At 35.1% G+C, this 72,089-nt stretch overlaps 2 long non-coding RNA genes across 3 annotated transcripts; one reads left to right on the top strand and one right to left on the bottom strand.

The window, feature by feature from the left end:
- Nucleotides 1-17,151: 17,151 nt before the first annotated feature.
- On the top strand, nucleotides 17,152-70,009 carry LOC112426653 (uncharacterized). Of its 2 annotated transcripts, none has more exons than XR_011614698.1 (4): nucleotides 17,152-17,240; nucleotides 23,250-23,297; nucleotides 38,531-38,551; nucleotides 69,940-70,009. It is a non-coding gene; the product is annotated as an uncharacterized lncRNA (long non-coding RNA). The 2 variants fall into 2 exon arrangements; XR_003018045.2 differs by lacking the exon at nucleotides 17,152-17,240 and adding an exon at nucleotides 18,493-18,910.
- Nucleotides 21,465-29,789, bottom strand: LOC105481667 (uncharacterized). The gene is made up of 3 exons (XR_987069.3): nucleotides 26,850-29,789; nucleotides 26,109-26,315; nucleotides 21,465-21,700 (listed from the first exon to the last, which is right to left on the bottom strand). It is a non-coding gene; the product is annotated as an uncharacterized lncRNA (long non-coding RNA).
- Nucleotides 70,010-72,089: the final 2,080 nt, after the last annotated feature.

Raw genomic sequence — 72,089 nt, 5'->3', positions numbered from 1 at the left:
GTTTGAGGACTAAAACACTGAAACACTTAGAAGTTAGGAAGCAAAATTCGTACCACAGACATACTCCCTCTTTAAAGCAGCAGGGAGAATGTGTATCCTCTGTGTCACTCAGGCATTGACAGAGATCAGTTTGCCGAAGTGAAATTGGTTTAGCCTGCAGGGGGAAAACATAAGGGTGCAAGGGCCAATTCTCCAGAGAAACAGGAAGACATGAGTTGCTATCAGCCAACATTGTCACTCATTGGCGATGGGTGTCACAGCTAAAATGAATCTAGCAGGGACTAGCAGCATCCACCTCTTCATATTTATCAAAGTTAATATGGTTGCAGATATATTGTTTCTCTCTGCCTAGGCAGCCTATCAACTTCTGCCATACCAGAGAAAGTTGGACCCTGCTTAAGTGTTGTTTATACAGCACTTTATTCCTCTAGGATCAATTATCACAGTAAATATAATCATTTTATTTTATTTATTTATTTATTTATTTATTTATTTATTTTTGTGAGATAGAGTCTTTTTCTCTCTCCCAGGCTACAGTGCACAATCTCAACCCAATGCAACCTCTGCTTCCCGGTTCAAGAGATTCTCCTGTCTCATCTTCCCAAGTAGCTGGGATTACAGGAGTGTGCCACAATGCCCAGATAATCTTTGTATTTTTAGTAGAGACAGGGGTTTCAGCATGTTTGCCAGACTGGTCCCAAACTGCTTACCTCAAGCAATCTGCCTATCTTGGCCTCCCAAAGTGCTAGGATTACAGGTGTGAGCCACCGTGCCTGGCCTAATCCTTTTCTTCAAAGTAAGTCTTCACAAGTCTGAGAATTACTTGAGGATAATAATTGAGTCTGATTAATCTTTATTTCCTCAGACTAAATGCAGTAATTAAATGATATATTATTATAGATTACATATATGTTGCATTTTAGTTTTTTAAATGAGTTGATAAAACGACAAACACAAAGTTGAAATTTGGATATGTAGCCCAGTTGGCATAAAATAGTGCTTTAGAGGTGAGTCTCTTGGAGTAAGTAAACTACTGTTCAGATGTTTGACAGATAAGTTTTTTTTAACTCTCTAAGCTTCAGTTACTTTAATTTTACATGTTCACATTTAGAATATTAATTTTACAAGGATGAAAAGTGTGGCCATGAGCCTGTTTCTTGAACTAATTGAGATAAGGTATATAAAAGGGATTTGTATAGTAAGTATAATGGTGAATATTAAGTGTTGAGCATATGCTAGGTATTTCAATGATGATGGTAGGAAAAACCATGGTTGCAAGAAAATTTCAGGTGTCAAAACCTCATGTTGATATTTCATGCTTTAAGTATGTTTAAAGAATCAACAGATAAAAAGTAGCATGTTAGACCTGAATTTGATATCTTCTGAATCTGTTTTATTACATATTCAGATTCATGGCACATGACACAATAGATCATGAATATTGTTGCTTTATCTGAAGCTAGATGTATCATTCAGGTCTGTGTATATTCTCATCGCTGAGGATAGAGTTTATCCTGGCAATGCCGATATAACGTATTAATGTCATCATGGTATTATTCCCTCAATGAGGGCTTCATGTTTAGTCTCATATGGTTCTATCAGTTTATAAAATATATCTCAGGAGCGACAGAAAACATGAAAAAGAAAGTACCTTGCATAATGAAAACCTAACTCCTGCAGCTTTTTAAATTAGTTCAATTTCTTTAATTAATTTTTCCTTAAGACTGTGCCCGCTGTAGCTATGTTTCTCTCTGCTAGAGCACTAGCAAACATCACCAGATTGTTTCTGAGATTTTTTAAAATTTTAACTGAAAAATATGGTTTCATTAAATAAATTGCCACATCCTAAATTATGCCAAGAACACTTTGAGATGGTGATGGCTGCAATGCATTCTCTTTCTTCTGAAACCTTTGCTAAGAAATAGCATTAATAATTTAAACCTCTAATTACAGAGAAAAGGCTTGTATTTCATTTTGCCTTTTATACCTGTTTTCAAATGTTCTATTTTCTTTCTGCACCTCCTTATTCATCAAAATTTGGGAAGCTATGAATTTTGAGGATTATGTAATTCAGAAAAAACTGCCTAGTTTTTCATTGTCATTAAAAGTTATGAATCAACCAAAATAGTGTAAAAATGTGTTGGATTAATCCACATTTTGTTGGTTTAAAGTACCATAATACATGTGTATGCGTGTCTGTGTGTGTGTGTGTGTGTGTGTATACTCTATCACAACACAGAATCTGCAGGAATCTAGAAATACAATATCAAAAGATCTTCTTTTTTGATTATTACTATATGTAAACATGAGGTGGGTCCTTAGAAGTTGCTCACTGAACACCTCTGGACTGATTGAATCACAAATTAGCTTAATATTGTAAATAAACCTAAAAAATGTAGACAATCCATTCACTTTTCATCTATTTAATTTGCCTATTAGTTCATTCACATTTTCACAGTCCATTGTCACTTGCCCCTTTGCATCATACATCAGCTTTTGTTTTGACCTTTTGCAAATTTTCGATTTCATTTTCACAACAAAAATATTTTTATTCATTTATTCATCGTAGTGAAAAATACCTATTAAATATGTATTACTTAGGCAAAGATAACATAATTCTAAATATTTACAACAAAAATAGAGGTGTATCAAGCCATTATTTAAAAATTTTTGCAAATTCAAAACTAGTGCATATTATTCAGGCCTAATAACTGAGGACTCCCGTTACATTATCACATGTGCTTAAGGATTAATGTTGTAAATGGACTAGAGAAAGCAGAAACAATTATTTTACACCCTTTCTAATCCTACTTTCCATATGGGGCAAGGAGCAGAGTGAATGTGCTGTGCTGGCATAGCTTCAGAGAGCTTATCTCCATAGATTTTCCTAACTGGCACATTATTGTACATATTTATGGGTCACAGTGTGATATTTTCATATATGTATTCAATGCATAATTATCAAATCAGGGTAATTAGCATATACACCAACTCAAACTATTATTATTTATTTGTGTTGGGGACATTCAAAGTTCTCTCTTCTAGCTATTTGAAAATATACCACAAATTATTAATTGTAATCACTCTATAGAACTATAGAAAACTAGAAACTATTGCTTCTATCTAGCTGTAATTTTATACTCCTTAAGCAAACTCTCCCTATCCTGCCCTCACCACTACCCTTCTCAGCCTCTAGTAAGAATTCGTCTACTCTCTGCTTCCAGGAGAGCAATGTTTTTTTCTTTTTTTTTGCTTTCTCATACAAGTGAGAATGTGTAGTATTTATCCTTCAATGCCAGCTTATTTCACTTATCTAAATGTCCTCTAGTGTTATCCATATTGCCAGGAAAGGCAGGATTTCAGTTTTTCTCATAACCAAATACTATTTCATTGTGTGTGTGTGTGTGTATATGTGTGTGTGTGTGTATATATATATATATATAAAATATTTTTAATATATTCATCTATTGATGGACAGGTTGATTCCATGTTTTGAGTACTGTGAATAGCACTGCAATAAACATGAGAGTGCTGATATCTCTTTTACATATTAATTTCCTTTCCTTTGGATATATACACAGTAGATGGATTGGCTGATTTAATGGTAGTACTATTTTTAGTTTTTTTGAAAAACCTTCACAGTGTTTTCCGTAATAGCTGTGCTAATTTACATTACCACCAACAGTGCATAAGTGTTATCTTTCTCTTCTCCACATTCTCATCAATATTTGTCATTTTTTTTTTCTTTTTGTAAGTAGCCATTGTAATGTGAGTGAGGTCATATCTCATTGTGGTTTTGATTTGCATTTCTATGATGATTAGTGATGTCAATTATTTTTTATGCACTTGTTGGACATTTGTATGTTTTTTGAGAAATGTCTATTCATATAATTTGCTCATATGTAAACAATTTTATTTGATATTTTGCTGTTGAGTTGCTTCAGTTTTTGTGTTTTATAGATACTAATACTTTATCAGATGAATGGTTTGCAAGTATTTTCTACTATTCTGTAGGCTTTCTCTTCACTTTGTGGATTGTTTCCTTTGCTGTGCAGAAACGTTTTAGTTTGATATAATCCCTCTTGTCTATTTTTGCTTTCATTAGCTGTGTTTTATATATCTTATCCATAAAATCTTCGCCCAACCCAATTTTTTGAAGTGTTTCCCATGTTTTCTTCTAATAGTTTCATGGTTCCCATCTTACATTTAAAGTATTTAATCCATTTTGATTTCATATTTGCATATAGTGAGACAAAGGGGTCTAGTTTTGTTATTCTGCATATGGATGTCCAGTTTTCCCAGTTTAGTGAATAGATTATTATTTCCTCAATGTAAGTTCTTGGCCCCTTTTTTGAAACTCAGTTGGCTGTAAATTTGTAGATTTGTTTCTAGGTTTTCTATTTTCTACCATGTTTTTATGCCAGTGTCATGCTGTTTTGATAACTATAACTTTATAGCATATTTTGAAGTCAGGTAGTGTGTGTCACCAACTTTGTTCTTTTTATTAAGAATTGCTTTCCTAGCTGACACCTTTTGTTCCATATAAAGTTCAGAATTGTTTTCCTATTTGTGTGAATAATGTTTTTGGTATTTGGTTAGGGACTGGATTGAACCTACACATTGGTGTGAATAACAGGTTCACTTTCATAATACTAATTATTCCAAACCATAAACAAGGAATGTCTTTCCATTTTATTGTGGCCTCTTCATAGTCTTCCTTGTAGAGATCTTTCTTTTCTTTGGTTAAATATATATTTTAGGTATCTTTTATATATTTTTAGCTATTGTAAGTGAGATTTCTTTCTTCATTTTTTTTTCAACTGGTTTGCTATTGTTGTATAGAAGTGCTACTAATTTTTGTATGTTGACTTTTGCATCATGTAACTTTACAGAATTTGTTGACCAGTTCTTAGAGTTTTTCTGGTAGAATCTTTAGGCGTTTCTCTATATAAAATTACATCATCTGTGAACAGGAACAATTTCACTTCCTCCTTTCTAACTTGGATGGCTGGCTTTTCTTTCACTTGCCTAATTGCTGTGGTAAAGACTTCCAGTGCTGTGTTCAATAAGAGTGGTAAAAGTGGGCCGGGCGCGGTGGCTCAAGCCTGTAATCCCAGCACTTTGGGAGGCCGAGACGGGCGGATCACGAGGTCAGGAGATCGAGACCATCCTGGCTAACACGGTGAAACCCCGTCTCTACTAAAAAAATTACAAAAATCTAGCCGGGCGAGGTGGCGGGCGCCTGTAGTCCCAGCTGCTCGGGAGGCTGAGGCAGGAGAATGGCGTAAACCCGGGAGGCGGAGCTTGCAGTGAGCTGAGATCCGGCCACTGCAGTCCAGCCTGGGCAACAGAGAAAAAAAAAAAAAAAAAAAAAAAAAAAAGAGTGGTGAAAGTGGGCATCAAAGTGAGCATGCTTGTCTTGTTCCAGGTCTTAAAGGAAAAGCTTTCAACTTTTCCTTAATCGGTATAATGTTGGCTGTGGGTTTGTCACATATGGCCTTTATTGGGTTGAGATACATTTCTCATATATCTAATTTGTTGAGAATTTTTATCATGAAGTGATGTTGAAATTTATCAAATATTTTTTTCTGCATCTGTTGAGATAATCACATCTTCTGTCCTTTATTCTCCTGATGTAGTATATCACATTTATCAATTTACATATATTGAACTATTCTTGCATCCTTATAATAAATCCTACTTTATCATGGTATATAATCTTTTTGATGAGTTGTTACATTCTGTTTGCTAGTATTTTTCTAGAACTTTTACATCTATGTTTATCAATGATATTGGCTTATAGTTTTCTACATTTTTGTGGTATTTTTTGTCAGGTGTTAGCCCATGGGTAATGCTGAACTTGTAGAATGAGTTTGGAAGAATTTCCTCCCCTTCAATTTTTTGGCATAATTTGAGAAAAACTAGTATTAGTTCTTTTTTAAATGTTTTGTGGAATTCAGCAGTGAAGCCATCCAGTCCTGGGCTTTTTGTTGGTGGTGGTGGTAGGAATTTTTTTTAATGCTGAGTCAATATTTTTACTTGTTATTGTTCTATTTAGAGTTTCTGAAATTGAAGACAGGTGTCTTGAAATAACTCAGTAAGACAAAAATAATAGAAAAAAGAATGAAGAAGTCCTATGAGACATCTGGGACACCATTAGGTAAACAAACATTTGCATTAAGAGATGTCTGCAAGAAGAATAATGGGAAACATAGTAGAAAACTTAATAAAATAACAGCTGAAAACATCCCAAGTCTTTAGAGAGATCCTAACACAAGAAGCTCAAAAGTCTCCAAATAGATTCAGCTTATTTCCCATTCTCTTACCCGACCTGCATGATTCAATTAAATTAAGCATTATAAGATAAATATCAAAATATGTATTTAAAGGACCCAGTGTTTAAATGTGAGCAAAAATAGTTAGTGAAATTTCACTAATTTTGTTTTTTACTCGAAATTTCACCTCCCCGTTATCAGGGTTCATATTATAAATTCATCCTTTTAAACTACATTTTTCAGTACTTTTTTATTTCCCAGGCTCTGTTCTAGGCAATATTTTCCAGGATCATTGTGAATAAGATATACAAAGTCTCTGCTATCAGACAAATTATATTTTTATTGGGAAGACAGAAAATAAATTATAAACTGGTATGATATCGGGTCATAATTAAGTGCTTTGGAGAAAAATGTAGGGCCGGCAATGTGTTGTAAGATGGTGGAAAGTCTGCTTTATATAGTCCACAGGGCTAGCCTTTGTGAACAGCTAACATTTTAGCAAAGATTTTAAATGATGTGTGTAGCAATGCTTGTAGGACACATAATGTGTATATGCTTTTAGATGTAAATAAATTTGGTATATCTTAGATACTCCAAAAATGCCTCAAGTGCAAGAAGAGAGCCTTAGGGAGAAAGGAGCCTCAAGTAGAGGAGATAAGCACAAGAAAGTTCTCTCCTTCGCTCTTACTGGAACCCCATTTTCATTGTTGTTTTTAGCAGCCAAGCCCCGAACAGTTTATAATACTCTGTCTCTTTATTATCCCCAACGTCTACTTCATTAAAAATAAATTCTGCTTATAAGTGGTTTCTGAAACTTTCATATAAATTAGGGGCTTCTGTTTCGTTGTTCCAATTACCCCCAAGGCCTAGATAGAGATATGAGAAATCTAAAGTTATTCTAGGATCAAGAGACTTCTCTCTTGTTAGAGGTTTAAAATTTAATAATACATAAATCAGTGTTTCTCTGGACAGATCTTACTAACAAGCACAAAGTTATATATAAACAACGCTACTTTTAAATAAAATGTCCCAACCATTTGATTCCTAAAGTGATATGTGACTTCTACTGTTCTCTTGCAAGAGGGGAAATTATTAAATATTCTTCAGGGACTTTCTGCAAGCTTATACCTGCCTTCATTTTTATCTTGCAAGCTTAGATGTTCACAGACAGAACTTTAAACCATATTCTGTAGGGTGAAGAGCATTTTTATCCTTTTATCTACTTTCTAATTAGCCAGATATTAATCATTGAAAATAGAGTCCTTGCCTGAATGTACATGAACTAGAAAATCTTTGAGGTCCCTGTCACTCAGTGTTTCCTCTTGAATAAGCCTCCCAGGGCTATGATACTAATATTGTAAGATAAATACAAATAGAAAAAAAATACTCTTGGAAACAAGGGAAGAGACACCCTCCACAATCTACTCCCTTTTCTTAAAGTATTTACTTCATATTCTATCACTTGTTAATATAAATTCCTTCTTAGTCTCTTTGAAATGTATGTAAACCTTTTTAAGAACTAAACAAGCCTCCTGTCAGTTTTAAGATTCAGGAATTACTTTCTCAAGGACCTGGGTATGATCTTTTTGAAATGGAATCTTTAAGGAAGATAGTACTACCACTCTCTGTGCCTTGGTAAGAGACTAATTTCAGTGGGAACCTTACCTTATGTTGCAAAGTATCTTGTGTCATAAAGATATAAGAAGTTTATTTGTTCTCTGGATAAAGCTAGTTAGCTAACACACATGGTCACCACAATTGCCAGGTAAATCTAGGATGAGCTATGTTTGACAAATAGTGCTGTCAGGCCTTCTTGCCTTAGGACTAGCTAGTGTTCACCTTGAGAACATGGATGCAATAGGTTCTATCTGCTTGGCTATATAAAAAGGTGAGATTTTTTTTCTTGTATTTGCAATCCCATAGGGATCTGCCTGTGATGTGTATCACATTCTGGCTTAATGATTATTCAGTAATGATGTGTTTCCTTTCTCTACTACCATTGTGGAGACGTTTTCTGGGTTGCAAAGACATTTTATATTTAATTACATTTCCCACAAATTTCACAGACTGTAGATCCTCAGCCAGGGATGAGATGGGGAGTGGGCAGTATCTGCCTGGGGCTGATAAAACAGGAGCTGAAAGCTATTTATAAGAAAAAAAATACATCAATTTGGAAAGATTATAAGAGCATAAATTTGAAGGTGAAGATACTGGGTTCAGGCTTATGAGAAACAAATCAGAGATACAACAACGAATTTCAAATCTTGGTTTGAAGATGAAATATAGATTTCCTAATGTGCTGTTATATGGGCAACCATTACTTAGCTCTGACCAAGAGTGTTAACATTGTTCAGATGTTGTTGGGGCTTTGCTGGCATCTTGCACCTAAATACATTGAAAAAAGGAAAATGCTTTGTTTTTCTCTCCCTGAAATAAAGACTTTTAAGCACATTTATTGTTCAGAACACCTGTGTTCCAGGCATCTATTTAAGGCATTCTAAATTCTAAGGAAATTTCTCCAAATCATAATATCTTAATCAGCAAAAGGGTGACAGAATCTAGCCAAGTCTAGGAAGATCAACAAAGACAGAAATGAAAAAGCAGCTCAAAGAATAAATAGAATTTGTGGTCTAAGAGCAGAAGGAATTTGTTCTACTATCTTTATGCTCCTTGCTGCAAAACTAGGCATGGGCTCCCAGGTGTATTTCTGATCGTGTGTGTGTGTGTGTGTGTGTGTGTGTGTGTGTGTGTGTGTGTGTGAGAGAGAGAGAGAGAGAGAGAGAGAGAGAGAGAGCGAGCGCGCACTTGTTTCTTTTCTCAGCCAGTAAGAAATTAAGCTACAGTAGAACTCATTTATAATAGGTCTGGGGACAGTGATTTCTTGAGATTTGCAATCAAATGTGCAACAGATGTAATTTAAATGGAACAGTTAATATTATTTTTTGTGTGTGTGTGTTGTGTTTATGTGCATATGTAGTATTTATTTTTTTGTAAGTCAAATATGGCAAACTTGCATTGAATTCAAGCTCAAGACAGTTATTTATATATGTCCTACATACTAAAGAAACAAGTCTCCATTGTTATTTCTAACATCTCACTAAATTAAAAATAATTTAGAGTATTTCTAATGAATTTGATGTTCTCATAATGTGAATATCTTATATGTATGTTTAATTATCTTATGTTGTACAAATATGACATAATGAAGCTTTATTTTTTGTAATTTATACCATGGTTAATCATAGCTGAGCTGAAAGGCCAAACTTCCATTTTACACAGTGCCTTAAAATGAAATGCCTTTCCAAATGAGTTAATGTTCATTATTACTAATTGTGCTTTGAAGGGCTTTTATCCAAAAGTACTTGTATGATACTGCAGGAGTAGTCAATGTCAGTAAATGACATTTTAATATATAAATTTGTTGCTATAATAGCAAATCATTTACTTAGAGGAATATAAAAGTTTTGAGAACGTAACTTCCTATCAATTAGTGTGACTTGCATGTACATTTCTATCTTACTAAAAAAAAATTTGCTGAGTTTTTTAAAGTAGTTGACCTCTTTAGTTTGGTATTTGAACATTTTTAAAATGTGGAATCATTTATTAGCAAGCAGTTGTGTATCTGAAACACTTTAATTATATAAATAATGCAGATGATGGTCATATTTCAGTTAAATGTCAATTTTTCATTAGATGATGTATCTACTCATTGTGAGAAAGATTCTATAATGAAGAAAACAATGCTATTTGTGATACATGTTGCTTTGATTATTCTGGAATATGTAAAAACATGTAGCACACAATTTTGCAGGTACTTACTACTCATTAATACACCAATTTATTTTCGTTGTGCAAATAATAAATGGATTTGTTGTAGAAGAAAGGCATAGCCTTGGGTGGATGGCTAGACACACTCCTTTTGCCATCAGTTCCCTGCACAGACCCTGCTTGCAGAAGGCAGAAGGTCCTCCAGCCAATAGCAGCACTCTCAGCATGGGACAATGCTGTGTGTTGTCTTACTCCTCTATGATACGTTAAGGAAAGCAAGTTCAGAAAAACAGAAACTATACTCATTTTTAAACAAAGATATTTTAATATAGGTAACTGATTAAACATGTGAAGGAATGAAAGGTAACAATGAACACTAAAGTGGCTCTGTGTAACCCAAGGGCTGAAAGAAGCAAGGGAACAAGGGGAAGAAGTCAGCATCACTAGAATATAGATGCTTAGAGAAGGGGCCTTTGGGAGCCCAGACCTCTGGTGAGAGGATGCTGGCTAGTGCTGGTACTGCTAAGTGGGATGAGGGTGAGGGATCAGGTGGTTCTATTAAACAGGAACAGTCTAAAGCTTGGAACCAATGGCCACTTCCAAGGCCAACTGTCTGCAATGCCAACACTGATAAAAAACCCACCTTTTTCTCCTGCTCTTCTCTCCCAGTCAGCATATGCTGCATCCTATTTCAGATGGTGACAGACAGCCACAAGACAAAGGGGAAATTAGCCTCCGAGTTTCTGTCTCAGCATCCCAAACAGAATTTGAAAGAATATGTTTAGAGGTGAGAAGCATTAGGCTAAATATCTGCACACTTTCCTTGCATGAGATTGATCACCAGAGGGAATTCCATACTGTAGTCTCCATGTTAAAATTTTTCTGAAACTGGAAAAAAAAATTCAAAGTGGACTCTCCTAGTCCCAACCACTGTCTTGGGCTGTGGGTGGTCTTTTGGCTAAATTGGAATATCCAGATCCAGGTGGATGAGAAGCTGTGGCTGATGGTGAAGGAAATTCTAAAGCAGAGTTGAATACACCATAACAGGGTTTTGGCAGCCACTGGGGCAAAGGTCAGCCACAGGATGACAGCCACCAAAATACCAGGGACTGACTCCACCCAATAACCTCAATGAGCTTAGAAGCAAATTCATTCCTATACCTTACCAAAAAAAGCAGCCTTGTGGAACCTTGATCTTTTAAGACCTGGAACAGAAAAAGTAGGTAGAACACAGTGTCAAGAATTCTGCCCACAAAATCTATGACAGGGTGTGCAATCATTTGGCTTTCCTAGACCACATAGAAGAAGAATTGTCTTGGGCCACACATACAGTAACGCTGGTGATAGCTGATAAGCTAAAATATTGTAAAAAAGTCTCATAATATTTCAAGACAGTTTATGAATTTGTGTTGGGACGTTCAAAGCCATCTTGGGCCACATGCAGCTTCTGTGCTGCAAGTTGGACAAATTTACTCTATGAGATAATGAACGTGTTTTGTTTTAAGCCACTAAGTTTGAGGTGGTTTTTAGGGTAAGCAATAGAATATGACTGTAGAGAGCAACCAAGGATAGTATGTTTGCTTAAATCTTGACTCCCTGGTTTCTTCCCAACACTTGAAAGAGGTTTCAAGTTCTAAGAAGAGAGAGAGAAACCTCTAGTGTAGCTAACAGTAGAGTGGACACCTTGGAATTGCAACTTGAGATGTCCCTTCGGGTGGAACAGCTGAGTGAGCCCCACTCCTTCTCTATTTTCATTGTAGAGCATGCCCTTACCCAACAGTGAGACCATGTTAGCAAAACGAAGACTAGTGACCAAGTCTGTTTTCTTGCCACCTTTAATGGGACTCTTGACTCTACTGTCCAACTTATGTACACTACAAAAACAAAAAGGAGGCTTGGGTTTGCCAGGTAACTCTGGGCTTGCTTGGAATTTAAGACTGGATAGCTATTATCCCTAGGGCTAAAGACGGTCTTTAAAAAAAAAAAAAAAAAAAAAGTTCCCCTTTCAGAAAGTGTTTTGGAAGGTCATTATTTTTGGCCAAGAGACAGCTGTCAAAATTATTTTAAATATTCCTGGGTCCTATACTTAAATTGTGATTCATGGTCATTGAATAAATATTACACTAAATATGGACATTTTACATTAAAACACCGGGTATAAACAAGCTAGTTAGACACATCCATGAACTCTTGCTGATGAGTTCTATCACTATATTTGCAGCTCATTGCCAGGTACCTGCTGTACTTACAAAACTTGTCAAGATTATACAGTTGAAATAATATCTCATAATAACAGAAGAAAAACTACTTGTTCTTGTCAAAAATATTTCATGAAGGCAGGAGCTCTTTGGGATGCTATTCCATTAACAGTGAACATCACTGATGCTTGGATCCCTTCGGTAGAATATCAGAGTTAAAATGAAAAATTAGCTCCCGCTTCACAGGCAACAGCTGCTGTTATTGCTGTGACTAAACAGACTGCTGCCATGACTGGTAGATGGTGTGAAGCTTTGGACATTCAACACTTTTGTATTTTTTATGATTGTTCTTCCAAAAAAAGACCAGGATAAATTTGCTTCCATGTGGCAAAGCCTGCTGTACATCTGTGCACTCCTTTTACAAGGTATGTGAATTATTCTGCAGTATTTTATCAAAGGGTCAGACAAGTTTTAGCACAGTATGAGCTACCGGTATGCACTAACATATTTCTTTTCATTTAAGACATTCTGATGGTGACTCCCAATGAGGAAACTGTTCATGCTGGAGTGATTAAAGTTGGCTGGGCTTTGAGTGAGAATACAATTTAGAGCGCTGATATTCCAGTCCTCTGTTGCAAAGTGAAAATGGCATATCCTGTTAAGACCAGCAGAGGTCCTCAAATCCTTGGCCAATTCCAAGAACGAGGTGCAAGGAACAGACCAATGATCTGCAGAATCAGTACCACTTACTATATTATGTGTACTATTGGAATAAGAGGGTCTCAGCTATAAAACTTGTCACCAGATAAGACAGCATGATTTGCTGATGAAACAATCCACTTCCAGCATGGACTATCTAGTGGAATGCTACAGCAATCCCCCATAAAAATAATAAATGGCTGATTGTGTGTAGTATTGGATATTCTTTATAATGGGCTTAATTTCAGGTCCTGCTCTGCGATATGAAGCACGAGGAGACTGATTGAAATGTATCTTCCTATAGACGCATGGGTAGTTACTAATAATGTCTTAGTTCTATGATGAGGCCACTAGGACACCAATGTATTGATAACAGAATATGTAGTGATATAATATATATTTAACTTATAGATTATCTCTCATATATATGTGTATAACATATATAAAAATATATTTCACATGTACTGTCAGAAAGCAGCCATTTAAAGAACACCCTCTAGACTGAATAAGCATAGGTACTCAATTCTATTATAGCTTGGTGGATTTATGCTCAAAATATTACAGCAAAGGAATTATCACAAAGAACTACAAAGTCTATCCTACTTGCAACCTATGCCAGCCTCTATGAGGGAGAATTCTATAAGAACCGTTTTCAGCTACTTATAAGTTACAGACCATCATTCTCACTCTACCTAAGCTTAATCACCATGTGTTAGGGGTGTAAAATCAGAAAGTCTTTGGAAAATAAAGTGTATCCTTCATTTTATTCCTGTGTAGTTCCTAACTTTATCCCTGATATTCTCACCTTAATATCTTGGTTCGTAAAATAATCAGTACTTCTCCATAATAGCTGGGAAAAACAAACAAATAAAAACCCAGAGCTGCTCCTTAATGCCCTGGTCATATTTTTCTCTATCATGGAGCTACCTTAATTATACTCTCTAAAAACCCCAACCTGTGTGCCCACCAAAGGAAGTATAAATACTGGATAGATTTGGACGTTGTCTTGAATACAACTGTGGGTGAGACATTTTGTGCCTCTAGGACTTGTTTTCCTCTACTTGATGGCAGGGACTCTGCTGCTTCCCTGTTGGACCTGAATGCTTATTTTCTGAAGATTGCTAAAAACTCAGAAATCATGACTGACACTTCTTTTCATTGTCTCTGGTATCAACACCACAACTTTTCTGAGTGATGAAAGCCTGATATACACAGGCTTTCATCATGAAGCACAGATGATTATGCAGCCCAGTGAGTTATCTCAAACTTATGGGACACTGTATGGGAATTTTCTGATCAGATAGCCTAGGTCTTGATTGCTAAGCACGGCAAATACTGCTCTTTGTCCAGGTTGTACTGACCCTGAACTCTTGAAGGATCTCTAAGAAGGGGAGGATAAAATGTCTAAGTGTTATGCTACCTTTGAGCCAATACCTTAGCTCAAATTGAGATCTCAAAGAAATATCTGAAGGAGAAGGCAGATAACTCCAAGTGTCCCAATTGGTTTGGGTGTGATAGACTTTATGTTATATGCTTTGTAATCCTTTGAATTTTGCTGCATCTTCTTTAGCTCTGCAAGCAGGCATCAAAGGCCCAATTAAAGTCTAAATGATTATGATGTTAGATTGGGAAGTGTACATATAATAAGACTCTAGTGATAGAGTGGAGGGAGAAGAGAAAAGCCTTTGGATGAATGGCTCTTCCTATCCACTTTTCTGTTCCATGTAGTCCAGCTCAGAGCTGTTCAGTTGCACTGAACTGGTTCTCAGACTAATATCCAGATATCTACCTGATATCAGCAAGGTTAATATGAAATCTCTCTGACAGAGCTCGGCATTTGTTTCCTAAGACTCAGTTTTCTTGTCATGTTCCTTGTTGCAAATAATATAAAGTTACTTTACCCTATTTTGGGATAGCATACACATATAACAAGCTATGTGAGGGAAGAGTATTCTGTCAGGGAATTCTCTTCTTGATAAGTTTGCTGTCCCAACCAGACGTTTAAATGGAAAAACTGTGCAAAGTTAAAGGGGCTTGTGCGTTCTGGTTCAACTCTGCTTCTCCATCATTATCAATAAATCTTTTAACACTTTCTCGTTAAAGGCTTGGGTCACAGTGCACTGTGGATAACAATATGCAGAATCCCTGTGCTTATTGAGGAAAGACATGGCAGTATGTTCTTACCTTCCATTTAGAGTATGAGTGCTTTGAATACTAAAATAGATTTATATATCTCATATAATCCAGAAATATCCATGCACATACTATTCACAGAAGATATTCCTGGATTAAAATTCTAAATTCATATCAGCTATTTATTTAAAATTTCAAAATTTAAATCTTGTCTCTTCAACTTGATCATGTACCCTTTCAAAGGAGAGGTGTAATTTACATGTTTCTAATATCCTTGAAGCACCTACCTCAACTTTTAAGTATAGTAGATAATAAATGTGTGTTGGTTTATAGTTTCACAAATTTACCCGTTTTGGGGGCATATTCATTGCATGAATAGTCAAATTTTGATAGTTTTATTATGCTGAGTAATGTATTTATTTGGAAATATATAACATATGTGAATGATCAAATAAACAGAATGTATATTGAAAGTAAAATGTTAGAGTTCTCTCTTATTACTCATTCAGACTCCCTTTATCCCCCTCTATTATGACTCTCTCTGCATGTATACAGAGATATTCCAGAATAAATATTCTCCCTATTAATACAATTTTTACCCAATGGCAGCACATAAGAATACTATTCTGCTTTTTTTTCCCACTAACTGATACTGATACATTTCCTTCATTCCATAAAAGTATACAGATTAAAGTTGCTTCATTATGTTTTTAGTATATGTTTTTACTAGTTACACTCACTCTGTCACCCAGGCTGGAGTGCAATGGCACGATCTTGGCTCATTGCAACCTCCACCTCCTGGGTTCGAGCGATTCTCCTGCCTCAGCTTCCCAAGTAGCTGGGATTACAGTCATGTGTCACCACAACTGGCTAATTTTTGTATTTTTACTAGAGACAGGCCTTTGCCATGTTAGCCTGACTGGCTCCAAACCTTGACCTCAGGTGATCTGCCTGCCTTGGCCTTCCAAAGTGCTAGGATTACAGGTGTGAGCCACTGCCCTGGCCTATTTTATTAATTTTGCATGTGTGTAGATACAAGTGAATTAAGTGAATAAAACCCAACTCCCAACAGACTAGCAATCTTTTTTTTTTTTTTTTTTTTTTGAGACAGTGTCTCGCTCTGTCACCCACGCTGGAATGCAGTGGTGCGATCTCAGTTCACTGCCCACTGCAACCTCCACCTCCCTGGTTCAAGTGATTCTCCTGTCTCAGCCTCCCGAGTAACTGAGACTACAGGCATGTGCCACCAAGCCTGCCTAATTTTTTATATTTTTAGTAGAGACGAAGTTTCACCATGTTAGCAAGGATGATCTCAATCTCTTGACCTTGTTATCCACCTGCATCGGCCTCCCAAAGTGCTGGGATTACAGGCGTGAGCCACCACGCCTGGTCCAGACTAGCAATCTTATTAGAAGAGACAGTCATTTAATATGTAGTAACAAATATATAACATATTTGATTGCAATAGGTGATATTCACACTTATTCTGCAACCATAACGAAACCAGAAAGCCAAGGAGATTGTTACAGATAAGGGTAAAAGTAGATATACTGTTTACTAACAGAGGACTACTGAAGGCCTCATGGAGGTCCAGTAGAGATCTGAAAGGAAGGATCTGCAGTTACCCAGTTGCATTACATCCCAAAGAGTGGGAAAAGAGGGTACAAAGAGATGCAAATGTTCAACTTGCAGCAAGGAGGGGAGAATGACTGGGGTACAATGAAAGAGAATGTCTTGCAGATCAGGTCTAACAATGTACTGGAATCAGATCAGTTAAGCTTTTTAGGCTGTTTTATTACATTGGTTTTCCACTGAGGAATACGAGAAGTGATAGAGTCATGAGCAGATTGACACAAATGAAATATTTTGACCTGATTTACAAAATAACAGGAGCACTGTGAGTCCTGTTTTAAAAATAGACTATGTAAGAGTGAGGGCAAAACCAGCAAGAGTAAGTGGGAGAACATTTTAGAAATCCAGATGAAAAATAGTGTCCGAGTAAGTAATGGGGTCAATAGATACAGAGAACTGATCATAATCTGTTTATATTTTGCAGTCAAAGTCTACAGAAAATAATGATGGACTGGATGTACTATGTGAGAAAAAAAATAAAAAAGTTCATGAAGAGTCCAGGATTTCTGGCTGGAGTAACTGGGAGGATGAGACTGTAAGGGAGATAATAAGCTCTTTTGGGGTCTCTGGGATGGCTATTAGTTGCTCATAGAAACTAGATGTGATGGTTAATACTGAGTGTCAACTTGATGGGATTGAAGGATGTAAAGTATTGATCCTGGGTGTGTCTGTGAGGGCGCTGCCAAAGTAGATTACCATTTGAGTCAGTGGGCTGCGAAAGGCAGACTCATCCCTAAGCTGGGTGGGTTCAATCTAATCAGTTCCCAGCACTGCCAGAATATAAAGCAGGTAGAAAAACGTGCAAAGGCTACAATGGAGTAGCTTCCAAGCCTACATCTTTAATATAGGCCCACCTATAATTATAGATAAAATTACAATCGATCATATTTTGAATTCTATAGTTAAGAGGAAACAAGTACTATAGATATTAGAGAAGTATTGTTTCCTGAAAATTAAAGTACAAAGATGGCTTACTTTTTATCCCCCCTTCAAGATGTCATTTTCACATCTTGGCATTATACAAGGACATGCTTGTCATTTCTATCTGAAAAATAGCACTTCTGATTTACTTCCTTAATCTGCCAGTCTTATAGTACCTGAGATATTTTTAAAAGTTACAGAAAATATCTGTTCACTTGGAACAATAGACATTGGGCAATAGACATTAGGGGGTCCTAGCATGGGGAGGGCAGTAAGAGTTGAAAATCTGTGGGGTGCTATGCTCACTATGTGGGTGACAGGATCATTCATATGACAAATCTCAATGACACACCATCTACCCATGTAACAAACATGCACATGCACTCCCTGAATCTAAAATAAAACTTGAGAAGAAAAAAAATACATCAGTGCACATGAAGACTTTTCTTTTTATGAATGTCCATTAACTAACATATCTTTCAGGGTGACTACATATCAAAAGTCAATTTAATAATTGCCATGATATTGTCATTACCCAAACTTTTTGACATCATTAATTTTACTTGTCATTACCCAAATGTTTTGGCATCATTAATGTTATTCTTTTTATTATTCCTTTTGAACTATTCTGACTTAACTCCCTTGCAGTGACCATGTATATGCCTAATACATGTACCTATGGACATGTGCGTGTCCATCCATGCATGCACACACAGACTCTTTTTGTTACCTATACCACCCTTCTCCAGTTCTAACATGCCGTTCCTTTGTAATAAGAACCCTGTTCCTTTCTAGCAAATCATACTGTATAATTACCTGTTGCTACTTTAATACATTAACAACTACTTAGAGGCTTAAAACGACACTTTTTATTTTTAACATATATTTGTGACCTCACAATATCGTAGTTCATAGGTGTGTGTTGGCTCGGCTGGTTTCTCTGCTCAAAGTTTTACAGGCAGAAATCAGTGTCAACAGACTGAGTTGTCATCAAGAGACTCTAGAAAGAATCTGATTCCAAGATCAATCCAGTTTTCGAAAAAATCCAGTTCCTTGAGGGAGGAGGACTTACAGTCACCATTTCCTTGTTGGCTGTCAGCTGGGGCCTGTCTTCTGCTCTTACCAGCCCCTTTCTAATTCTTACATGTGGCCCCTTTAAATTCAAATTCTGTCCAACGTTCCTGCTCTCTTCTGCTTCCAGCTGGAGGAAGTTGTTTGCTTTTAAGGGAACATGTGATTAGATTGCGCCCATCTGAATAATACAAACTAATTTCAGGTTCTAAGGTAAGACCAGTGACCTCAGTTATATTTTCAAAGTCTATTTCGCCATGTGATATATAAATCATTCAAAGGTTTCAGGGATTAGAGCGTGGAAATCTTTGGGGAACCATTTTCCCTATCGCACATACACGCCGCCATCTACTCATATCTGTGTTCAGACTCATCTTTCACACTTCATGTTTGATTTGCACCTTCTTTACTTTCTTCACTTTGTCACTGTCACATCCATCCTTAGTAACTTGAATCTAACTAATTTTTGAGCCACTGACTTTTAGACATAGTTTTCCCTTTCCAAATGTTCATGTTCTTGGCCTCTTCTCTAATTCCACATTGCTCACCTTAGAGATTTTATTGACAATGGAAGGTCCTATTTCAACTTAGTAAATCTGGTGTCTTCCAAAGACACAGCAAAAATTAGAGTCCACATCCTCCTATAACCACCTATATGTAGACGGCAGAGTTTTTAATTCCCTCTTTGATTTATGAGAAACTGTGTTGTAAATGTTTTCTAACTATGCACACTATAGTGCCATCATTTTAAGTTAGTAATCCTACAGATTTTTGACAAACATTTCCACTAAATTGGATAACATAATTATCATCAATCTTTACCCAACTGTAAACCAAATAAATTCATTTTTATTTTACTGCTTTCTGAAGGTGATTTACGGAAACTTGCAGAATGCGGCACCAGATGTGCAGAACTTAGAGCCTGAGGGTTTATAACTGGGTTGTTTTTTAGAGTATAGGAGACCTTGAGGCAAATAGTGGTTCCCTCCAAGTTATTATTAAGGCTTCCCACAGAGGTCGCTGTGAGAACTCTATCAGAAATACTCATTAAGAACAATGTATAACCTGACAATTACTAAGATCATTTTCAATATCTACATCATCTCATTATGAGAAACCCTAAATCCAAATTCTCTGCAGCTTGAATACATTAAAATAGAAATGAATATTTTTTCAATTACCATAACCTATACTTTAAAATTTAGTCAACAAAGAAAGTAATATGAACATGATATAACCACTTTATATATATATTACTCTATATAGCTATATATATTATATATATTACTCTTATATAAAATGTATATGTATATTTAAAATTATTATACTGTAAGTTCTGGGAAACAAGGGAAGAATGTGCAGGTTGTTAAATGGATGTACACGTGCCATGGTGGTTTGCTGCACCCATCAACCCATCATCTACATTAGGTATTTCTCCTAATGCTATCCTTCACCTAGTCCCCCACCCTCTGACAGGTCCCAGTGTGTGATGCTCCCCTCCCTGTGTCCATGTGTTCTCATTGTTCAGCTCACACTTTTGAGTGAGGACATGCGGAGTTTGGTTTTCTGTTCTTATGTTAGTTTGCTAAGAATGATGGTTTTCAGCTCCATCCATGTCCCTGCAAAGGACATGAACTCATCCTTTTTTATGGCTGCATAGTATTCCAGGGTATAAATGTATCACATTTTATTTATACCATTTGATCCAGCAATCTCATTACTGGGCATATACCCAAAGGATTAGAAACCATTCTACTATAAAGACACATGCACACATGTTTATTGCAGCACTGTTTACAATAGCAAAGACTTGGAACCAACCCAAATGCCCATCAATAATAGACTGGATATAACTATTTTAAATATTTTGATTATATATATATATAGAGAGAGAGAGAGAGAGATATTGCATGTATGTGTATCTGTGTATGCATATAAGTATTTGTGCATATATGTATAGATTTATATACATATGTGTATATGTACATGTGCATATCTATTATATATAAGTAAACATACATGCAAACCTACAATATACATATTTTATTTCAAATCAGCATGGCATATATATTTTTAAGATCGTTTGTTATGACATTTTTTATTAATAAATACAGAGTTAAATTGCTGTACTTAAGAGGTGAATCCTTGTGCCTATCTATTAACTACTTTGTAGAAATGAAATATTGAAGAAAAGGAATATGCATATTTTTTAGCTATAAGTGTATTTCTACAATATTTTTGATGTTCTCACTCTAGGACCTGAGAAAAGAAGACAGTTTTGGATTATTTAGTAATGGTAATATGTACAAGAGGGAAAGCACAACATATTTCTAAATGGACAGGACTGTTATGACTATAAGAATGCCAATGTCCTTAGTGTGGTTAAGTATCTTCTTATCACACTTCTCAATAATGATTACGCACTTAGTTCTATTTACTAGATCTTCTGACTAAAGTGATCAATAGAAGTATTTCATTTTAAAACTATTTGATTTGAAACATCATGCTCATAAAAGAAGTTATGATATCAAAATGTACAGAAAGAGGAAGTAAAAGAAAGTTAGTAAAAGACCTATCACTAAAAAATTACCTTCAGGCTCTTTAATTTCAGATTCATATTAATTCATTCTCATTCTTTCTCTCTCTCTCTCTCTCTCTCTCTCTCTCTCTCTCTCTCTCTCTCTCCCCCCCCACCCCCCTCCGTCTCTCCCCCTCTCCCCTATGTTATCTGAGGATTAGGATAAGAATTATACTAAATCTAGCCAAATCCTTTTTTTTACTCCTTAGCTGCCACTTTTTGAATCTTTATATCAGTATACTCTGACATCTATTTGTATCTGGATATGAAAGTTTCTACAAATTTAAATCAATACCATAAAAGTTGGTAGTCACGGATGAAGATTATGTAATCCAGCTTCAGTTTAACCCTGGAAACCAGGAACTCTGATCCACAAAGTTCTAGTATGAATCACTGATGAGATAGTTGAGAATTAAGGCCTGTTTCTGATAGAAGAGAGGAAAGAAATACACGTAAGTGGGAAATACTTCATTATAAACAAGGGTCCTTCTAGGTCTTGGGTAAATGCATTGAGACTGAACTTCACTGTGTATTGTTCCCAGTTAGTATGATCCTATTACAGCCAAGCCATATTATAAAGATGTGTGTATTAGTTTTCTGTTGAATATATAACAAATTACTAAAAACCTAGTGACTTAACACATATTTATTATGTGTCTTAGAGTTCTAAAAGTCTGAAATACAAAATTGATCAGCAGAGCTATGTTCCTTCAAAGATCTCAAGAAAGAGTCTCTTTCCTGGACTTTTCCGGTGTCTACAGACTACCTGCATTCATTGGCTCATGGCCCATGCCTTTATTTTCAAAGCCAAAACCAGCACCATGGTATCTTTATCTCTCTCTCTCTCTCTCTCCCCCTCTCTCTTTCTCTCTCTCTCTCTCTCTCTCTCTCTCTCTCTCTCTCTCTCTCTCTCACACACACACACACACACACACACACACTCTTAATTGTCCTCCCATTCTTATGTTTCTATCTGTGTCTCTGACTCTCCTGTAATCTTGGTCATTGCACTAGGCCAACCCAGGTAGTTCAGAATGAACTTCCCATCTCAAAACCCTTAACTTAATCATTAATCACCATTTGTAATGTCTCTCTGGGAATGTGAAGTAAAATACTCATAGGTTCTAGGGATACAGTTGCAGATATGTTTAGGGGGACACTATTCCCTCTAAACAAGAATGTTAAATAAAGATGCTTGACATTATATGGCATAATGAGTAATAACTCAGTTTCTAGACTCAAAGTTCTTGATTTAAATCCTACTACTGTCATTTAATAGCCATTTTACCTTCTGTTATATTTAAAGTATCTGGGCCTCAATTTTTATTACATTATCATTTCTGATATTAGGAAAATAATTTCAAAACTATAATAGAGTACCTGACTCACAGTAAATTATCATTATTATTAACCAAACACTGAAAAATAATAGCCTTAATTTTAGAATGCTTCATTCATACCACTTACATGAATATTTTGAAAGGGATAAAAAATCCTTCAAGCATCACTTCCCATGAAATCACCACCAGTTATTTGGTTAATATAACTTCATAGCTTTTATTTTTAATTTTTAAAAATAAAGTTGTGCATGCATATAGCTTAGAGAATCAAATCATTCTTTAAGGTTTATCATAAAAAGCAGCAATCCCCTGGCTTCATCAACCACCTTCATGTTTTTAGTCCCCAGAGGCAACCTCTTTCAACTCTTTGAAGCAGTTTCAAAGGAAAACTCTGTTCCTTTGGCATTTATTTATGTTTCTATACAACCTGCTTATACTGCTGTTTCCTGATTTTTAGTTTTAGACTTTCCCTCTCACCAGGTAAATGAAGAAAAAGCCATCTTCGCTTTTCTACACTCTTATTACCAACCGCACGCACACTTCCTGTTTCCACTCTTTCTATATAGTTATTATAATCATTGGATTAATTTTATATTTTCTCTTAATTTTGTGCTAAATTTTATTTTATATATAGGTGATCATGTATTTTAGCATTTATTCAAGCCCAGGATTGAGAATAAAAGTAAGTATTATTAAAGTTAGTACTAAGAAAAGAGGTAAAAAATCATAATTTTTGGTCACTTTGATTAAATTTACAATAGAGAAATAAATAATGTCATTCATTTAATTAATATTGATTTTCACTGCATGCTAATGCATCTTAAGAAAAAAATACACTATAGACCTATCTTAGAATGGTCATGTATATAAACAATTTTATTTTTGTCATGATTTCCAACATAAAATGAATGCAACCTTAATTCAAAATCCTATTCCTTCACCATATTTTTTATTCCACTTATTTTCATGGAGTTCTTGTCACTTTTTATCTTACAATTATCTTTAAATTTATTTTTAATTTTAAATTTATTTAAATTTATTAAATTTTGAATTTATTTTTATATATAAGTTTACAGTAGTGTCTCCATATCACTATACTATATTGAATAATACATGAAGTCATTGATCTTTTCAAGAAATTCTAAAAGGCTGTTTCATATGGTATTGAGTATTGTAGAAATAAGTATATTTTGAATCTCAAATGGTTATCAGTTTTTTACTCATATTACTGTAGCCAAATTGAAGATATTAAAAATATCCTAGGAATTCCAAAGCAAAATGCGTATTTTTTTCTCAGTGGTTTTGTGACAGCTGTAATCTATACACATGTAGACTTCATCAAATTTTGTAACAAGATATCTAGAAAATGTCTTAGTCTAAACACAGTACATGTAGTTTACATGAAGGAAATGTACCTTTAACAATTTGACACACAGGGAATACAGATGTTAATTACTGAACACATTCCAAGACAAACATTTCTTAATTATTCTCTTCTCAAAACTTGCATATTATAGATAAAAACATAATCAAAGTTGAGGATACACATGGAACACAGAATCTGTAAATTTTAATTAAACATTTTAACAAAAATCGATCTAAATATATTTTTTTGAAAATATATTTGGCTGTTACTGGGCTGGATTTTTTTAATGGACTTAACAAACTTAAATACAAATATTATACTGAACAGTTTTTGATTGAAACATAACTATTTATGTCTCTGACAGGTAGACTCTGAGCTTTCTAAAGGCCAAAACTTAAGAAAGTTTAGTGCTTTAGGACTTTTGTGTCCTTTATGTTCTGCTAATAAGCAAGCATGATACTTGACTTACAAAATTTTTATACATAAGAAATAAATGTTAGTTATCTACATTTTATTCTGCTTAAGAAAACCTTAGGCTATGCTGTTTGTGTGACAATAAACTAAGCCAGAGCTTTGTGATTTGGGCCTACATATCCAGCAAAAATAGAATTTTGAATTGAATCTAAATGCTCTCTTGGAAAGATGTGAGAAATGTAATCTGCTTAGGTGTTGAGATTCAAATCTGCATGTGATAAGGCATTTTAAAAATTTACATACAAAATCCCCAAATAAATCTGCCATTACACTATCATTCCCAATATAGAAACCCCATGAGCAAGCACATTTATTTATATGATATCTTCTATACATTTAAAAATGGCAGTTATATATCAAGATTTGTTTCATTTGTGAAGACTATCTAGTAAGCAAATGCGTTGTTTTATTGAGCTGGAAATCAATAAAATAGAGTTAAAGATGACAGATTTAATTAACATTAAGTCCAAATGTAGATGTTTGTAACAGATGAAATAACTTTTTAAGATTTGTATCTTTCATTTCTATCTTTAAAATTTTTTTTTAGCTTTTGAATTCACATCTTTTATTTAGTTGTTTTTTTTTTAAACATACGATAGACTGTAGGGAGACTCCCTGAAACTATTGCTACAGAAGAAAAGATGAAATGCTCCTGATTATTGTAAATACAGAACTGCATGCAGGATTGTGGAAAGACAATGCCAAGTTGGGCTGCCAGAATGAGCCAACAGCATGTGATCTGCTTCCCCCTGCAGAGAGCCTATGAGCAGACGTGCAGTCAGGGAGGTTTCACATCGCCAAGACTCCTATCCCAGAAAAGCAGATGTTCATAGCTCTGGGAATGGAATGCGACCCTTGAGGAGAGCCTATAAATGGACGCATGAGGGGCGCCTGTTCCTATGCATAAGATAGGGTTATAAATGCCCTCATCTTGCCACGGCTCTTCTAGGCCTCTTTAGGGTTAAGACATACTCCCTTCTGAGAATTTCTGGTCTAACCGGTTGTCTAGCTTCACGTCCTGTTTCTATGGATTGTTTGTAACCAGCTTTTGCTGCAACTGTTAGTGCTGATTAATCTCTTGCTAATCAAAGTTTATGGAAAAACTGTGTTTCTGTTTTAAGGCTCTGTTAGAAATTACTGATGCACATACTATATTGTAAATTCTTACCTCTGTGCACTGTACTTTGCATACAGATGTTATGTTAAAGAATTACTTCATCCCCATGTGACCATCTCACTGCATAATCAAATGACCCTAAATCCGTCACTAACCTACCCCTGCCCTCACTAAACTTAATAATGAATGCTGCTATATCCAGTACATTGGCGGCATCGCAGGACCAGAAGGTGGTGACCCCCCTGAAAACAGCTTTCACAATATTGTGCGTGTCTGGTATTTCTCTACCTGCCGATCTGCCTGGGAACAAAGAAAGAGACCCGTTGCATTGCAGACCGCTGGCCAGATCCCGCAATAATAGAACTAGTTATTAAAACATCAATTCTATTTTTAAGAAATGTTACTAAACATAGTTTTCAGTTTATAGTACTTTTTCATCATCTGTCTCTTTGCTTTAATATGCTTATCTACCTCAAAAAAGATTTTCAAAAACCTGTATTTTTTTCTTCTTCATTATTTGTTGCCTATAATCTTACCTGATCAGCATCTTTAGTTGTACTTTCTTTTATACCAATACTTGCCAATGATAGTCATCTATAACTCAAATACATCCAGATACTAAGAATTCTTATCACTTTCACTGCTGTGTTGTCATTCAAGCCACCATCATCTCTCATCTGCACTGCTGTGAATGCCTTCTTACTGCTCTTCCTCCTTTTATCCTTGTTCCTACCATCAATTGTCTACAAAAAAAAAAAAAAAAAAATCAAGGGTAATTGTTTTAAAATATCACAATGAAATACTTGTTCACTCAAAACATCCAACGACTACTCCCCTCACTTAGAATAGAATCAGAAAGCCAGGCACAGTGGCTCATGCCTGTAATCCCAGTACTTTGGGAGCCTGAGTCCGGCAGATCACCTGAGGTCAGGAGTTCAAGACCAGCCTGGCCAACATGGTGAAACATGGTCTTTACTAAAAATACAAAAATTATCTGGACATGGTGATGCATGCCTGTAATCTCAGCTGGTCAGGAGACTGAGGCAGGGGAATCATCTCAACCTGGGAATCAGAGATTGCAGTAATCTGAGATTACACCACTGTACTCCAGCCTGAGTGACAGAGTGAACCTCCATTTCAAATAAATAAATAAAATTAAAACTAAAAATAAGTAAAAAGAAAAATCAGAAGTCCTTATGACTACAACGGCACAACATGATATAGCTCCACTCTGTTTCTTAGTCTGCTCCTCACCAACCTTGGGTTTTATTACTTACCTACTCTCTGCAACTCCTGTTAGTAAACCTAGACTCTGATCCCCAAATGTCCAGTGCTTTGAGGTGTTTATATAAGAATGAGAATATATGAAATTTAAAGTAGTTTTTCCAGTTCTGTGAAGAAAGTCAATGATAGCTTGATGAGATAGCATTAAATCTATAAATTACTTGGGCAGTATTGCCATTTTCATGATGTTGGTTCTTCCTGTCCATGAGCATGGAATGTTTTTCCATTTGTTCGTGTCCTCTCTTATTCCCTTGAGCAGTGGTTTGTAGTTCTCCTTGAAGAAGTCCTTCACATTCCTTGTAAGTTAGATCCCTAGGTATTTTATTCTTTTTGTAGAAATTGTGAATGGGAGTTCACTCATGATTTGCCTCTCTGTTTGTCTATTATTGGTGTATAGAAATGCTTGTGATTTCTGCACATTGATTTTGTATCTTGAGACTGGTGAAGTTGCTTATCAGCTTAAGGAGATTTTGGGCTCAGACGATGGGGTTTTCTAAATATGCAATTATGTCATCTGCAAACAGGGACAATTTGACTTCCTCTCTTCCTATTCGAATACCTTTTATTTCTTTCTCTTGCCTAATTGTCCTGGCCAGAACTTCCAATACTATGTTGAATAGGAGTGGTGAGAGAGGGCATCCTTGTCTTGTACCGGTTTTCAAAGAAAATGCTTCCAGCTTTTGCCTATTCAGTATGATGTTGGCTGTGGGTTTGTCATAAATAGCTCTTATCATTTTGAGATACGTTCCATCAATACCAGGTTATTGATAGTTTTTAGCATGAAGGGCTGTTGAATTTATTGAAGGCCTTTTCTGCATCTATTGGGATAATCATGTGGTTTTTGTCATTGGTTCTGTTTATGTGATGGATTACATTTATTGATTTGCATATGTTGAACCAGCCTTGCTTCCCAGGGATGAAGACGACTTGATCGTGCTGGATAAGCTTTTTGATGTGCTGCTGGATTCAGTTGGTCGGTATTTTATTGAGGATTTTCACATCGAGGTTCATATGGAACCAAAAGGGAGCCTGTATAGCCAAGACAATTCTAAGGAAAAAAAAAAACAACAACAAAACCCAAAGCTGGAGGCGTCATGCTGCCTGACGTCAAAGTATGCTGTAAGACTACAGTAACCAAAACACCATGGTACTGCAGATATATAGACCAATGGAACAGAACAGAGGCCTCAGAAATAATATCACACATCTACAACCATCTGATCTTTGACAAATCTAGCAACAACAAGCAATGGGGAAAGGATTCCCTCTTTAATAAATGGTGTTGGGAAAACTGGATAGCCATATACAGAAAACTGAAACTGGACCCCTTCCTTACACCTGATACAAAAATTAACTCAAGATGAATTAAAGACTTAAACAAAAGACCTAAATCCATAAGAACCCTAGAAGAAAACCTAGGCAATACCATTCAGGATATAGGAATGGGCAAAGACTTCATGACTAAAACACCAATAGCAATGGCAATAAAAGCCAAAATTGACAAATGGGATCTAATTAAACTAAAGAGCTTCTGCACAGCAAAAGAAACTATCATCAGAGTGAACAAGCAACATATAGAATGGAACAAAATTTTTACAATCTCTCCATCTGAAAAAGGGCTAATATCGAGAATCTACAAAGAACTTAAACAAATGTACAAGAAAAAATCAAACAACCCCATTAAAAACTGGGTAAAGGATCTGAACAGACACTTCTCAAAAGAAGACATTTATGTGGCCAACAAAACTGTGAAAAACTCATCATCACTGGCAAATCAAAACCACAATGAGATACCATCTCACGCCAGTTAGAATGGTGATCATTAAAAAGTCAGGAAACAACAGGTGCTGGTGAGGATGTGGAGAAATAGGAACACTTTTACATTGTTGGTGGGAATATAAATTAACCATTGTGGAAGACAGTGTGGTGATTTCTCAAGGATCTAGAACCAGAAATACCATTTGGCCCAGCAATCCCATTACTGGGTATATACCCAGAGGATTATAAGTCATTCTACTATGCACGTTTATTGCATGCCCTATTCACAATAGCAAAGACTTGGAACCAACCCAAATGCCCACCAGTGAGACTGGATAAAGAAAATATGGCACATATACACCATGAAACCCAATGCAGTCATAAAAAACGATGAGTTCATGTCCTTTGTGGGGACATGGATGAAGCTGGAAACCATCATTCTCAGCAAACTAACACAGAAAGAGAAAACCAAACACCATATGTTCTCACTCATAAGTGGGAGCTGAACAATGAGAACACATGGACACTGGAAGGGGAACATTACACAATGGGGCCCGTCAGAGGGTAGCGTGCTAGGGGAGGGATAGCATTAGGAGAAATACCTAATGTAGACAAGGGGTTGATGGGTGCAGCAAACCACCATGGCACCTATGTATCGAGGTACCAAACTTGCACGTTCTGCAGATGTTTCCCAGAACCTAAAGTATAATAATAAAAGTATAAGCACATTAGACTCTCTATAAAGTGAGACAAGTGATGCTGGGTTACAAAATCATCTTCACTGTGTACTTTTGTGCACTGGGCTATGACCACATGATTAAGATCTCTGGTGACACGTGTATAGCCTCCAGGCAGAGTTTGTACAACCCTCCTTTGAGTGGTCCTCCAAACTCTGCTCTTCTCTTGGCTGAATCAAATAAGAAGGAGAATTTATCACACATTCAGAAATATTACATAAGTCAGAAATTGCCGCCTTTGCTCTGATCCACTGAAACTTGGGGATCAATTTTTTGCTACAACCCTGCTATGCTTTCATTTGTTTTATTTAATTTAGTTTTGCTTATTATTATTTATCATCCCTATATTTTCCACCTTAATTGTTAATTTGGTTAAGTTTTCCTGTTAGTAGTGTAATGGTAGGTACTTATTTTATAATCTAAGAGTATCTTTTTATAGGAAATCATGGTTAGTTCTATTTTTCATAAGAATTGCTATTATTGATTATTCAAACTTTTTTGTTTATCATTTGATATACACTACTCACTACGTATACTTTTATTTACCTATTCACTTATTTTGGTGTATTCAATTTGCTTCTATTCATTAGGATTTTTTTAATTTTAGTAATGATTTATTATTCACATTTTTTATAGTTGACAAAATTGTATATATTTGTTGTGTAAGCCATGATGTTTGAAGTATTCATACATTGTAGAATGATTAAGTCTAGCAAAGTAACAAATACAGTAACTCACATAGTTATCTTTATTTGTGTGTGGGAGCATTTAACATCCATTCTCTTCAAGTTTTTCATGAATACAATATATCATCATATACTGTAGTCACCATGCTGTACAATAGATCTCTTGAATTTATTCATTATATTTAACTGTAATTTTCTATTTTACCTATTTTCCAAGATGGCAATGTTTACTTGCTAGGTATTCCTATATAATATCCTACTAATATTTGAAAAGGAAAACAGAATCCATTTTTTAAAGATACATTGTTTCTTCCTCTACCCTTCTCTATTTATCTCTTTTGGAATGATATCCATTTTAAAACGTGGCCTTTAGAATACTTGTACTTCTCTATTATTTTCCTCAACTCATCGATACGATATTGAATTTACTTTATTGTTTGCTGCCTCAAAGTCTTAAGTTTTGCTGAAAAAATGTAGTATTTTTAGATTAGTCTAGATGAGGGTTTTGTTTTGTTTTTCCTGTAAAGAGTCAAATAATAAATAAGTTTTGGGGGTGCATACAGTCTCCGTCCCAACTACTCACATCTGACATTATAGTGCTAAAGCAGCCATAGACAATACAGAAATCAGTGGCGTGGTTTTGTTCCAATAAAATATTATTTACAAAACAGGCAGTGGGCCGGAGTAGTCTGCTGACTACTCATGCAAATTAGTAATACTCAAGACCATCTCTTCATATTCAAAAGTCCTAATTCACAATTTAAATCACATATTCCTGGTTGATCACCTTCAACGGAAATTTACTTCTTTCACAATCCCTCTTCTTGTATCCTGTTCTGTAGGTTTCAATTCTGGAATGTCATTTGGTTTCTAATTATTTTCCTCAGTAAAGTAAAGATATAAAATATAACTGGATTTCTGAGGGTATGAAAAATATCTCTTTTTTTACTCAAATTATGTGTAGGGGGAGGATGATGATTGTTATCCTTTTCTTTACAGATTTCCTTGTCTTGTTTTCTAGCTGAAATTCCAATGCTGGTATTATAATTTTTCTTTTGCAAGTTACTTTTTTCTCGACGGTGGTTAGTAATATTTTGTCTTTAACTTTGGTATTTGATAATTTTATCAATACATTTTTTTCTGATCAATTCTGCATGAAACTAAATCAAATTTTTCAACACGGATCAGGTTTTGTCATGATAAATTATTTTATATGTTTTTGAAATAATTTCCTCTTCCTCATTGTATTTATTTATTCCTTTATTAATTTGCAAATATTTATAAAAATTATATTTGTGAAAATTTCCTCTTCCTCATTGTATTTATTCCTTTATTAATTGTATTTATTATTCCTTTATTAATCTGAGATCATGATGGAAAGATTACACAATTAGCACATACACACTTCAAAATATAGATCTATAGTGTATATCTGCTAATTATGTAATCTTTCCATCATAATCTCAGATTCAACAACATTTCTCTATACTTTGTTTCCCGTTTGATTTTTATAGCCATCAGTAGTCCTCAGATGTGACCATCTTATTCTTCATTTATGTGTTATCATTATTATTATTCTAAAAATTTTATTACAGATGCTCCTTCACTTACAAGGAGGTTACATCTGAATAGACTCATGGTAAGTTAAAAATATTGTAACTGGAAAGTGCATTTTCCAACTATATTTTCAATTTAGGATGAGTTTATCTGAATGTAACCCCACAATATATCAAGGAGCGTAGTGAATGAATACCATTTTTACACTATCATAAAGTCAAAAAATTGTAAGTCAAACCATGGTAAATTGCAGACTGTCTGTCTTCCTTTAAGGTTTTAAATTTTTCTTGTATGTTATTAATATTTTTAACAACATTTTTTTTGTTCAAAGTATCATCAGTCTCTCATGTATGTTTTAATCAGAAGCCCACTGTTTTTTGAATCTTGCTTTTTAAAATTATTATTCTGTGGTTGCTGAATCAGGCAGGTTATTTTCATGCAATTAAACGTGTGGCGTGGCCCTTTCAGATCTGCCTGTCAAGCAGAGGTAAATCTAATTGTGAAAATAGTTTGCAAAACCTTATAGCTGTTTCCTTAAGTACAAATATACTTTGGAGGTAATGGAATTTTTCATTTTCTTGATTGTGGTGATAGTTTCATGAGTGTACATGGGTGTCAAAACCTATTGAACTGTACTCTTTAGGTATGTATCATTTATTGTATTATGCCTTAAGAAATATTTTTATAATATTTAGTTACAGCAATTTTTCTGCAATAGTGTAGGATGGGAGGACTTAAACCTGAGTAGGAAAAGATATGTGTGTGTGTTGTGTATATACATAAACATACGTACATACACACTGCTTGTTTCAACGTCTCAACATTTCAAAAGTCGTGGAAGTAATGAGGTATGGTAGAGAAATGGCAAAAAGTGCTGTTCAATAATAATGAACTCAGTACCATTAATATTCAGAATATCAACACCTAAAATTGCCTTAGTAAGCAACAGGGTGACAGATGCATGAAATAAAGGGTGTATTTGTGTGTGTGTGTATGTGTGTGTGTGTGTGTGTTTGTGTCTGAGAGTTAGTGTGATGGGTTAGTGTTTAGCCTAATTTATGTGATGCTAACTGAAGCATTTGAGAAGTCCTTTCTGATGAGATTCTGTCTGATGATGAGAGGACTTGTTAACTCAGATCATTTGTTCTTGTATCAGCATGACCAAGAACCTCTAGCCCCATTGTCAGCACAGTTGTACTCTTCCTGCTTTACCTCTATAATATTTATCCCCACCTCTTAGTCATATTACTCAAGGTCTTACAGATATAATTTTATTTGTAATGTTTAAGTAACTGAATTTAATTTGTGCCTTTTTCTTTCGGTTGCATTTGTGTCCCTTAGCTGAGCTGTGTTTTTAACTCACATACTCCACTGTCTTGCACATACTAGTAGACAACTACTCCCATCTTTAAAATAGGAATGATGATACCTGCCTTATTAGTCCTCAAAGACTATTGTATAAAACAGGAACAAAATTATAAGGAAAAGCCATTTTAAAACTCTAAGACAAAATGTAAATGCTTCTAGTAATTTATATAGCTATTACACAGCGTTGATGTAATATGCATGAGACCAGATTATAAAAGACTATTTGCATACTGTTAGTACTCATTTATTGACATTAAATATACTTTTCTTAAAGGAAGTGACACTTCTAAATGGAATCTCGTGAACAACTGAAGATATTAAATGCATTATTAGGGGAATGACATATAACACATGAAAATTGTATTTTAAGGGTATGTCACGAAGCAATACAAATATATTTTGGGGGTCACAAATGCTGTTAAAATCTTGCTTATGCTTTTTGAATCTTTCAAAGTCGGGAAAACAGGAAATGTATTTTTAAATTACATTCATTTTCCAGAAACAGGTATTACCTATCATCTTAACTCTCTCTTGCCTGTCAATACTTGTCACAATGCTTTTTAACAAGCTAGGCAAAGAGATTTGTCCAAAGCTATAAATTTTTATTCCATAAGTATTCACAAAGAAAAAATATATTTTTCTAAGTAGTCATAGATCTAATCCCAAATCAAATTACCATTTCCTGAGCTACCTACAAAATTTTATGGTTAAAAAAAATATGCGATTTCACCCACTAGAAAAAACTCATATATCTCTCTGAGTCTTCTTAGTTGAAAATTTAACATTCTATAAGATTTTGTTATCATATTTATAGGGAAAAAAACTTCATTTTAAGATGATAAATTACATAAGAAAAGACAGTGCTGGTAACTTTGCAAGAGATCAGAAAAAGAAAGCTTGTATTTATATTTCTATATTCTGACATAAAGAATGTGGTTATAATCTAGTACTTGCTTTTACATAAGAGAGATAGCCAATCATGTTAGTCTTCAACTTTTTTAAAAAAATTTTACCTCAGATTTTTAAATGAGCCAAAATGTTTACTAGATTTTAAAAAAATAAATAAAATATGCTTTCAGTTACTTATAAAGGAGTGAGGATTAGGATTAAATGGAGGAAAGTTTGTGTGAAACAGACTGTTACAGGACTACAAAGAAAAACGTTTTAAAAAATTTCTACTGTGTAAACTCCTTTTTCTTTTTACCCAAAGTATGTTCCATTGATTCCTATGTTTTGGGGAAAATATATCTATATCCATCCACCTATCTCTGACCTATCTCTGCTTCTATGTCTCTATCTGTGGATGAATCCCTCTATCTATGAGAGACAGATTATTTCAATGGTATTTACTTTTTTTTTTTTTTTTTTTTAAAGAAAGGTTCTTGCTCTGTTTCCCAAGGTGGAGTGCAGGAGCACATTCATGGCTCATTGCAGCTTCAGCCTCCTGGGATCAGGTTATTCTCACATCTTAACCTCCCAGATAACTGGGAATTCAGGTACGTGTCACAAGACCCTGATTTTTTTTTTTTTTGGTAGAGATGGGGTTTCCCCATGTTGCCCAGGCTGGTCTCAAGTGATCTGCAGGCCTCAGCCTCCCAAAGTTCTATGATTACAAGCATGTCTTATTGTGTCTAGGCCAATTTTGTTTTCCTTTCTTTTCTTTTTACTGTACAGAATTCTTTTTTGTTTGTTTCAAGTAACACTTATAGTAGTTATTTAACATACTTTGGATAACATCACTCTATATTTTTAAAACTTTTAAACTATATTCTAGCATTTTGATTTTAGTTTATTGGTATGCATCAGGATTTTTCTCCAATTTCTTCCAATGTTGAGAAAATTTAGACTATAAATCCTGAAGAACGGTTTATTAGTCTGTTCTCAATGCTGCTAATAAAAACATAACCAGGACTGGATAATTTATAAAGGAAAGAGGTTTATTTGAATCACAATTCCACATGGCTGGGGAGACCTCACAATTGTGGTGGAAAGCGAAGGGGAAGCAAGGGATGCCTTACATGGCAGCAGGCAAAAGAGAGCTTGTATAGGGGAACTCCCATTTATAAAACTATCAGACCTCGTGAGACTTATTCACTACCATGAGAACAGCATGGGGGAAACTGCCCCCATGGTTCAATTAAAACTGTCCCCCGCCCTTGACACGTGGGGGTTATTACAATTCAAGGTGAGATTTGAGTGGACACATAGCCTCACTGTATCAAATTGAATAGTTTAAAATAAGTGGTATAATAAGCAAATTAAAAAATTCCAGCAGATGATTAGAGATGGAAATAATGTGAACTCTATATAAATCATAGTTATATATAAGCTTGCCAAGAAGGCCATACATTTTTGATATATTATTTTTCATAGTTTTGAATTATCTCTCAAATTAATATATGACTATGCATATGTGTGTGAGGGTATATGTGTGTGTATGCAGACATTGCATATATGTGGGTATATACATATCCATATTGGCTACAAAGAAGGCTATTCATATTTAAAAGATTTTGAATAAAGCATTTTTAAGTATTTCATTTTGATCATCTTGAAGCATATCAAAATTCATAATGGGATAATTGCAGAGGAGCCTCCAGAACAAGGTGTATTGGGATGGGAAAGACTCCTAAATATATCCTAACACTATTTTGGCATGTGTATTATAATGCAGATATCCTTACTATGTAGATTTGTTGCCTCCACTCTAAAACTGTCTATTATGTTTCTGTCTCAAAAGTTTCGACATTTCCTTATTGACAAACTATGAGAAAGGAAAATGGGAATAATAAAGTTTATTATACCAGGGTTTTGTGAAGATGCTGCATGCTTAGGATCTCCATAGGCAAGAGTTTGGTGAGGCAGGACTGCCTTATACAAAAGATTTTCCCTATCCTAGAACCAAAATTAGAAATGAAACAAACAAATTCTCATGTGTTGAAAATTGCCTGTCAATCCAGTACTTTAGGTACCTTGCATGGGTCACATTGAACAGTCATCCTTTAATATTCATGGAAGAATAGTTCAAGGAGCTTCACAAATGTCAAAATTTGTGGATGCTCAAGTTCCTGATATAAAATGGTGTAATATTTGCATATAATCTAGGCACAACCTTCCAAATAGTATAAATAATCTCTAGATTACTTTTAATACCTAATACAATGTAAGTGCCATGTACATAGTTGTTATACTGTATTGTTTAGGGAATAATGACAAGAGAAAAAAGTCCATACATATTCAGTACCGATGGGATTTTTTTTAGTGAATACTTTTCTATCAAAGATTGATTGAATCCATTGATGTGGAACCCATGGATATGGAAGACAAACCCATGGATATGAAGGACTAAGGCCTATAAATAAATTGCACACTAGATTAAGTCTCACTTGACAAGATTTTGGAGTATTCTTTAGCATTAGTGGCTATGGAATAAATTCTTATGAGATGCTCATAATATTGTATCTCTTGAAGAACTGTATATTTTCAACTTTTTTTTTTTTTTTTGCTAATGTGTGCCCTGGGTTGAGATTTATTAAACTTTTATTTAATAACAACAAAACAAAATCAAGGTACTCACTGGCAGATTTTTGAAAGGTAAAGCACAAGGATAGTAATATAATCGGGAATTTGGTGTACCTTATCATTTGCTTTTCCTTTTTTAAATCTTCCTTGGCATTCTCAGTTTTTTTTGTTTTGTTTATTTAAAAAGAATATTGGTGATTTTTATACCTAATATTATGGGACTTGTACATAACATTACACAGATTTCTTATGCCTAACATCACAGCTTACCCCTGACTGAATTAGTAAATGCATTTTCCATATGAATTTACAACTTATGAAGTAATTATCACATTTGACAATGTTTGTCCTTGTTTATACATGAATGTTAGCTAAAACACCTTTGATTATTGCCAACATTAACCCATTAAATATGTATTCGATTCTTAACAGTCAAAACAGAATTTAAGTTTCAAGGCATTTTCAAAATCTAATCCACTGATACTCTGTATCACCATATCCTAAAGCTTGTATATTTTAGACAAATAAGCTCCAATTTAGGTAGCCATTGAGAAAACTTTTTCTTGTGTTTCTTTGGCTTAAAAACTGGGAATAAGCCTTTGTTTTCTTCTGATTTTCTTATTTCACTCTGAAGAATCTTGAAGACTCCAGAACTCAATAAATCATTGTACATTGTCTCATTCATGTCCACTTGGTAGCAGACATCTTGTCTCAATGTTTGGGCACAAAATAGTAAAATAAAAGTTGTTAATATTCTCACATACTGCTAATTGAATATTGACATATTGCATAGCAGCACTCAGCAAAGATACGTTTATTTTTTTTAAAGAAATGAGTATTGTATTTCCTTTTTTAATGTATGAAACAAAACCACTGATGTGCATTATTGCTAACAGCCAAGGTATATTTGTTGAAGCAAACTCATTTCTTCACTTCACTATGTGAAATTAAATTGAAAATTTACTTTTACAGCATTCAAGTGTACCTTATGTGTAGAGCAATACCCAGGGATCAGTGTTTACAAATTAAGAGATGGGCGTTAAGTATTTGTACAATGTAAAATGTCCATTGGCTGTAAAATGTTTATCTTGAAAATAAAGGGTAAGATCAAGACCTGAACTAGTAGTAAGAATTGTGTAATTGTAACTATGATTTCCTTCTAATTTTGCTAACTAATTTTCTAATTTTGCTAACTACATACTTCATTGACTTTATAAATCCACATGACATCATTTTTCTTCAAATTTTGAGGCATTGTGTGATGCAAATGCACGCACCATAATTGACACAAAAGCTACAGAGTATCCAAGCATATTTAAAAGATTTTGTATAAAGCACTTTTAAACGTAAATCAAAAAATATGTGGCTGCCATGACTGGTTATTACAACACAAATCATGTGTTGGCTTATAGCTGTTGAAATCCCTAGCTGCTGAATGTCCTAGAAATAAAATTATATTTTTCTTTTTCTGCACTCTATGGAATTTGAGGCCAATCTCTGAGGTTAAATCACTTTTTTGACCTCAAAGATCTTTCAGCAAGTATTCATAAGAAGCTGTCTCTGGAGCCTTCCACTTTAAGGTAACAAATGATATGAACTGTGTAGCTGGTTTAAAAAAAAAAAAAAAAAAAAAAAAAAGTAAAGGTTTAGCTAATAGAATCTAATGTTATGTGAATGAGATTTTCTTTTGCCACATATTTGTTCGTCTTTCATTTTCATTATTTATAGAAATTATTATACCAAAAATCACAATAATATTCCATAACCTATTAATACCTTCAAAAGATGTAAGATTTTACTTAAGGTAATAACCATAGTTATTAGGGGAAACATCTCTCTCCCACAAATGATTTTTACGTAAAGAGATTTTCTTTAAATACAAATGAGTTTGAGTTGCAACTTTCACTTCCTTAGACAAAGATGATCTGAGTTCTCTGGTAAGTCAGCAATAGTATTTACATTTCTTAATTGGTCAGAATTATTTAATAATTTATCAAGATTTCTGGATGTAGGATAAATTTGTTTCTTTATCTTTTGTTTTTCTAGATTGCTGTGAGAAGGAGCCATGTAAGTGAGTATTCTCTGCAATTGTTTTAGTTGAAATTTACAAACACTAGACTGAGAATTTAGTGAATAAGATGATTTTAACCTTAAAATCAATTTGATCAGTAATGTAGGTGATATTTGGATTCTGTTTTTCTTTCTTATTAATTAAGGTATATTTGAGGAAATGATTTACTTCCTTTTTTTAAATTATACTTTAAGTTCTGAGATACATGCGCAGAATGACACTTGACATGGTGGTTTGCTGCACCCTTCAACCCATCATGTACATTAGGCATCTCTCCTAATGCTATCCCTCCCCTAGCCCCGCACCCTCCAACAGGCCCCAGTGTGTGATGTTCCCCACCCTGTGTCTATGTATTCTCATTGTTCAACTCCCACTTATGAGTGAGAACATATGGTGTTTGGTTTTCTGTGTCTGTGTTAGTTTGCTGAGAATGATGGTTTCCAGCTTCATCCATGTCCCTACAAAGGACATGAACTCATCGTTTTTTATGGCTGCATAGTGTTCCATGGTGTATATGTGCCACATTTTCTTTATCCAATGTATCATTGATGGGCATTTGGGTTAGTTCCAAATCTTTGCTATTGTGAATAGCACTGCAATAAACATGTGTGCTTGTGTCTTTATAGTAGAATCATTGATAATCCTTTGGGCATATACCTGTAATGGGATTGCTGGGTCAAGTGGTATTTCTGGTTGTAGATCCTTGAGGAATTGCCACACTGTCTTCCACAAGGGTTGAACTAATTTACACTCCCATGAACAGTGTAAAAGCCTTCCTATTTCTTCAGATCCTCCATCATCTGTTGTTTCCTGACTCGTTAATGATTGCCATTCTAACTGGCATGAGATGGTATCTCATTGTTGTTCTGATTTGCATTTCTCTAATGACCAGTGATGATAACCTATTTTTCATATAATTTTTGGCCACATAAATGTTTTCTTCTGAGAAGTGTCTGTTCATATGTTTTGCCTACTTTTTGATGGGGTTGTTTTTTTCTTGTAAATTTGTTTAAGTTCCTTATAGATTCTGGATATTAGCCCTTTGTCAGATGGATGGATTGCAAAAATTTTGTCCCATTCTGTGGGTTGTCGATTCATGTTGATGATAGTTTCTTTTGCTTTGCAGAAGCTCTTTAGCTTAATTAGATCCCATTTGTCAATTTCGGCTTTTGCTGCCATTGCTTTTGGCATTGCAGTCATGAAGTCTTTGCCCATACCTATGTCCTGAATGAGATTGCCTAGGTTTTCTTCTAGGGTTTTTATGGTTTTAGGTCCTACATTTAAGTCTTTAATCTGTCTTAAGTTTTGTATAATGTGTAAGGAAGGGGTCCAGTTTCAGTTTTCTGCATATGGCTATCCAGTTTTCCCAACACCATTTATTAAATAGGGAATCCTTTCTCCATTGCTTCTGTCAGGTTTGTCAAAGATCAGATGGTTGTAGATGTGAGGAATTATTTCTGAGGCCTCTGGTCTATTCTTCCCATTCACTGGGAATTACTTCCTGTTCAATCACTGCACTTACCATAATAATAAAATGTTTACTTAATTATCCATAAATTGTTTAAAAATTTTCAATTACACAGATCTATGTCCATTTCCCTTTATGAAAACTGGGTAAAGCATTTATATTAACTGAGCTCATATTTCTTTACTTTTTTAACCAAAGTTTAGTAAAAGATGAACATCATTGTTAATTTAAATCTTACACATCTTTTTAAAAAAATAAAAAATGGCTGTCCTTAATGTACGTTTCTATAACAAAAATAATCCTAGTAAGGGTTAAGGAAAATTTGAGTCATACCTAACATACCATAAAAAATGTAACATTAGTAAAACAGATAATGAATAAACTAGAGAAAGCTGTTTGGGATTTAAATATAGTTCAAATTTGTAAATGTAATAGAGTATATAATAAGTGTATGCAAACAAATGTGCATTATAATGTTAGAGTAAAAAATGTTATCAAGAATCAGCTGAGAACGTTGAAAAGCTTCACGAGAGGGCAGAGCAAGATGGCCGAATAGGAACAGCTCCAGTATCCAACTCCCAGCGCGAGTGACACAGAAGACCGGTGATTTCTGCATTTTCAACTGAGGTACTGGGTTCATCTCACTGGAGAGTGCCGGACGATCGGTGCTGGTCAGCTGCTGCAGCCCGACCAGCGAGAGCTGAAGCAGGGCGAGGCATTGCCTCACCTGGGAAGCGCAAGGGGGAAGGGAATCCCTTTTCCTAGCCAGGGGAACTGAGACACACAACACCTGGAAAATCGGGTAACTCCCACCCCAATACTGCGCTTTAAGCAAACAGGCACACCAGGAGATCATATCCCACACCTGGCCGGGAGGGTCCCACACCCACGGAGCCTCCCTCATTGCTAGCACAGCAGTCTGTGATCTACCAGCAAGGCAGCAGCGAGGCTGGGGGAGGGGCGCCCGCCATTGCTGAGGCTTAAGTAGGTAAACAAAGCCGCTGGGAAGCTCGAACTGGGTGGAGCTCACAGCAGCTCAAGGAAACCTGCCTGTCTCTGTAGACTCCACCTCTGGGGACAGGGCAATAACAAACACAGCCGAAACCTCTGCAGACGCAAACGACTCTGTCTGACAGCTTTGAAGAGAGCAGTGGATCTCCCAACACGGAGGTTGAGATCTGAGAAGGGACAGACTCCCTGTTCAAGTGGGTCCCTGACCCCTGAGTAGCCTAACTGGGAGACATCCCCCACTAGGGGCAGTCTGACACCCCACACCTCACAGGGTGGAGTACACCCCTGAGAGGAAGCTTCCAAAGCAAGAATCAGACAGGTACACTCGCTGTTCAGAAATATTCTATCTTCTGCAGCCTCTGCTGCTGATACCCAGGCAAACAGGGTCTGGAGTGGACCTCAAGCAATCTCCAGCAGACCTACAGCTGAGGGTCCTGACTGTTAGAAGGAAAACTATCAAACAGGAAGGACACCTACACCAAAACCCCATCAGTACATCACCATCATCAAAGACCAGAGGCAGATAAAACCACAAAGATGGGGAAAAAGCAGGGCAGAAAAGCTGGAAATTCAAAAAATAAGAGCGCATCTCCCCCGGCAAAGGAGCGCAGCTCATCGCCAGCAACGGATCAAAGCTGGACGGAGAATGACTTTGACGAGATGAGAGAAGAAGGCTTCAGTCCATCAAATTTCTCAGAGCTAAAGGAGGAATTACGTACCCAGCGCAAAGAAACTAAAAATCTTGAAAAAAAAGTGGAAGAATTGATGGCTAGAGTAATTAATGCAGAGAAGGTCATAAACGAAATGAAAGAGATGAAAACCATGACACGAGAAATACGTGACAAATGCACAAGCTTCAGTAACCGACTCGATCAACTGGAAGAAAGAGTATCAGCGATTGAGGATCAAATGAATGAAATGAAGCGAGAAGAGAAACCAAAAGAAAAAAGAAGAAAAAGAAATGAACAAAGCCTGCAAGAAGTATGGGATTATGTAAAAAGACCAAATCTACGTCTGATTGGGGTGCCTGAAAGTGAGGGGGAAAATGGAACCAAGTTGGAAAACACTCTTCAGGATATCATCCAGGAGAACTTCCCCAACCTAGTAGGGCAGGCCAACATTCAAATCCAGGAAATACAGAGAACGCCACAAAGATACTCCTCGAGAAGAGCAACTCCAAGACACATAATTGCCAGATTCACCAAAGTTGAAATGAAGGAAAAAATCTTAAGGGCAGCCAGAGAGAAAGGTCGGGTTACCCACAAAGGGAAGCCCATCAGACTAACAGCAGATCTCTCGGCAGAAACTCTCCAAGCCAGAAGAGAGTGGGGGCCAATATTCAACATTCTTAAAGAAAATAATTTTAAACCCAGAATTTCATATCCAGCCAAACTAAGTTTCATAAGTGAAGGAGAAATAAAATCCTTTACAGATAAGCAAATGCTTAGAGATTTTGTCACCACTAGGCCTGCCTTACAAGAGACCCTGAAGGAAGCACTAAACATGGAAAGGAACAACCGGTAGCAGCCATTGCAAAAGCATGCCAAAATGTAAAGACCATCGAGGCTAGGAAGAAACTGCATCAACTAATGAGCAAAATAACCAGTTAATATCATAATGGCAGGATCAAGTTCACACATAACAATCTTAATCTTAAATGTAAATGGACTAAATGCTCCAATTAAAAGACACAGACTGGCAAACTGGATAAAGAGTCAAGACCCATCAGTCTGCTGTATTCAGGAGACCCATCTCACACGCAGAGACATACATAGGCTCAAAATAAAGGGATGGAGGAAGATTTACCAAGCAAATGGAGAGCAAAAAAAAGCGGGGGTTGCAATACTAGTCTCTGATAAAACAGACTTAAAACCATCAAAGATCAAAAGAGACAAAGAAGGCCATTACATAATGGTAAAGGGATCAATTCAACAGGAAGAGCTAACTATCCTAAATATATATGCACCCAATACAGCAGCACCCAGATTCATAAAGCAAGTCCTTAGAGACTTACAAAGAGACTTAGACTCCCATACAATAATAATGGGAGACTTCAACACTCCACTGTCAACATCAGACAGATCAACGAGACAGAAAGTTAACAAGGATATCCAGAAATTGAACTCATCTCTGCAGCAAGCAGACCTAATAGACATCTATAGAACTCTCCACCCCAAATCAACAGAATATACATTCTTCTCAGCACCACATCGTACTTACTCCAAAATCGACCACGTAATTGGAAGTAAAGCACTCCTCAGCAAATGTACAAGAACGGAAATTATAACAAACTGTCTCTCAGACCACAGTGCAATCAAACTAGAACTCAGGACTAAGAAACTCAATCAAAACCGCTCAACTACATGGAAACTGAACCACCTGCTCCTGAATGACTACTGGGTACATAACGAAATGAAGGCAGAAATAAAGATGTTCTTTGAAACCAATGAGAACAAAGATACATCATACCAGAATCTCTGGGACACATTTAAAGCAGTGTGTAGAGGGAAATTTATAGCACTAAATGCCCACAAGAGAAAGCAGGAAAGATCTAAAATTGACACTCTAACATCGCAATTAAAAGAACTAGAGAAGCAAGAGCAAACACATTCGAAAGCTAGCAGAAGGCAAGAAATAACTAAGATCAGAGCAGAACTGAAGGAGATAGAGACACAAAAAACTCTCCAAAAAATCAATGAATCCAGGAGTTGGTTTTTTGAAAAGATCAACAAAATTGACAGACCACTAGCAAGACTAATAAAGAAGAAAAGAGAGAAGAATCAAATCGACGCAATTAAAAATGATAAAGGGGATATCACCACCGACCCCACAGAAATACAAACTACCATCAGAGAATACTATAAACACCTCTATGCAAATAAACTGGAAAATCTAGAAGAAATGGATAATTTCCTGGACACTTACACTCTTCCAAGACTAAACCAGGAAGAAGTTGAATCCCTGAATAGACCAATAGCAGGCTCTGAAATTGAGGCAATAATTAATAGCCTACCAACCAAAAAAAGTCTAGGACCAGATGGATTCACAGCTGAATTCTACCAGAGGTAAAAGGAGGAGTTGGTACCATTCCTTCTGAAACTATTCTAATCAATAGAAAAAGAGGGAATCCTCCCTAACTCATTTTATGAGGCCAACATCATCCTGATACCAAAGCCTGGCAGAGACACAACAAAAAAAGAGAATTTTAGACCAATATCCCTGATGAACATCGATGCAAAAATCCTCAATAAAATACTGGCAAACCGGATTCAGCAACACATCAAAAAGCTTATCCACCATGATCAAGTGGGCTTCATCCCTGGGATGCAAGGCTGGTTCAACATTTGCAAATCAATAAACATAATCCAGCATATAAACAGAACCAAAGACAAGAACCACATGATTATCTCAATAGATGCAGAAAAGGCTTTTGACAAAATTCAACAGCCCTTCATGCTAAAAACGCTCAATAAATTCGGTATTGATGGAACGTACCTCAAAATAATAAGAGCTATTTATGACAAACCCACAGCCAATATCATACTGAATGGGCAAAAACTGGAAAAATTCCCTTTGAAACCTGGCACAAGACAGGGATGCCCTCTCTCACCACTCCTATTCAACATAGTGTTGGAAGTTCTGGCTAGGGCAATCAGGCAAGAGAAAGAAATCAAGGGTATTCAGTTAGGAAAAGAAGAAGTCAAACTGTCCCTGTTTGCAGATGACATGATTGTATATTTAGAAAACCCCATTGTCTCAGCCCAAAATCTCCTTAAGCTGATAAGCAACTTCAGCAAAGTCTCAGGATACAAAATTAATGTGCAAAAATCACAAGCATTCTTATACACCAGTAACAGACAAACAGAGAGCCAAATCAGGAATGAACTTCCATTCACAATTGCTTCAAAGAGAATCAAATACCTAGGAATCCAACTTACAAGGGATGTAAAGGACCTCTTCAAGGAGAACTACAAACCACTGCTCAGTGAAATAAAAGAGGACACAAACAAATGGAAGAACATACCATGCTCATGGATAGGAAGAATCAATATCGTGAAAATGGCCATACTGCCCAAGGTAATTTATAGATTCAATGCCATCCCCATCAAGCTACCAATGAGTTTCTTCATAGAACTGGAAAAAACTGCTTTAAAGTTCATATGGAACCAAAAAAGAGCCCGCATCTCCAAGACAATCCTAAGTCAAAAGAACAAAGCTGGAGGCATCACGCTACCTGACTTCAAACTATACTACAAGGCTACAGTAACCAAAACAGCATGGTAGTGGTGCCAAAACAGAGATATAGACCAATGGAACAGAACAGAGTCCTCAGAAATAATACCACACATCTACAGCCATCTGATCTTTGACAAACCTGAGAGAAACAAGAAATGGGGAAAGGATTCCCTATTTAATAAATGGTGCTGGGAAAATTGGCTAGCCATAAGTAGAAAGCTGAAACTGGATCCTTTCCTTACTCCTTATACGAAAATTAATTCAAGATGGATTAGAGACTTAAATGTTAGACCTAATACCATAAAAATCCTAGAGGAAAACCTAGGTAGTACCATTCAGGACATAGGCATGGGCAAAGACTTCATGTCTAAAACACCAAAAGCAACGGCAGCAAAAGCCAAAATCGACAAATGGGATCTCATTAAAGAGCTTCTGCACAGCAAAAGAAACTACCATCAGAGTGAACAGGCAACCTACAGAATGGGAGAAAATTTTCGCAATCTACTCATCTGACAAAGGGTTAATATCCAGAATCTACAAAGAACTCAAACAAATTTACAAGAAAAAAACAAACTACCCCATCAAAAAGTGGGCAAAGGATATGAACAGACATTTCTCAAAAGAAGACATTCATACAGCCAACAGACACATGAAAAAATGCTCATCATCACTGGCCATCAGAGAAATGCAAATCAAAACCACAATGAGATACCATCTCACACCAGTTAGAATGGCAATCATTAAAAAGTCAGGAAACAACAGGTGCTGGAGAGGATGTGGAGAAATAGGAACACTTTTACACTGTTGGTGGGATTGTAAACTAGTTCAACCATTATGGAAAACAGTATGGCGATTCCTCAAGGATCTAGAACTAGATGTACCATATGACCCAGCCATCCCATTACTGGGGATATACCCAAAGGATTATAAATTATGCTGCTATAAAGACACATGCACACGTATGTTTATTGCAGCACTATTCACAATAGCAAAGACTTGGAATGAACCCAAATGTCCATCAGTGACAGATTGGATTAAGAGAATGTGGCACATATACACCATGGAATACTATGCAGCCATCAAAAAGGATGAGTTTGCATCCTTTGTAGGGACATGGATGCAGCTGGAAACCATCATTCTTAGCAAACTATCACAAGAACAGAAAACCAAACACCGCATGTTCTCACTCATAGGTGGGAACTGAACAATGAGATCACTTGGACTCAGGAAGGGGAACATCACACACAGGGGCCTATCATGGGGAGGGGGGAGGGGGGAGGGATTGCATTGGGAGTTATACCTGATGTAAATGATGAGTTGATGGGTGCAGCACACCAACATGGCACAAGTATACATATGTAAGAAACCTGCACGTTATGCACATGTACACTACAACTTAAAGTATAATAAATAAATTTAAAAAAAAAAAAAAAAAAAAAAGCTTCACGAATTCTGTGTGAAGGGAATTCACCTGGAATAGCACTGTACTTTTACCAAATGAAGTAAGTCAATTTCGTGAAGATTGTTAGGTAAATGACTGATAGTGGTCAAAAAAAAAATTATCTGGTGAGTTGTATATTATTTATTTAGAGACAGAGTGTCACTATGTCTCCCAGGCTGGAGTGTAGTGGTATGATCTGGACTCACTGCAGCCTGTGCCTCCTGGAGTCAAACGATTCTCCTGTCTCAGCCTCCTGAGGAGCTGGGATTAAAGGCATGCGCCAGCACGCCCGGCTAATTTTTGTATTTTTACTATTTTTAATTTTTGCATTTTAAGTTTTGTATTTCACCATGTTGGCCAGGTTGGTCTTGAACTCCTGACCTCAAGTGATCTGCCCCTCCTCAGCCTCCCAAAGTGCTGGGATTACAGGCATGAGTCATTGTGCTTTGCCAAATTATGTATTTTTAAATTGGTATGAGTAGATAAAAAATTGGATTTGTGTGTATGTTTATGTCTGTCTGTCTTCATGTGTACTACAATATAAAATGAGACTATAAAATCTGCTTGGTAATTAAAAATTAAGGATTCAAATAAAAAGCACAAGCTATATAGTAAGAATAATTTTATAATTCTGATTTTGACTGTCATAAAGCATTATGCTAACAATATTACTACAACTGCTACTTCTACTAAGTAAACCAAGAGGTATTAAATTAGACCTATTTCTTGATAGTGACATGGTATTTTGCTATCCACCAACACTCAGTTGGGCCTATACATTACTTTGTCTAGCTGGCCTTCCAAAATTATTTATTAACCTAATCATTTTGTCTTGGTTCATATATATTATAATATAGAATTATGTTCTCTATTATATTTAATTATACATTCTAATTATATATATTCTATGTATTATATTCTATATTACTAGAATACAGAATATATTAATAGAATTCAGAAACATCTTAGCCTATCCATATCCATCCTATCACAATGATGCTCACTCCCTGAAAGACCTCCTGTGCCCATGAGGTCCGGTGCATTTTGGAGTTTTTATCGTGATAATCAATTGTCTGTTCTTGAGACTGGTGTCAACACGTTCAGTTCTTGGGCTGTTATACACCTATCAGTTTGTGTTGCTTTATGTAGAAAACACATACATTTGGTTTTAGAGATTACCACTCAATATTGCTGTATAATTTATCTTTCATTTGGAGGAATCAAAAATTTCAATGCATGTGTTTTCTGTATTTTACACCTGAATTGATAGTGACTTATGGAAACTGAGATGAGACTGTGGGGCCATACTTGTTTTGCTTATTATGTCAAGAAAGTATTCATATGTGTTTAATCATTGCAAAGCATGCTGTTGTTTTGCACAGGTTGATTGTAATAAAAACAGCTTATAATAGGAAAGCAATGACTTAGCAGATAGTTGCACTGCTTTGATTATAAGAAACAATGTCCCTTGGAAAGAAGTTAAAATTATATCTAAACTTATATGTAGGAGTATGATAGGATATTAAAATGAAAGATTGAGCTGAGACAAAAATGTATTTTGAAGTGAATAGATACTATAAAAATATTTCAATATATTTTCTTTATTGAAACTTCTGAAGCTAGGTTAGGCTGAGTTACGAAATATAAAAGCCACTATTTCAGTTTCCCTTGCTTTTAGGCATAGCCAGATGAACAGGTTCTAGTAAACGGGATGAATCAGTAACTGGAATTGTGTCGCTTCTGAAAAGTGTTCTTAATGGGAAATAACTTTTTTCTCCTCATTGCTGGATTTTCAGGTTCTCATCCTGTAGACTTTTCATTTGGTCTGAAGGTCGCCGTGCATTTTGTAGGTGTTATACTGGTGGCTAGTTCCAGATGCAGATGTCATTATGATTCCAGCCAATGAGGGTTATACTACATGGACGATGGAGTAGAGAGCTGGAAGAAATACAGATCTTTGATAAACCATTGATGTAGATTAGGTACCTTGTGACAGGAGATATATCACATATTACACCCCCACTTCATGTTTCTGGGAGATTGCGGCAGTTAGTACATTTCCTTCCAGCTGGGCTGCCTTCGGAAACCGTATCAGTTTCTTTCTGTCACTGTATGCCTCTGTTTTATTCTTTTCCTTTCAGAGTTCTTTAGTCCTAATACACACTTAGGGTTTTCTTTATTCCTTCTACATTTTCTGAACTCCCCCTTCCCAGATTCTGTGGTCGAAGTAAATAATCTGGAACTTTTTGAAACACTTCCCAACAATTATTGTTGCCATTTTATATTACCCAGAAGGGTTGATTTATTCATTGGAAACTTATTTAATAAGCTAATTTTAGCTTACTAAATTTTAGTGAATTTAGCTGTTATTGGACAACTATACATTAGTTTCTAGATAACATTATAATGCTTAGTCTTTATGTTCATTAAAAATAAAGGTCAGATTATATAGTGTGAACATTTTAGGCCATCAGGCTTGTCAGCAGAGACAGTTAAATACCTCTCAAATTTTTACACAAAGGCGGCTACATCCTCTGCCCATGTGTATGTCCAGAATGGCTATAAAGTAGGTGCCAATTAATAAATTTAATAAATTTACAACAAGAACTATCTTGCAAACACACACACCCACACTCTTTGACCTTCACCTCAGGACAGATACCATAACTCTAAGTATGGAATTCTCATATTTCATGTACACACTGTCGACTGTTATTGAGGAAAAAGTCAAAGAGAACAGGTCCTTGTTTGGCAAACTAGATGACAGGATGAATACTCAGTTTACTGTGACAAAGTAGGCAGTTCTAAGATATATAGCTCCTAGCAATGCTTTGGAAAGGAAATTTTCCTTAGATGGCTCTATAGAAACTCTGTGAACAAGCTGTTATATCTTTTACAAATCTGCCAGCTACTTTTTATGAGCTTCAGTTGCTCTTTATGACTATAATAAAAGGAGAGTAGGAGCCATGTGTATATCCAGTGGTCCCCGAAGCAAGCATCCTTATGCAGAAAATGTAATGAGATCGTAGGATGTTCTTTCCCTTAAGCTGCTGGATGCTCTCTTAACTCTTGTTTTGACACCATTTTGTTGTGCCTATAATAATAAAGTACATGTGAAATACGTTTCACAGATTTCAGTACTGTTAATCTAATAATTGGCAACATAGTATGTCCACTATCAACAAAGAACACACAAATCAATAAGGAAATGAAAATTTTAAATAATTCAAACATTCTATTTGATAGACACTTTGTCATTTAGATATATATTTGTTAACAGTGCAATGCAATTATATTTTAAAATAACTTAGATTTCTAAATTTGTACCTTAAATTCTACATCAATGTAGATATTCTTTCATAATATTAACCTCTCATATTCTTTTTACCAAACTATAGTTTGCCATTTAAAAAGTAGATATAAACAATTTCAAAAAAGTATGTTTCATAGTCACTATATGTCATAATATATTGTTCACAATAACATGTAAGAACTATGTTGAGTTTTAATTCCAAAAAATTGGCATGATTAGTTTAAAACATATTTTAGGTCCAATGTGTCTTAAGTGACTAATATTTCTTTGACATCTTGAAAACCCATAGCTACATTGTCTTCTTATAGAATGATGTTTTGGTGTAATGCAAATGAACATGTAAGAATTCAGTGCATCTTACTCAAAGCTATTTCTTTCTCTTCTGAGGTCAGCACAATGGTGTTTATTTCTCTCTACCTATGTCTTCATTTTTCATAAAATAAAATCTAAGCATAACAATTGATATAAAAGTAACTCTGTAGCATCCTGGTCTCCCTTGCTACTGAACTCCTATCAGTTTGAACCGTACATTATACTTCATCATTAAACAAATTTTAAATCCGCATAGAAAAGTTTTGCCTCCTTGTTCACCTTAGCTACAGCTATTTACTTGTCTTTGTCTTTATCTTTCATAGTTTTAAGATTTAATTTTGACATCACTTTTTTAAAGTTGTTGGTGACTTCGTTTTGAGTGCAGTGTCCTGAGCATATTATTTTCTCTTGTTGCTCTTACGTCTATACAATTAGTGCTTTTACATTATTGGATACATAAATATTGACCCAATTCATCCAACATCACCCTTGCCAAAAATAAACAGCATTTATTTTGCTTTTCTGCCTTTTCACTATCTGTTGATTTTACATAGAAGCCCTCTTCATTCTCTACATTTTTCTTCATCTTATTCGTCATTTGGATCTTATCTCTTCTATCAACACTTCATCAGTGTCCAAGATTTTTCTAACTCTTCATTCTTCTGTACTACTACATTTATTACCGGCTATGCTTTTCATCTGGCAGTTTGAATGTTCTTCATGTTGTCATTAGTGTTGTTAATTGCTTTAAAAAAAAAAACGTGTCCTGCATCCTCAACTAGGTTGAAAACCATGAAGAAAGAACTGGCTCTTAACATGAGTTGACGGTTGATCTGGGAATGTTCTTAGGTAGACCCATGAATCTTTTGAAATTATAGATAAGACAATGTCTTTATGTACATTTCTATTTATACTTTTTTTTTGCAAAAACATAGCGTCTAAGTCTTTACCAATTTAACAAAGGCATTCATGTGTAAAATCCATTGATCTAAAATAATAAAAATCATAGGTTGCACTTTTTTCTTCCATAAGGCACATAAGTCAAAAGCCCTTAATAATTTCCCAAACTTTAGGCTCTTAGTTGGAATCCCTGGAGTGATATTCCCAGAAGTGTAGAAAAACCAGAGCCAGACAACGACTAACAAACAAATGCAATCAAGCAATAAGTTAGCTCAAATCCATATTGGTCCTGTCTCCTATTGGGTTGTATTGCTTATATATTTTTTTAAGAATTATTTTACACATTTTATTTTCTCATGAGATATGTTACAGATTTTGTAAAATATGTATGTATACTTTAAGAAATAGTTATGAAGAGAATATCCACGTAAGTACCATGAAGCTCGAGATCTGGATAATCGCCTGCAAAACAAGCACCCTGGAAGACCCTCCATACATAAATATTCTTTTCTCCTAGAGATATTCTTCCTAAATCTACATATATTAACACATAAACATTAAGATATGCCATGATTGCCAAAAGAAAGATTACTGTTGGGAAAAATACTATTCATGGGCCTCTCATGTTTCTGCATGTTATTCATTCAGAATCATAAACTCCATTTTTTCCTACTATCTTTTCAAAACTGTTGATTATATTAATATAATAAACACCCCATGTAAACTTTATCCTATGTAATAAAATAATGTCTCTTTCTCAGGCAAGGGTTAGACAGTCTAATCTTTGCATAGTATGAAGTCTGTGTTCCCCAAGTCAGCATTCTTGAAACTGTGGCAGGCTAACTGGAGAGCTGACATTTAAAATAAAATTCCAGACCCTTTAGAATTATTGACAATTCCACCTTATAAAGATATTAAGTCTCCACAAATTTTTATGTATATGCAATATAATTCCAATAATATAAAATATTTTTGTTGAATGTGACAAAGGTATTCATATATTATATGCATATAAATGAAAAGAGAGAGTCTATTAGGCAGAATATTTCTAAAGGAAAACAAGGTGAAATGAGAATCTATAAGATAGTATAACTTTTTATATAGCTAAAGTGATTAAGAAAATGTGGAATTGGTACAAGCATTTGGAAATCAGATGTTGGAACAGAAAAGAGAACCACAAAATAGACCTATAGTTACATGGACCCCTGATATATCAGAGATATGTTGTGGTAGATAAATAAGGAAAGAACAAATATTTTAATAAATTGAGATACCACATTGCCATGTCTATATACAAATAAAATTGAATTCCTATACAATATCATTTCCAAAAAAGTATACATAGAAATGTACATAATGCTTCTTTGATAAAAATATAAAGATTTTAAGCAGTTGGTGTACCGAAATATTATCATGAACTTCTTTGGAGTTGAAAAGAGTTTTTAGGACATGCCCAAGATGGCTGAATAGGAACAGCTCCAGCCTCCAGCTCCCAGCATGAGTGACACAGAAGACGGGTGATTTCTGCATTTTCAACTGAAGTGCAGACCGACACCTCACACCTCACAGGGTGGGCTACACCCCCGAGACAAAGCTTCTAGAGTGAGAATCAGACAGCAACACTCGCTGTTCAGCAATATTCTATCTTCTGCAGCCTCCGCTGCTGATACCCAGGCAAACACAGTCTGGAATGGACCTCAAGCAAACTCCAACAGACCTACAGCTGAGGGTCCTGACTGAAGGAAAACTAACAAACAGAAAGGACACCCACACCAAAACCCCATCAGTACATCACCATCATCGAAGACCAAAGGCAGATAGTACCACAAAGATGGGGAAAAATGCAGCTCATCGCCAGCAACGGAACAAAGCTGGACGGAGAATGACTTTGACGATTTGAGAGAAGAAAGCTTCAGTCGATCAAACTTCTCAGAGCTAAAGAAGGAACTACGTAACGAGTGCAAAGAAACTAAAAACCTTGAAAAAAGAATGGATGAATGGATAACTAGAATAATCAATGCAAAGAGGACCTTAAAATAACTGATAGAGATGAAAACCATAACACAAGAAATACATGACAAATGCACAAGCTTTAGTAACCGACTTGATCAACTGGAGGAAAGAGTACCAGTGATTGAAGATCAAATGAATGAAATGAAGCGAGAAGAGAAGTGTGGAGAAAAAAAGAGTAAAAAGAAATGAACACAGCCTCCAAGAAGTATAGGATTATGGGAAAAGACCAAATCTACATCTGATTGGTGTGCCTGCAAGTAACAGGGAAAATGGAACCAAGTTGGAAAACACTCTGCAGGATATCATCCAGGAGAATTTCCCCAACCTAGAAAGGCAGGCCAACATTCAAATTCAGGAAATGCAGAGAACGCCACGAAGATACTCCACGAGAAGAGCAACTCCAAGACACATCATTGTCAGATTCACCAAACTTGAAATGAAGGAAAAGATGTCAAGGGCAGCCAGAGAGAAAGGTCAGGTTACACACAAAGGGAAGCCCATCAGACTAACAGCAGATCTCTCCGCAGAAACTTTCCAAGCCAGAAGAGAGTGGGGACCGATATTCAACATTCTTAAAGAAAAGAATTTTCAAGCCAGAATTTCATATCCAGTCAAACTAAGTTTCATAAGTGGAGAAATAAAATCCTTTACAGACAAGCAAATGCTTAAGAGATTTTGCTACCACCAGGCCTGCCCTACAAGAGATCATGAAGGAAGCACAAAACATGGAAAGGAACAACAGGTACCAGCCATTGCAAAACCATGTCAAAATATAAAGTCCATCGATGCTAGGAAGAAATTGCATCAACTACCGAGCAAAATAACCAGCTAATATCATAATGACAGGATCAAGTTCACACATAACAATATTAACCTTAAATGTAAATGGACTAAACGGTCCAATTAAAAGACACAGACTGGCAAATTGGATAAAGAGTCAAGACCTATCAATTTGCTGTATTCAGGAGACCCATCTCACATGCAGAGACACACATAGGCTCAAAATACAGGGATGGAGGAAGATCTACCGAGCAAATGGAAAACAAAAAAAAAAAGCAGGGGTTGCAATCCTAGTCTCTGATAAAACAGACTTAAAACCATCAAAGATCAAAAGAGACAAAGAAGGCCATTACATAATGGTAAAGGGATCAATTCAACAGGAAGAGCTAACTATCTTAAATATATATGCACCGAATACAGGAGCACCCAGATTCATAAAGCAAGTCCTCAGAGACTTACAAAGAGACTTAGACTCCCATACAATAATAATGGGAGGCTTTAACACCCCACTGTCAACATTAGACAGATCAATGAGACAGAAAGTTAATAAGGATATCCAGGAATTGAACTCATCTCTACACCAAGCAGATCTAATAGACATCTACAGAACTCTCCACCCCAAATCAACAGAATATACATTCTTCTCAGTACCACATCATACTTATTCAAAAATTGACTACATAATTGGAAGTAAAGCACTCCTCAGCAAATGTACAAGAACGGAAATTATAACAAACTGTCTCTCAGACCACAGTGCAATCAGACTAGAACTCAGGACTAAGAAACTCAACTACATGGAAACTGAACAACCTGTTCCTGAATGACTACTAGGTACATAACAAAATGAACACAGAAACAAAGATGTTCTTTGAAACCAATGAGAACAAAGACACAACATACCAGAATCTCTGGGACACATTTAAAGCAGTGTGTAGAAGGAAATTTATAGCACTAACTACCCACAAGAGAAAGCTGGAAAGATCTAAAATTGACATCCTAACATCACAATTAAAAGAACTAGAGAAGCAAGAGCAAACACATTCAAAAGCTAGCAGAGGCAAGAAATAACTAAGATCAGAGCAGAACTGAAGGAGATAGAGACACAAAAAACCCTCCAAAAAAATCAATGAATCCAGGAGCTGGTTTTTTGAAAAGATCAACAAAATTGATAGACTGCTAGCAAGACTAATAAAGAAGAAAAGATGCAATAAATCAAATAGACGCAATAAAAAATGATAAAGGGGATATCACCACCAACCCCTCAGAAACACAAACTACCATCAGAGAATACTATAAACACCTCTATGCAAATAAACTAGAAAACCCAGAAGAAATGGATAATTTTCTGGACACTTACACTCTTCCAAAACTAAACCAGGAAGAAGTTGAATCCCTGAATAGACCAATAGCAGGCTCTGAAATTGAGGCAATAATTAATACCTACCAACCAAAAAAAGTCCAGGACCAGACGGATTCACAGCCTAATTCTACCAGAGGTACAAGGAGGAGTTGGTACCATTCCTTCTGAAACTATTCCAAACAATAGAAAAATAGGGAATCTTCCCTAACTCATTTTATGAGGCCAACATCATCCTGATACCAAAGCCTGACAGAGATACAACAGCAAAGAAAAGACTTTTAGACCAATATCCCTGATGAACATCGATGCAAAAATCCTCAACAAAATACTGGCAAACCGAATCCGCAGCACATCAAAAAGCTTATCCACCATGATAAAGTGGGCTTCATCCCTGGGATGCAAGGCTGGTTCAACATACGCACATCAATAAATGTAATCCAGCATATAAACAGAACCAAAGACAAAAACCACATGATTATCTCAATAGATGCAGAAAAGGCCTTTGACAAAATTCAACAGCCCTCATGTTAAAAAACTCTCAATAAATTCGTTATTGATGGAACGTATCTCAAAATCATAAGAGCTATTTATGACAAACCCACAGCCAATATCATACTGAATGGGCAAAAACTAGAAGCATTCCCTTTAAAAACTGGCACAAGACAGGGATGTCCTCTCTCACCACTCCAATTCAACACAGTGTTGGAAGTTCTGGCTAGGGCAATCAGGCAAGAGAAAGAAATCAAGGGTATTCAGTTAGGAAAAGAAGAAGTCAAATTGTCCCTCTTTGCAGATGACATGATTGTATATTTAGAAAACCCCACTGTCTCAACCCAAAATCTCCTTAAGCTGATAAGCAACTTCAGCAAAGTCTCAGGCTACAAAATCAATGTGCAAAAATCACAAGCATTCTTATACACCAGTAACAGACAAACAGCCAAATCAGGAATGAACTCCATTCACAATAGCTTCAAAGAGAATAAAATACCTAGGAATCCAACTTACAAGGGATGCAAAGGACCTCTTCAAGGAGAACTACAAACCACTGCTCAGTGAAATAAAAGAGGACAAAAACAAATGGAAGAACATACCATGCTCATGGATAGGAAGAATCAATATCGTGAAAATGGCCATACTGCCCAAGGTAATTTATAGATTCAATGCCATCCCCCTCAAGCTACCAATGAGTTTCTTCACAGAATTGGAAAAAACTGCTTTAACGTTCATATGGAAACAAAAAGGAGCCCTCATTGCCAAGGCAATCCTAAGCAAAAAGAACAAAGCTGGAGGCATCATGCTACCTGACTTCAAACTCTACTACAAGGCTACAGTAACCAAAACAGCATGATACTGGTAACCAAAACAGAGATACAGACCAATGGAACATAACAGAGCCCTCAGAAATAATACCACACATCTACAGCCATCTGATCTTTGACAAACCTGAGAAAAACAAGAAATGGGGAAAGGATTCCCTATTTAATAAATGGTGCTGGGAAAATTGGCTAGCCATAAGTAGAAAGCTGAAACTGGATCCTTTCCTTACTCCTTACATGAAAATTAATTCAAGATGAAATAGAGACTTAAATGTTGGACCTAAAATCATAAAAACCCTAGAAGAAAACCTAGGCAATACCATTCAGGACATAGGCATGGGCAAGGACTTCATGTCTAAAACACCAAAAGCAATGGCAACAAAAGCCAAAATTGACAAATGGGATCTCATTAAACTAAAGAGCTTCTGCACAGCAAAAGAGACTACCACAGAGTGAACAGGCAACCTATACAGAATGGGAGAAAATTTTTGCAATCTACTCAATCTGACAAAGTGCTAATATCCAGAACCTACAAAGAACTCAAACACATTTACAAGAAAAAAAGAAACAACCCCATCAAAAAGTGGGCAAAGGATATGAACAGACACTTCTCAAAAGAAGACATTCATACAGCCAACAGACACATGAAAAAATGCTCATCATCACTGCCATCAGAGAAATGCAAATCAAAACCACAATGAGATACCATCTCACACCAGTTAGAATGGCAATCATTAAAAAATCAGGAAACAACAGGTGCTGGAGAGGATGTGGAGAAATAGGAACACTTTTACACTGTTGGTGGGACTGTAAACTAGTTCAACCATTGTGGAAAACAGTGTGGTGATTCCTCAAGGATCTGGATCTAGAACTAGAAATACCATTTGACCCAGCCATCCCATTACTGGGGATATACCCAAAGGATTATAAATCATGCTGCTATAAAGACACATGCACACGTATATTTATTGTGGCACTATTCACAATAGTAAAGACTTGGAACCAGCCCAAATGTCCATCAGTGACAGACTGGATTAATAAAATGTGGCACATATACACCATAGAATACTATGCAGCCATAAAAAGATGAGGAGTTCGTGTCCTTTGTAGGGACATGGATGCAGCTGGAAACCATCATTCTCAGCAAACTATCACAAGAACAGAAAACCAAATACCGCATGTTCTCACTCGTAGGTGGGAACTGAACAATGAGATCACTTGGACACAGGAAGGGGAGCATCACACACAGAGTCCTATTGTGGGGAAGGGGTAGGGGGGAGGGATAGCATTAGGAGATATACCTAATGTAAATGATGAGTTAATGGGTGCAGCACACCAACATGGCACATGTATGTATAGGTAACAAACCTGCACGTTGTACACATGTACCCTAGAACTGAAAGTATAATAATTTTTAAAAATGAACTAGAAAAAAAAGTTTTTAAACAAGATGAAAAACAAAAATCATAAGGGAAAATCTTTCTAAATATGAATATATAATTTTAAACAGGATTCCAGACTGGTATAATTTAAAAAATGATTATAGTAAGTGTTATTAGTTATACCACGTAGAAACGAACGTCTCCTAAGGCCAGGCGCGGTGGCTCACACCTGTAATCCCAGCACTTTGGGAGGCCAAGGCCGGCAGATCACGAGGTCAGGAGATCAAGACCATCCTGGCTAACACAATGAAACCCCGTCTCTACTAAAAATACAATATATATATATATATAGTGGGGGGGTGGTGGCGGGCGCCTGTAGTCCCAGCTATTTGGGAGGCTGAGGCAGGAGAATGGCGTGAACCCGGGAGGCAGAGCTTGCAGTGAGCTGAGATCTCGCCACTGCACTCCAGCCTGGGCTACAGGCAAGACTCTGTCTCAAAAAAAAAAAAAGAAAGAAAGAAATGATCGTCTCCTACTTTGCTGTAGAGGGTATACAATGGCACAGTGACTTTGTCAGTTTGGCAACGTTGATGATCCATGTATGGTATGACCCAGCGATTCCAACTCTAGATAATCTTTAGTCTTCGCACATATGTATCAAGGTGTTAGAAATGTTTGCGAGATTTGTTAATGAATACTCCAAACTAAAAGTGAGTCAATTACTATCAGCAGTAAGATGGAAAATAAACCGGACTATAGTACAGCAATACTTTTTGGCAATGGAACTAAGTGAAATACAGTTACATGCAGCATAGATGTATATCACAACATATTTAAGAGAAAGAAGCCAGTGCGGAAAAAAGTGGAATAGACAAGTCATCTATATAAACCAAACTTAGTGACAACTAAATGCTATTATGTATGTATGGAATAAAATGATCTTGGATAAGCTGTTAAACTTTTCAGTCAATGGAGAAAGCATTTAGCTCATAGTCAAATAGGAATGGCATTAGTGTACATCTTTGTTTCATGCCTGATCTGAGGAAAAATAATATTTCCTGGTTAATATACTTGCTATTGGCTTTTGCAGGTAACTATTTTCAGGTTGTGGAAGTTTCATTCTTATTTCTGATTTGCTAAGAGCATTTTCCTTATTCATATATATTGCAGCTAGTTAAAAGCTTTTTCTGCATTTATTGTGACAGACTTTTTTCCTATTCAACATCTCAGATAAATTACAATATTTGATTTTCTAGTGTAAAAATGAATTGGATTTAAACCAAGTAAGAGATGATGTATGTTTTGATCAGTTTGCTAATATTTTGCTTAATATTTCCACTCTGTTCTTGAATTAGTTACCTATAATTATGATTTTTCCCTTTAAAAATAATTTAAAAATCATAATTTAAAATCATAATTTTACCATCTCAGTTATTGGTAAAGAGGTTATGTTAGCCTCAGAAAATGAATTGTGACATATTTTCTGTTTTGTTTATACTCTGCCAACGGTTTGTAAGATAGGCGTGTTGCTTTTCCTTTAGCATTATTAGAGTTTGCAGGATAAATTATGTAGACCTGCAATTTCTTCAGTGGCAAATATTTTTTATACTGCTGTCATTGTATAGTTTTATAGTTAATTATTTGCATCATGAATCATTAAATAGGCAACATTTAAATTTTTATATTACAAGATTAAGGAGTTGAATTATTTTATAATTGAATATATGAGTTGTAAGGTTTATGTGTTTTCTATTTCATCTTTTCTTTGTTATTTAAAGCTAAGTTTTTATTTCATGATAAAAATCATTCATAACAAGATAGGTTTTATTTTTGGCAGAATCTGGTGCTAACGTCTGTTTGTCATTGTGATTTTGTTGTATATGTCTTCTATCAACTAACCCTGATCAGCCCTTCTACAAATGTATCATTTTTGTCACTTGAAAATAACAATATTTTATTTATGCTTAGTTTTAGTTTCATTATGCTCTACTCTACATTATTATATTTTTCCTATTTTTAATTTACTTTGAACTCTTTCTGGTATTTTGAGTTGGATTATTTTTAATATATGGATTTTCAGTCTTTTATAATACACATATGAGATGCCACAGGTCTGTTATGTATGGATTTAGTTACATTCCGATGTTTAGCTTTCATTTTAAAATATTTTCTAATTTCCATTATGATTTCCTCTTTGACCTGTTTTCTATTTAGAAGAATATTGAATATCACAACCCTTTAAGGCCTTGTCTAGACATCAGCATAATTATTTTTGGTGTCCTACAATTACTACATACACTTTCAGTCCTTGGAAGACTGTTGAAGTTGCATTATGAACCATTAAGTTATCAATATTTGTAAGATTGGTGTATTATTGGTATAAGATGTAGTGATATTGGTCTTGTGTTTTATTGGATCTGTTAAAAATGTTCCATTATAATTATGAATTTGTATCTCTATCATTTTGATGTTTATGTATTGAAGTAGTATTAATAGGTTATTAATATAAATATTAATCCTATAACTTCTATTCAAATATTAATATAATTATGAATGCATTAATTATGGTTTATAATAATATTTAATATGATTAATAGGATGACTTGGAATTATTCTATATTTTAGGACTATAATGTTACCCTCTTTAATTCATATTGTTTAAAGTCTCGCTTGTGTATTAATAATATAACTTATCAGTTCTGATATATCTGGAGACAGAAGGGCTCACATAAGGCATTCATATCTGTTTGTATTTTTTAGCTTGAAACACAATCAGGGTGGAAAACGGGTAGGCATTTTTCAATAACATTAAAAAGTGATTTAAAAACCCAAAACTTCCAGGAGTAAAATATTATGGTTATGACATACAATACATAGTCTAAGGAGTAAGAAGAAAAGAGAAGATGTGAAATGAGTTTTTTTCAAAAAATTATGGCTTCGAATGTGCTTTTGTGTACTGGAGAAACTAGAAAGCAATGTGCAGGTCCAGGAGATGACATCTGCCCAAAAAAGACTTAAGTTTTCATCACTGGCTGATCTATAAGTTCAGTGTAAGCACGAAGTCAAAGCTGAGGCTGAGGCAGAATTACAAATAGCCCCGTTAAGTGTAAAAGGAGTGCCCTGGCCCTGGGTCAATCCTCAAAGATTGGGAAGACTGTTATTTGTCGTATACTATTTTGTTTAAGCTCCTGACGTTCAACAAAATATCTGTCAAAACACTGGCTGAACAAATGTAGCCTTCAATAATCAAGATAATCAAACCTTGAGAAAGATAATCTGATACATAATGCTATCAAATTGTAATAGTCCAAAGTTCATTAAGAACAATCAGGAAAAAAAAAATAAAAACAAACTTAAGCTACAATGCATATAAAATACAGTGTAGGCAAAGAATTTATGACTAAGCCCTGAAAAACACAAGCAATAAAACCAAAAATAAACAAATGACATCTAATTAAAAAGCCTCGGCACAGTAAAAGAAATAATCAACAATGTTAACTGACAACCTGCAGATTAAAATATATTTGCAAACACTGCAACTGACAGGAGATTGATATTGAAAATTTGTAAGGAACTCAAAGAACAACAACAAACAAACCAAATAAGCCTATCACAAAGTGGGCAAAGGACATGAATAGTTCTTTCCTTTTTCAAAAGACGACATACAAATGGACAATAAGAATATTAACAATGCTTAACACCACTCATCATCAGAGAAGTGCAAATTAAAGCCACAATGAGGTACCGGCTCACGCTAGTCAGAATGTCTGTTCCTATCGAATAGAAAAATTTTGTTGGCAAGGTGCACAGTGAAAAAGAATGCTTATACACCAGGTGGGGTGTAAATTAGTACAACTTCTTTGAAAAACAGTATGGAGATTTCTCAGAGAAACAAATCCAGCAATGTCACTATGGGGTATCCCACACACACATACAAAAAATGTATTAAAGAATACCTGCACTCATATGTTTATTGCAGTAATATTTACAATAACAGACACAGACACCTAAGTATCCTTCAATGGATGAAGAGAATATGGTATATATAATATAATACACACATAAATACACACACATGAAATGGAATACTATTTAGCCATAAAAAGGAATAAAATGGTATTTTGGAGCAACATGGATGGAACTGAAATATCTTAAGTGAAACAACTTAAAAACTAAACTTCAAAACACTGTATGGTCTCATTTAAAAGTGGAAGCTAAATAATATGCACAAATGGGCATAAAGTGTGAAATAATAGACATTGGGGACTTAGAAAGGTGAAAGGGTGGGAGAAGAGTAAGGGATGATAAATTACTTAATGGGCACAATGTACATTATTTGGGTGATGATCGTTTACACTAAAATGCCAGACTTCAACACTGAATAATACAGCCACATAACAAAACTGAAATTTTACCCCTTAAGTATATACAAATAAAAGAAAAAATAGATTGACAAAAACTGTCCATGAGAAATCATAGGCAATAACTTACTAAACAATGACTTTAAATCAACTATTTCAAATACGTTCAAGAACCTGAAGAACTAAATAACATTTTTAAAAAATGACTTATGAACAAAGTGATATTGTCAGTGAAGAGTTAGAAATGGTAGAAAGGAAACAGACATTCTAGAACTCAAAAGTAAAATAACTCAACTTTTTAAAAAATCACTAAATAGATTCAACAGTTTTGAGTAAAGAATCAGTGAAGATGATGAAGATTGGACAACTGATAATACAATTTTAGTAGCAGAAAGAAAAATGAATTTTTTAAAATGTGATTAGAATTCAAGGGGCATTTGGGACAAGAGGACCAACCTACACTTTATAGGAGTCTCAGAAGAAGAAGAGGAAGAGAAGGGACCAGAAAAAATATCTGAAGAAATCGTGGTCAAAACCTTCTCCAATCTGATATGAACTGCATACCTAAGAAGCTAAAGAATCTCCAACTAGGACAAACCCAAAAAAATCCACACAGAGAAAGATTATAATCAAGTTGCCAAAGAGAGAGAGAAATATAGAATCTTCAAAGCAGCAAGAAAGAAGCAAATCCTCACATAGAAGGGATCCCCGGTAAAATTTATAGATGATTTCTCATCAAACATGATGGGGACCAGAAGGCAGTGGGATGACATATTTAAAGTTGTAAAAGAAATTTGTAAAAGAAAAAAAAGAGACAATAATTCTGTAAGTTGCACAATTTTCTAATGTAAAACAATTATATCCATATTATATATCTATATCTTGTTGAAGAATGAAAAATAAATTAATGCATGCACAGATAAACTAAATATAAGAGGGTTTATTACTGGTAGACCTGCCCTATAAAGAATTTAGACTGAAACAAAAGGACACTAGACATCAACTTGAGTCTGTATAATTTTTTTAAGATGATAAGATAATTACATATGTAAATGTAAATGGCAATATTACTAAACGTTGGGGTTGAAACTCCTCTTAATTTCCTATATGAATTTAAAGAAAAAGTACAAAACAATAATTATAAACTTATGTCAATGGGTATGTAATGTATAAAGATGTAGTCAGTGACAATAACGATATAAAGAGGTAGATGATGTATAGAAGCAGAGTATTTGTATACTGCTGAAATAATGTTGATATAATTAAAACTAAGTTGTTACAAATGTAAGATCTTAATTGTAATCCCCAAGGTAACCACTACAAAATTAAAACACACATAAAAGAAAGGAGATAATCAAAGTGGTACATTACAAAAATATCAACTAGTTACAAAAATGAAATAATTGAAAAAAAATACGACAAACATAAAACAAATGGATAAATGCTAAGTAACTCCTTTTTGATAAGTAATGAATAAAATGCATTAAATCTTCAATTAAAAGGCAAAGTTTAGTAGAACAATTTAATGAAATGATCTGTCTGTATGTGCCACCTACAAGAAACTTACTTTAGATGCAAAGAAGAGGCTGAAAGTAAAATAATATAAAAATAGCCCATGAAAACAGTCACCAAAAGAGCACTTGGATGTCTCTTAATGAGATGGACAGAAAACCGATAAGAAAATAGTGGACATGAATGATATAATAAACCAATTAAACGTGCCAGATATATACACAAACTATTCCACCCAACACAGAAGACACATTTTTTATTCAACATACAACTGGAAGTTCTAGATAGGGAAAGAGTTACATAGAACATTCTCCAGCATATACCACAACTTAAACCATAAAACAAGCCTTAACAAATTTAAGGAGACTGAAATATTACAATGTGTTTTCCTTCTGAACACAAAAATATGTAACCAGAAATTAGTAACAAAAAAACTGGAAAACTCACAAATATATGAAAATTAAATGACAAACTTTTAAACAAATTGATCAAATAAAGCACAAGGGAAATTAGAAAATATTAAAAAATATCTTCAGAGAAATGAAAGTAAAAACACCACATACAAAGTCATATGTGTCATAGAAAATGCAGTACTTAGATATTTTACCTATAACCAACAAATGTAAAAAAAGAAAAATCTTAAATTTATAACCTAACTTTACATCTTAAACAAAAGCAAGTCAAACCAAAATGGTTGTGTGTGTGTGTGTCTATTACAGTGACATATTATTCAGCTATAAAATGAGGGCATTATGCTAAATGAAATAAGCCAAACACAAAATACAAACACTGTATGATCTCACTTATACTTGGAATCATATATATATATAAAACTTATAACAACGGAGAGTAAAATGGTGGTTGGTGGTTGCCAAGGGTGGGAAATGGGGGAAATAAAGAGATTGTGGTCAAAGGGTGCAAACTTTTACTTAAGAGTAAGTTCTAGAATCTAAATTATAGCATGGTGACTATAGTAAAAAATAGTGTACTACTTACTTTACATTTGCTAAGGGAGTAGATCTTAAGTGTCCTCTCCAATGCACACATGTGAATAGTAAAATAAATTCAGTAGATTGATATTTTAATTAATTTTGTTGTAATAATTTTGCAATATATATATATATGCAATCTACATGTTGTGCTTCTTGAATTAACATTTTTTATCTCAATAAAGCTAAAAATACAGAAATAAAAATATATAATATTGTATGAGTAAAATTGTATGCAATAGTGAAAGGCTAACTGCTTGTCCCCTAAGATTGGGAACACATCCATTATTAAACATTATACTAGAGGCTGGGTGTGGTGGCTCAAGACTAATCCCAGCATTTTTGGGATGCTGAGGTGGGTGGTTCACTTGAGGTCAGGAGTTCGAGACCAGCCTGGCCAATATGGTAAAAACCCTGTCTCTACCAAAAATACACAAATGAGATGTGCATGCTGGCAGGTGCCCGTAATCCTGGCTGCTCAGGAGGCTGAGGCAGGAGAATTGCTTGAACCCAGGAGGCAGAGGTTGCAGTGAGCTGAGATCATGCCACTGCACTCCACCCTGGGGGACAAGAGCAAAACTCTGTCTCAAAACAAACAAACAAACAAAATATATATATATGCTGGAGGTTCTAGTCAGACTATCAAGGCAAGAAAATTCAATATATTCACAAAGATTAGAAAGAAAAAAATGCAGAAGAAAAAAGAATTAGTATGAAATACAGAAAATGACAATCTGTCAAACAGATCGTTGGTGTTCACGAAGTAGGAACGAAACAAATAGGACAAAAATATTCATGCAATTACTTTTAAAGATTAAGTTGTTTAATTAAATTTGTTAATCACAGGGCATATCATATTCACAGTACAAGTTTTAAAAAGTATTAAAACCTTTGGATAATAAAAACATCAGTAAGAGAATGAAATAACTTATTTAAAAGATGAGACAATGTACTGTGAAGTATGTATCTTGTAAGAGATTTATATCAAGACTTAAAAACCTACAACTCAACAAAAAGACAAAACAACCCAATTAAAAGCAGGCAAAGGATTTGAATAGACATTTTGCTACAGATATGCAAATGGCCAATGAGTACAACATGAAAGTTGTTCAAAAACCATTAGTTATTAGGCCACTGCAAATCAAAATCACAATGACATTATGTTATACCTACTAGTATCCTATAGTTAGAAAATGGAGAACAAGAGTTGACGAGTAACTGGGAAATTTGGAGAATCATACTTTGTTGGTCCGCATGTAAAATGATGTAGCTGCTGTGGAAAAGTTTGGTGATACCTTAAAATGTTGAATGCAAAACATGAACTCAGATAAATGCACACTAGTGTTTATAGCAGCATTATTCACAATAACCAAAAGGAGGAAATAACCCATGTGTGTCTATCAGCAGACGAATGGATAAACAAAATGTGGTGTGTATGCATACTGTGGAATATAATTGAGCCATAAAAAAGAATGAAGTTCTGATACACGTCACTATATGGATAAAGCTTTTAAATATTATGCAAAGTGAAATTAGCCAGACACAAAAGGGTCAATGTTGTATGATACCTCTTAAACAAATATTTAGAACAGGGAGATTCATAGAGACAAGATTTAGTTTAGAGTTTACTGGGGGATGGATTAGGAATAAAAAATGGGGAGTTGTTACTAAATGACCGAGTTTCTGTTTGGAGTGCTGAAATTTTTTGAAAACTGGTGATTGTTGCACAAAACTAAATACAATTATGCCACTGAATTTTATACTTAAGAGGTTAAAATGGCAAATTTTATACTATATATTTTACCATAATAAAAATATTAAAAATGTGAATTATAAATTAATTTCTATAACTACGTTTATTTGTGAAATTTTTTTACAATCTGCTTTTTTTTTTTTTTTGTATGTTCTACATTTTTTCCATGTACTAAGTATTGTGGGAAATTCCATCCTCATACTCATGCTGCTTTTCTACTTGTTAATATTGGATACTTCTTGACAGGCTCTTAAAATTGTGCTGTAACCTGGAAGAAACCTTCCTATTCTCCACAAACCCTGAATAGTCCTGAGAGTTTAAACCTCACCTAATTATTCTCTATCATTTAGAAACTAGAGGGGTGGAGGATTGAGAGAGGAACAATATAAAATTCGAAACCAATGATGCATTGGCTGAAAAACCCTGACATGAATTGTGAGAGCAAAGAAACCACAGCTGGTTTTGCAGGTGCAGTCCAGGTGGGCCTTGGCAGCTGATGTTGAATTGCATGAATTGCAGCTCTTATATTTTTTGGGCTACAGCTGATATTGTAGGTTCAACTGAAATAGTAAATTAGTAGGAGGCATCATTAAGTTCCAATTAAGACTCACTCCAAAACAGGTAGCTCTTCCATCTGAACGTTTTTTCAAATACAGCTCATGCCCACATGCTTTTAACATGTGCACTAATACATATCAGTTGTGCACAATTCGTGGAGCCATTAGTAATAAGATTTATAGGAATGCTATAATTCCAAACTCTGAAAATAAAAGAACTGCACATAATTTATACAGATGCTCTGTCACCATAATTTCCTACTTTTTAAATGTCAGCTGCACAGAGTGACTTCATCTCAAAAAGCATTTTCTGAGAAAGAAAAGCATAAAGAGTAACTTTAAAGTCAAAATCCTGACAAAGAATATCTTAGCCAGGTGATTACAATTAACATCAACAGTGATGAGCCCTTTCGATAGTATGTAGCACGGATATGATGTGAAAAGAATGTCACTTCACCTCTGTGGCCTTCCTCCCCAAAATGCATATCCCCAGTTTTCTCAGGAGAGAAGCATCAAGCAAAGCCCAAGTGAGGGATACACTACCAAATACCTGACCACTACTTCTGTAAACCGTAAGGTGGGCAAAACCAAGGAAAACGAAGCAGTCACAGCTAAGAAGAGCCTGTGGAGGCATGAGTACCCAATGCAACACGATATCATGATGAGATTCTGGAAGAGAAAAAGAATAGTAAATACAATCTAGGGAAATTTCAATAAGTTGTGAACTTTATTTAATAACATATTGTATGGGTTCAATAATTGTGACTAGTATACTATAGTAACATAAGATACTACATAAGGAAACTGTCAAATATGTAGGAACTCTTTGCACTATCTTCACAATTTTTCTGTAATTAGAAAACTATTGTAAAAGAAAAATGTATTTTTTAAAAAGCACTGTTATATTATAAATGATACAAAACATGTGCAGCAGATGTGGGTTGGAGCCAGATATTCTGCATTTCTAATAAGCCTATGGTGCTCTTATTATGTTGCTGGTGCTGCTTGCCTGGGTCTCATGGAGTGGCAGTCATAGAGTGGCCTCCAGGTCAGGAGAATGGACATCATGTGGAACTTGTTAGAAATACAAGTCATTTCATGTCAGATCTATCGAATTAGAAAGTCTAGGGTTGGGGCCCAGCAGTATGTTTTACAGCAACCCCTCCAGAGGTGCTCATGCATATGAATACATAAGGAAAATTGATCTAAAATCCAGCACTAGCATGTTATTCCCTCCCCCTTTTTTGTTGGAATGGGAGTGGAAGATGAGTGGGAGTGGAAGATGAGTGGGAGTGGAAGATAAGTTGGAGGTAAAGGTGTATATTTGAAGAGTTAATTCACTAAATAAATTGCTAGACAAAATTTAGCTCTTTATCTTATTTGAGACTTAATTTCATGCTAAAGAAATGCATTTATGCAATTAGTCCATGAATGTCTAGTCACTGCTTATGCAAGTTTTCCATGGCTGTTCAATGATAGAAGGTTGGCTGATTTATATCACTACTTAAAAAGAGCATAAATAATAATTTATCAATCATTTGTATCTCCCCAAAGAACTACAAATTATATTTTACAAATTAAAAATAAATTATTATTTGATTCCCGATCAGCTCAGGAATTGGATTCCTGATTCTAGCTCAGTCATCTAGAGGTTTAAATGTATCTTTTTTATTGAATTTTTTGTTTAGTTACTGGATACACATAGAAAGGATGTAATTTTTTGTAAATATATGGTATAATAGCTTTTAATTTCATTTTTGTTTTTCTTGTACAACCTATTCTCTATATACTTATGCATTTTGGCTTAATATTATGTTTGATAATTTATTCATATTGATATATCCACAAATATATTGGAATTTCATAAAAATTTCTTGGACAAAAGAGGGCACAGCTTTCCTATTCTTCAGAGGATTGTTCCTTTCTAATATTTGTAATTACAAATGATAAAATAGAAACATTGTACAAATCTACTTTTGTACAAAGGTGATGATGTCTGCCGAGCGTATAACCAGGAGTAGAAATGCTGGACCCAAAGTTATGACAATATTTTACTTTCCTAGATATTGCCCCAATTTTCTCTTAGTGCATATTTTAATGGATTTCCCACTTACCACTTTTTGAGGTACCCTATTCTTCCACATATTCACAGCATTTGGTTTCATCCAACTATTTAATTTCCACCAATCCCATGGAATTGAGGTTACCACATACATTTCCAAAGCATATTAACTGGATATTACGAGGTTGAGTATATTTTCAAACATTTGCTGACTTTTCAACTTCTGATCTATCAATTATTTCATGATATCTATTGTTTTTTTTCTTTTGGCACATATCTTTATATGAAAATTTATATTACAACTGTTAATCTACATGAGTGTGTGTATTGCAAATATATTGTGCAGGTTGTGGCATGTATTTTTAATTTTGTGTTGTCTTTTGAAAAACCAGAAGACTTTAATTTTGCTTAGTTAACTCCATTACTTGAACTTTATAGTTTGTATTTCTTTTTTCCTGTTGTAGTAACCCTTTACTTACTCCTTTCTGTGTTTAGGTCGGCAATAAGACTTTTCTTATTTTGTTTTCAATTAGGTTTGTAAGGCAGAAGTAAAGCTATTAAGCTGTGAGTATTATTGCAAGTAAGCAAACACTTGCACATCTTGTGGTTTATCTGCAGGCTCACCTGACTGGTATGGAGCAAAAGCCAAGGGCTTTGGTTCAGTTCTCCACTGCTCATCAGATCTCCCATTACAGCTTCCTGGGCCAGGTGCATGTGCAGATAGATCCAGCTCAAGTGGTATAAACTTCTCCTGCTGATCAGCTGTCATGTCAAGCATAGAGGCAGTGAGAAAAAGATTTTAATTTGTCTTTATGATTTCTGATCTTACTCTCCTCACTTTGCATACATCTTTCCTTCTTGACTATCAGCCACTGTACAGTGGCTCCAAGTCCACTACCAGAAATGAAGAAAACCACCTTCCATGGACTTCTTCACTAGCACCACTGTGTTGTTCTTGGTTAATTGTGTCTCTTATATTCTAATCAATTCTTTTTAGCTCTTTAGCATCTTAGCTTTACAAAAAATGTGAAAGATCTAATCTCTAAAATAAATTATTCTTATCTCTATCATTCACTTTGATTCTTGTTCCCTAGCCAACCCAAAACACTACGTTTAAGTTTTCAAGTAATGTGGTTTTACACACGTAGATTTTGAATACACAGATTATTAATCAATGTACAATTTATATGTTTGCATGAGATAAGGCACTGATTTGGATTTCTTTTATGTTCTATAGGAAAACAATTGACCCAGCATCACAATTAAATAGGACGTCAAATGATAATACGCATATGTCTTTCTCTATTACTTTTCATTGTTAATTTATATCCCTGGGACTATTCCACATAGTCTTAAACATTTTGTAATTTGTAATGATAATATATGTTAATATTCAATAGTATATATCATGCCACCTTGCTCTTCAAGAATTTTTTTACATTTTGTCATAATACATATATGTGCAATACTTATGACTTACGATACTAAGTCTTCCTACTAATATACGTGTAGTATGTAGCTTAGTTCATTTAGATCTTTGTGTGTATCTACATGATTTATTCATTTCTGTGTATAAAATATATGTCCTTTTTTATTTTAAATGATATATTTTTCATACTTTCTATTTGTTACTCTTTTTTTTTTCCTCTACCCTAAGGAAATAATTTAGCAAAGGTATATCCTCCATTCAAATTCAAATTTTCCTTAAGTTGGTTATTCAATATCCTCTATTGGTGAATTGGTTAGAAAGATAGAAATTCTAATTTAATTCTTACACTAAGTTAAATTTAGTATATAATCATCATCCATTTATACAGCACACATGCTTGTTATATATCAGTTGACTCTGTTTTCTGGAATTCCAACTGGTACAGAATTCAACCAAGCTAATTTAATGGTAAATGTTTACCCCCCTTTAACATCCCAATAATGAAAATGGCATATGGACAACATGATTTCCCTGTTGAGACATAGATGGTAACAAGTCAAGTCTCTTCTAACTATAAAAAAGGATTTTACTAAGAGCTTCCAACCCCAAATAGGTAATTATATAGTGATACAGAGGCAAATTCATTAAGAACTTATCCAACTGTGTGTGTGTATGTGAGTGTATATATATATATATATATATATGCAACTAATATCAGAACACCTAAAAATATAAACCAAATATTAATAGAAAGGAGAGACAGGGTACAATTTAATAATAGTAGGGGACTTCAATACACAGATACAGATTTTCAGAGAAAAGATAATGAGGAAACATCATATTTAAATTATACTTTAGAACAAATGAACATGATACATAAATGCGGAACATTCGACCGAGAGCAGCAGAATACAAATTCTTCTCAAGCACACACAAAATATTTCTAGGAGAGATCACAGGTAAGACAATAAGTCTGAACAAATTCAAGAAGATTGAAATCATATCAAGTATGTTTTTAAACCACAGTGTTGCATAACTAGAAATCAACATCAAGAGGAATTTTGGCAAATTCACATATTCATAAAAATTAAACAACATGCTCCTGAACAACCAATGTATTAATGAATAAATTAAAAGAAATTTAAAATATCTAAAAAAGTAATTAAAATGGAAATACAACATACCAAAACTTAATGGGATGCAGAAAAAGCAGTTCAAAGAGGGAAGTTCACTGCACTAAACACCCACCTCAACAGAGGTAAAAGATCTTAAATAAACAACTTTTTAAAAATAAACTAAAAAAAGGTCAAAATTGTCAGAAATGAAAAAAAAATCAAAG

This window comes from Macaca nemestrina, chromosome 16, assembly GCF_043159975.1.
Source record: "Macaca nemestrina isolate mMacNem1 chromosome 16, mMacNem.hap1, whole genome shotgun sequence".
Taxonomy (NCBI): Eukaryota; Metazoa; Chordata; class Mammalia; order Primates; family Cercopithecidae; genus Macaca; species Macaca nemestrina.
This window is presented reverse-complemented; position numbering and strand designations above follow the sequence as displayed.